This window comes from Nannobrachium achirus (genome assembly GCF_963921795.1).
Source record: "Nannobrachium achirus genome assembly, chromosome: 7".
Lineage (NCBI taxonomy): Eukaryota > Metazoa > Chordata > Actinopteri > Myctophiformes > Myctophidae > Nannobrachium > Nannobrachium achirus.
Genome location: NC_137816.1, coordinates 30410331 through 30482419, shown reverse-complemented (window position 1 = coordinate 30482419; position 72089 = coordinate 30410331). Strand labels below are relative to the sequence as shown.

The 72089-nt window shown below is 43.1% G+C and overlaps 2 protein-coding genes across 3 annotated transcripts; both read left to right on the top strand.

The window, feature by feature from the left end:
* The first annotated feature begins 14961 nt into the window (after positions 1-14961).
* myzap (myocardial zonula adherens protein) lies at positions 14962-41207 on the top strand. 2 transcript variants are annotated; one of them, XM_080729769.1, is made up of 14 exons: positions 14962-15085; positions 16803-16889; positions 25543-25635; positions 28024-28194; positions 29170-29262; positions 30869-30982; positions 31130-31282; positions 34040-34165; positions 34996-35124; positions 35914-36008; positions 37127-37232; positions 38065-38148; positions 38937-38998; positions 39671-41207. In XM_080729769.1, the coding sequence occupies exons 1-14, from the start codon at positions 15020-15022 to the stop codon at positions 40089-40091; spliced, it is 1800 nt and encodes a 599-aa protein (XP_080585895.1). In that variant the 5' UTR covers positions 14962-15019; the 3' UTR covers positions 40092-41207. The 2 variants fall into 2 exon arrangements, with proteins under 2 accessions (XP_080585895.1, XP_080585894.1); XM_080729768.1 differs by having other exon boundaries at positions 38892-38998.
* A 2512-nt stretch (positions 41208-43719) lies between these two features.
* On the top strand, positions 43720-48339 carry polr2m (RNA polymerase II subunit M). The gene is made up of 4 exons (XM_080729770.1): positions 43720-43982; positions 44761-45255; positions 45893-46136; positions 47936-48339. The coding sequence occupies exons 1-4, from the start codon at positions 43873-43875 to the stop codon at positions 48077-48079; spliced, it is 993 nt and encodes a 330-aa protein (XP_080585896.1). The 5' UTR covers positions 43720-43872; the 3' UTR covers positions 48080-48339.
* The last annotated feature ends 23750 nt before the right edge of the window (positions 48340-72089 follow it).

Genomic DNA, 72089 nt, shown 5'->3' with positions numbered 1-72089 from the left:
GAACAGCCCTTTACACAGCAAAACCCAGCTGTGATTGTAAAAACAGATGGGTACAGTGTGTCAGGATGTTGCTGTGCACTGTAGGAAGTAGTGTCCTCCCACTGAGGTCCCACGGTGTCAGCTTGAAGAGCCAGCATGCTCCATGGAAGAATACACAAACCTGCCTGATACATGCAGTCACTCCCTAAATATATGGCCGCTCCTACAACCTGTGGCCCGGGGCCCACTGGTGGTCCGCAAGAGTATTGCAAGTGTGTCCCTAAATGATTAGCACAACACTACTGATAATATATGATGATATAAGATTAATTTAAATATAAGGTAAGTTATATTTTTTAGTTAAAACAAAAGTATTTTGTTAAAAGTGTAAAGCACTATATTCTGATAGTAATCATTACAATAGAGTGTTTGTTCAGCAACCGGGGCCTTCCTGTCTCTCCAGCTCTTTAATAAAGTCAGAGTTCTCTATCCTGATTGGATAAAATTGGTATTCAGACCTGAAAATGCATTTTCTGTTTAACTCTTTCTGTGCGAAAACCGAATAATCTCGGTTCTTTTTTCCATTCCAATACTAATTTTTTAATCTATTTCGCTTACCCTGAGCTGCTAGTAGCGACGTGGGTGGTCCTGGCTCCTCCACCGCTTCCCAACGAGCCATTCTACTTGTCCCGATGATTTATTCCATTGAAAATGGTTTAGAAAAAAGTTTAGAGCCCCCCCAAAAAAACGCTGTTTCAGCAAGACATATTAAGGATTACAAGAACCGACATTATTCGGTTCCTTTAGTAAAATGAATTAAATAATCGGAGGCATCGGTCTAATTTAGCATCCTAGCACAAGGCCGCGATTCTGTGTTTACACGGCCCGTAATGGGAAGAAAAGGCCGCGCCACGCCGCCCACTCCAATAGAAAAACACATCTTTACAGCGGATCTTCTCCGGATTGTGTTCCGAGGCCAGCAGACAAGTTATTTTGGCGGCTGAATAACTTTAGATCGCTCTTCTAAAAAATGATATAGTCGATTGCTAACTGATAGCTAACTTCCTCCGGCTCGCTAGCATAGCACTCATTCGAGTGAAAAGCCAAGCCAGTTCAGGCTGGCGACCCGGATGTGATAGTGAATGCCTACGGGAGAATGGCTGGCACTCTAGCGGCACCTAGCGGCGCCCGGCAGCTATTGAGTTAATACAGAGCTGGGGATACATGGAGACTGCTGTTACTGAACAAACAATATAACAATGAGTAGAACATATTTCAGAATATAGAGCTATTTAATTAACACTTATTTTAACCAAAGAAAATCACTTGCTACCTTTTAATTTAGAAATTGTGATAATGATAAGTAGTAACTTAAGGTAAAGGCTCTGCTATAGTGATCCAAGCTGAAACACAATTGATTGAATGTAGTTGCTTGCAACGTAGGTTCAGGAGTGGAGACCCACCTCTGCTCATGCGTGATATTGAAACGTAACGGCATTGCCGCAAGTCCCGGAAAAGACGCGCTGTGATTGGCTGAACCGGACGTAGGGAGCGCTCGGTTGTAGTCACTTGGACCGCGCGAGGTGCACCAAACGTTGCGTTTATCGTGCGCTTGCCCAGGCCTTACGGCCTGGGCATAAATATAACGATTGCATTCACCACGGCTTCGTAACTCGCGCGGCGCTCCGCCGGCCGCGCGGCCCTGGCCCGCTCTTCGCGGCCACTCGCGCCTGCGGCGCTCGGGGGCGAAGAGCAGGACCAAGGTCCGCTGGCCTTCGCGCCGCTTGTAATGTCGTGGACAATAACTTAATGTCGTGGACAATGACTGTGACATCTAACCATAAAACGAGCGCTCCCTTCGGTAATGCCGTTACCTTTAGATATCACGCTCTGCTCATCCATGCCACTTCCCTGTCACAATCACCTCATCATATACACCTGCCTCACTATCTCCTGGCCAATCCAGTCACAATCACCACAGTATAAAAGCACCTGTGTTTGCCTCCCCTACCTGTTTGTATCTGCAAAAGTAGAAACCAAACTCTACATCGTCTGTTGCTCGTTTTCGTGTAAGTTCACTTGCTTACAAGCTAATCCCCTTTGTCTCAAGGTAAAGCCTTGTCCTCCAAGCGCGTTGTTTGTTCCAAGCGCGTTGTTTGTTTAATTTAGTTAATTGAATTTTTTGTTGTTTAAGTTTAGACGTTTTGTGCATATTTAAGCATAGTCTAGGCTCGGCCTCGAGGCCGTCCACATGGACGAGCTTTTTGTGAATGCGTCCGACGACGAACTGTTTTCGGACGCGTCGTTTTTTTTAAATCGCTGAAAGCAGCCGTTCGAGTGCAGCGGACTTCCAAAGTCCCTTTCCACCAGCACAGCCGGTCACAATCTCGCCTAGCCAGCCTTCCACCTCGCGCCGAGATGCACCTGTGACCGGCGGCCGTTCGCAGGGGCTCGATTTGCCTCTGCAAACTATTTCACACTGGACGGTCGCCGGTCTGCAGGATGTTCTATCAGCGGCCGGCATTCCTTTTTCGCGAACGGACCGCAAAGCTAATTTGTTTAAAGCGGTCATGGCCCATTACGGTGGCACTGACCACCGCCGCGCTGGCTCAGCTCCCACCACCGCTCGTCCAGCTCCGCCTCCCAGAGCCCTACGTTCCAGCTCTACAACTCGTCTATCCTCCTCCGCTCCGACTCCTGCAGCTCCACCAGCTCTTCGTCGACAGGTAAGTATGCATCCCCCCTCCCCCCCGCTAGGCCGGGACCTAGCCGCCCCCCTCCCCCCCGCTAGGCCGAGACCTAGTCCCCCTCCCCCCGCTAGGCCCAGACCTAGTCCCGCTAGGCCGAGACCTAGTCCCCCTCCCCCCGCTAGGCCGAGACCTAGTCCCGCTAGGCCGAGACCTAGTCCCCCTCCCCCTGCTAGGCCGAGACCTAGTCCCGCTAGGCCGAGACCTAGTCCCCCTCCCCCTGCTAGGCCGAGACCTAGTCCCCTTCCCCCCGCTAGGCCGGGTCCTAGTGGGCAGGCGTCCCAGCACACCTCCCCCCCCCGCAAACGTACTGCTAAAAAGCGTCACATTTTGCCTTCTCCCTCCTCCTCTTCCTCGCACTCCCAACGGCAGCCACACTCCCGCAGGCAGGCGCGTAATCGCTCCTCGCCTCTCTCTAATCACCCCCCTCCTCTCCCCACTAGGCCGAGACCTAGTCCACCTCCTCTCCCCGCTAGGCCGAGACCTAGTCCGCCTCCTCCCCCCGCTAGGCCGAGACCTAGTCCGCCTCCTCCCCCCGCTAGGCCGAGACCTAGTCCGCCTCCTCCCCCCGCTAGGCCGAGACCTAGTCCGCCTCCCCCCACTAGGCCGAGACCTAGCACCCCTCCCCCCACTAGGCCGAGACCTAGTCCCACTCCCCCCGCTAGGCCGAGACCTAGTCCCCCTCCCCCCGCTAGGCCGAGACCTAGCCACCCCCTCGCCAAGTCAATGCCTGCCAGACACGTGTCCCTGTACTCCCCGGCCACTCACTATCACTCTCCCCCTCCCTCCCCCGCCCGCCACGCTTTGCCATCTACACGCAGGCAGGTGCTGCTGAGCACCCCGTCTCGTCCCATTCCCTCCCCCTTACTCGCCAGTCCCCTCCCCCGCACGCCAGTCACAGCAGCGTGTCACTCCATCTCCCCACAGCAGTCCTCCGTCCTCTCCTCCTTCCTCTCCTCACACAGTTCCATCCCGTTCATCCAAGCGTTCCCGTCCCACCTCCCAGGCACGGCGCCACGCAGGCTCCCCGCCCTCTTCCCCCAATTCACGCCCCTACATTCCCGCCCTCATCCCCAACCTCCCAGCTCGCTCTCGGCGCTCGCGCTCAACGCGCCACCATGCGCTCCCCACATCCCCGCCTCCACGCCATGCCTCACGGCGTGTAGCGTCTCAACCTCCTCAGTCCCCCCCTCCTGCCAGACGCTCTAGACCAGCAGGTCACCATGGGCAGTCAAACACCATCCCGCCCCTTATGCAGTACCCAGCCACCGTAACGCACATGCAATCCAGCCAGCCCCACCCCAACCTCACGCCCTCCGCCCAGGGAGGGCCTTCAACCTCTGGGGTCCTCCCACCTCCCCAGCATCAGCCATTACTGCCACCCCAGTCTTCATCCCTCCCTGACCCAGCCCAGCTGTTCTCCCTGCTGTCCAACCTATATTCCCACAACACACACGCAGTCCCCTCCTCCGCTCCGCCAAACTCCACGCCCTTCAACTTCACCTCAGTTCCTCCACCGGCATCATCCTTCACCCTGGCTACAGCCACCCCAGCTACGGCACCAGCATCCGTCACGGCACGGCCCTCTCCAGTCCCCGGCTCCATCCGTCTACAAATACTCAACGGTATGTACATCGACCTCGCAGAGCTCATCCAACCCTCCATCACAGACCCCTTCCGCAATAGAGAAATTGTCACTCCCTATGGTTTTATGGCTCAACTCCGTCACCCCCTCCCCACAAGGTCTCGTGACCTAAACGCACCAGAGTTTGCTTATGCCTTTTCTCTATACAGAGACGTGATCTGCTCTGCATACCCCGGCCGCCGAGCCGAATTGGACCAGTACTTAACAGCTGTACTGGACCTGGCAATTCGGTTCGGCGGCACAGGGTTTTACAATTATCACATTTTGTTTGCCACACAAGCAGCAGCCAGGTTGCAACAGTACAACCAGGACACTTTCTGGGGGGCCCTGGACCAAGAACTCTATTGCAGGGTGTTCTCGGCCAGGGCCTCCCTGTCCTGCGACCTCTGTGGTGCTCCCTCCCATCCAGCTTCCATTTGCTCAACTGCAGTTCAGAAGCCCCGCCCCAAACCCCTGCCTGCCACCACCGTCAACATACCCCCCCCGTTACCCCGCACACGCTCCGCAGCCCCCCCACCTCCATTAGTGCCCAGGCCAGCACCCACTTCATCTGCCTCTCGCCCCTCCCCCCAGTCCAGTGCTACAGACAAGCAGGGGAGGCCCATCCTCGTTCAGGCTGGTAGAACAATCTGCAACAACTTCAACGACAGGGGCTGTTTCATGTCCAGCTGCCGCTATCTCATTCTGCGGAGGAGCGCATTCCCGGTCCACCTGCCCCCATAACCTGACGAGCGCATGACTAGGCCATTACCTCAGCACCCCCATCAATATCCCAGCCCTCGCCACTGCTCTCCGTTCCCACCCAGACCGGCCATTTGTCTCATTCCTAATCAACGGCTTCACTAATGGCTTCCACCCCGGTACAATAATCAACCTAGTCCTCCTCCTCCCCCCGCTAGGCCGAGACCTAGTCCTCCTCCTCCCCCCACTAGGCCGAGACCTAGCACCCCTCCCCCAACTAGGCCGAGACCTAGTCCTCCTCCTCCCCCCACTAGGCCGAGACCTAGTCCTCCTCCTCCCCCCACTAGGCCGAGACCTAGCACCCCTCCCCCAACTAGGCCGAGACCTAGTCCTCCCCCTCACTCGAATTCCTAGGCATCACCCTCGACACCGTAGCCTTCTAAGCTTCCCTTCCCCTAGAGAAGCTTAACCGCATCACCCTCCTATTGCACAATTACATTCTCACTCCCCACTGCACCAAGCGCCAGCTACTCGCACTACTCGGTCACCTCAATTTTGCCCTCCGCATTATTCCCCAAGGCCGTCCATTCATTTCCCACCTCCTCGCCACAGCCACATCCGTCCCCAACCTGCACGACCCTGTCCCTATCACCGACTCCTGCCGCACTGACCTCCGCCTCTGGTGTCACCTGCTCGAGCAATGGAACGGAATCACCCTATTCTACCAAACCATCATTTCCAACCCAGACGACATCCAATTGTACACAGACGCCGCCCCCTCCATCGGCTATGGTGGCTATTATCAGGGACGTTGGTTTTCCGCTCCATGGTCACCAGAGTTTCACGCCATCACCCCCCCATCCACTCATCCCATTGTCACAAGTGCACTTCTTTGGGGATCTGAGTGACAAAGGTGCATACTCATTCACTCCGACAACTAAGCCACCGTCGACATCATAAATAAAGGCCGTTCCAATGCCCCCAATATCATGCCATTCCTCCGCCGCCTAATTTGGACCTCCGTAACTCACCAATTCATTATCCGAGCCGCTCACGTCCCTGGTCATTCTAACCAAATTGCTGATGCTCTGTCCCGCCTTTCCCTCCAGAGGTTTCGGCAGTTGGCGCCCGACGCGGACCTCCATCCCACTCCCATACCTCCGTTTTCCACAACCACGTTCACCTGAACCCCCAGCTCCAACACCTCATCATCCAGGCCCGTCACCACATCATAAACGGCTTTTCCCCCAGGACACTCTCCAGCTACCTTACCGCGTGGAACTCCTACAAGAGGTTCCACACCACCACCGGCGTCCCGTTCCCGTCCTCCGACGTCTCCATCATCGCCGCCTACCTCTCCTACGCTCACTCACACCTCCATCTCCGTACCTCCACCCTGCACGTCTACCTCAGCGGCATCAACTTCTTCTTCCGCCTGATCGATGGACATCCAAGCCCGGCCATCTCTCACCCCCACATCACCATGCTGCTCCGTGGTCTCCAGCGCAGTGAAGTCCAGGTTCCCCCCAGTCGTCACCCACTCACCGCTGACCTACTGCTCCGCTGCCTTCTCACACTCCGAGCTGGATACCTCACACCCTATATCGCCTCAACCCTGGAGAGCATGTTCCTGCTGGCCTTCTTCGGCTTCCTGCGGTGCTCCGAACTGACGTCCTCCTCCTCCCGTTACGACCCTTCAATCCACCCGAGCCTGGCTGACATCATTTTCCACTCCTCCGAATCATTCACATTCAAACTCAAACACAGTAAAACTGACCAGCTGGGGCGCTCATCCACCATCCACCTATTCAGGTTAGACTCACCCCTCAGCCCTTATGAACCCATCCACCGCTACATCACCACGAGACGATCCATCAATGCCACTCCTCACGACCCCCTATTCATTACCGAGACCGGTTCCATCGCCACCCGATTCTGGTTCCACCATCACCTCCGCCAGATACTGTCCCTCACCGGCCTTCCTCCACAACTCTACTCCGGCCACTCTTTCCGAATCGGTGCCGCCTCCACCGCAGCCAGTCAAGGTCTGTCAGATCATCTGATCCGCATCCTCGGACGATGGTCTTCCCACGCCTACCACTCATATATCCGCACCAACATTCACGACATACGCAACACTCACTACCACCTAGGCCGTCCGTAGTACCCAGTCTTTTTGTCAGGTGAGCCAGGCGTCTTTTGGGGAGTAACGGAGCCGAGGCCTGAGATAGCTCCCGGGCTGAGCATCCTCGCCATCACTCCGGAGACGACCCCCACACTGCGTCTCACCATACCCTGGGCTCCTTCACCTTCGCACTACACTCACACACTCAACATTCACCTTCACTTCAATCAATAAACATGTTCAACTTGAGCAGAGGTGTGGTTTCTTACTAGTGAAATGTAGTTGCTTGCAACGTAGGTTCAGGAGTGGAGACCCACCTCTGCTCATCCATGCCACTTCCCTGTCACAATCACCTCATCATATACACCTGCCTCACTATCTCCTGGCCAATCCAGTCGCAATCACCACAGTATAAAAGCACCTGTGTTTGCCTCCCCTACCTGTTTGTATCTGCAAAAGTAGAAACCAAACGCCCTCCCTCCCTCCCCAAACACCTAATCATTTTACAGTCCTTGCTCTCCTAACGTAATTTTTTCTCTCCATCCTCCAGGAGCCCAAGGCATGGGAGTAACGGAGCCGAGGCCTGAGATAGCTCCCGGGCTGAGCATCCTCGCCATCACTCCGGAGACGACCCCCACACTGCGTCTCACCATACCCTGGGCTCCTTCACCTTCGCACTACACTCACACACTCAACATTCACCTTCACTTCAATCAATAAACATGTTCAACTTGAGCAGAGGTGTGGTTTCTTACTAGTGAATTGATCATTAAAATAAACATTTAAACAAGGCTGCATGCCGTGTGTCAGATGGGTGGGTCCTCTTTTCAAGATTTTCAAGTGGAAAAAAAAAACTTATTCCAGAAAGGGTTGGGAACGGCTGCCCTGCTCATCACATCACTATCACACTTAAAACTATTCATTTGATAGAGTATGCGTGTGACATCATCGTACCCAGAGGTTAAGTGGGAACGCCTACTGAGTGTCAGTAATAAAGAAATAAAAATAGCAAAGTATATCATATACATTAGTCATGGCACACCTTCCTTTATCGTGTTATTATCACTGTGTTTATTACTTTCAGTTCTGCAATTTTGCATGTATAAATGACTTCTGCTTCTTGCACATTTGACATTGCTGCTAATGAAACCGCACATGCCTTAAAGAGGTTTACATTACCTGCTGTTCTACTTGTACTCTAGCTCAGTACTCTACTAGTTTTTCCTACCAATGACCCTCAAATTAATGTGCTTGGCCACGGAAAAGGTTTTGTGCGAGATATCCCCAGCAGAGAACATTTGTGTTAATATTTTCAAATATTTTCAAAAACAGCAGATCGCAGAGTGGCACGAAATGACACGCTGTGAGCTTGTAGATCACATAAATAGATAAAGTGGTTAAAATGATTGTGATGCTACATTAACTAGATTAACTACTATTGCTGAGGGACCCCTGGAACGCCCCAAAGGACCCCTGTGGGTCCCCGGACCACACTTTGAGAACCACCGCTCTAGCTTTAGTTCTCTCTTTTTTTTGGAGCTGTGTGAAGCACAGGCTCCCTATACGTGGCCGTGTGGGTCTGTCTGTCTGTGTGTCTGTCTGTGTGTCTGTATGTAGCCTGAACTTCCTAAACTTCGGCACGCTACTAGTCCCACAGTTTTGCCACCACACACTCGCGCCATATGTCAAATCGACCGGCTTACTCGGGAATGGTGGGCTAGTAACTTGCTAAGAGAAAGGTTCAATAGTTTAATTGATATTAATTTATTAGTGAATTAATTTTTCCCATTGACTTATAATGGGAATCGCAAAAACTCACATTCAATTATTTGTCTCTCGCAAACCATAGGGGCTACAGTTTCAAGACTTGGAGAGGAGGTTCATAATGATTTCAAGGATTAAATAAAAAATAATTGTGTCATTTGGCCTCATGGTGGCGCTATAACAGCCCAGTTTACGTTTTGGCCTATAACTGTTGAACCGTAGGTCGGAAAATTAAAATTATTTTTACCCTGGATTCCCTGGGTCAAGACGCATCTCCCGATATAGGCCACGCCCATTTGCGCCAGGATAGATTTTCCGCCATTTTGAATTTTCTCCAAAACACACTTTTTGTTCCTTTTCCTACATATTTTCTTCAAATGTCTTAAAAACCGGTACACATGATCTATGAACCTATGCAATGAACATACTCAAGGGATATTGCGATAGTCCATTCCGTTCGTTCGTAACGGGCTTCCAAAGTTAGCGGGAGGGGCCCGTTTTGCAAACAATAGCCATAAATCACAAACAAAAGGTCCAGTCAACACTGAATTTCAACCACAAGGTCGGGGGTGGCATACTCAACGAATCCCCAAAAGCATTTCCACTCTGCCTCATGGTGGCGCTATAACGGCCTACTTGTCTCGTAACTCTTGAACCGTAGGTCGAAAAATTAAAATTATTTTTTCCCTGGATTCCTTGGGTCAAGACGCATCTCCCCATATAGGCCACGCCCATTTGCGTCAGGATAGATTTTCCGCCATCTTGAATTTTCTCCAAAACACACTTTTTGCTCCTTTTCCTACATATTTTCGTCAAATGTCACAAAAATCGGTACACATGATCCTGGGTGACCAGAGAGGTGCCGTTGAGTCTAGCCTGCCCTGAGCATCAACTGCAATACACACACACACACACACACACACACACACACACACACACACACACACACACATACACACACACACACACACAGCTCCACTTCACACGGGTGTGATTTTTTCATTACATCCAGTATTATTACTTATTTTGCTTCGTCATCTTGTCACAGAATATTGCATTGTTGTGTTAGCACTGCTGCGGTCTTGATCTTGATCCAATTCATTAATGAAACCAAATAAATCGTCTCTGTCGGGTGGAAACCTCATATGTCCAAAACCTTTTTAGGATTCAAATTAGCAGCATAAGTGTCAGATCTACCGCGTTTGAAGCTTTTCAATTACCTACGTTTGATGTTTTCATGTGACGCTGTAGTATGATCAAGTAGTAGGGAGTTACTTTACGAAAAAACACAAGATTTAGAATATGGAGATAGGCGTTTTCTTCCGGACAGCAACGATAAACACATGTAGGTTGGCATTATGTCAGCATGAAGGAATTAAGGTCATGGGTGAAGTAAGCGTTCAGTCGTGCTCCACATACAGTAAATCAGGCTCTTCTTGTAAAACCAGCCAGGTGGAAACACAACCGACACATCAAAACCTTCTCATCATAACCTACACAAAAAGATGATTAGGGTCACACCTGACATACAGTAAGCATGGGAGAGTGAAACACGATGGGATGCAGGAAGTTCACATGATCATGTGGGATGGGGCGGACAGGAAGCCCACATGACATTGAATTTTGGGCAGAGGCCCAACTGGGTGGCTGGCCGCTGGCTCTCTGATTGCGGGAGTAAATCCACATTTTTGTTTGATGTCTGGTTACTGATTAACTTCCTAGTATAGACGCCTCGTAATTCCTTTTTTCATGTTGTCCTGAGAAAGCCTTCATGTTCTCCCCTGTCCTAGAGCTACATTTACATTAGCATTGGTATTGGTATTGGTATTGGTATTGTATTAGTATTTGTCTTTGTTGGGAGACAATGCACTCCTTTCACATGCTGTTGCAGGTCCATTTCTCCTCTGGTTTCTGCTAAAAGTGTGCAGGCAAGTGGTATTTCAGGAATGTCACCCGAAATGTGAGGCTGGACAAAGGGAAGATAGCTAGTGTTCTGTCTGTCTATTTTCTTTTAACCACATGAACCCATGGTATTCTGGACACCAGAAAGTGAAACTGAAAATAGCCAGTAACAAATATTGTGTTGTCAGGCGGCAACTATCTTTCTAACACTATTGCACTAGAAGTGACCCTTTTGTGTTGCATTAGTGACATCATGACATTTGCGTGAAGTTTGTTTGTGGACGAGTTCCCATAACGTGCTGCTGGAACTGTTATATTTGTTTATGTATGTACAGTAGGCCTATGTGATGTTTTTCAGAGCTTAACCACATTAACCCTGCACGGTGTCCCTACTTTTGGCCAATTTTCTAAATTTCTAAAACATAAAAAAAAAAAAATAGTGAAAATAGCAGATCTACAAGCTTTCAACGTTGTTTTGCATTATAGGTTTAAGTGGTTAATAGGGAATGCCTGTAGGCTATAACTACTTAAATCCCATAATGGTTGATAATATGAGCACTTGAGCAGAGTCCCTCAGGTCTTTTCTGTTTTCTGTCATTGTGGGGAAAGCTTTCGCAGGAAATAGCAGATGGACAAATGCACAAGTTTTCCCCACAATACGGATGCTGGCATTTATAAGCGGTTAAAGCGGCCTGCTCACCAAACTGTGTTGTTCTTACAGTTTCTATGCAAGGCATAAGATTTGTTAAAGTTTGTTAAAGTTGGCAGACAATTTCAACCAAACTCATTAAATCTAACTAGGTATAATTGTGTATCGTAAGGTTTAAAACACCGTTGACAAATAACCCTATGCCTTTCATGATCTTCCACCATCGGTACAATAAATAATTCATCAGCTGTACCACAACAGCAGATGTTCATCCACAGTGTAACTGTGCTATTGAGTTGCTACCAGGTGGGTTTGATCAGGAACCCGAACTGGAGTCAAATTTAAACACGTGCCACCTGGACCAACATTTTAGTCGTGCTTTCGTTGCAGTTTTAAAGTTCATACCAAACCTGCACACTCAAAATGGTCGGCACAACTTCTGCTACGAGGGCAGAGTGCAACAGGTTAGACACGTATTGTAATCGCATGCAATTAGTTTACAGTTCAGCCTAACACCTGCAAAGGGATTATTTTACACGACTAATCTTTCCCATAACCATTTAAAACCCTATAATTTGTTGATTGGAACCCCCCAGGGCGCTATCAAGTAGTAGGGAGTTACTTTACGAAAAAACACAAGATTTAGAATATGGAGATAGGCGTTTTCTTCCGGACAGCAACGATAAACACATGTAGGTTGGCATTATGTCAGCATGAAGGAATTAAGGTCATGGGTGAAGTAAGCGTTCAGTCGTGCTCCACATACAGTAAATCAGGCTCTTCTTGTAAAACCAGCCAGGTGGAAACACAACCGACACATCAAAACCTTCTCATCATAACCTACACAAAAAGATGATTAGGGTCACACCTGACATACAGTAAGCATGGGAGAGTGAAACACGATGGGATGCAGGAAGTTCACATGATCATGTGGGATGGGGCGGACAGGAAGCCCACATGACATTGAATTTTGGGCAGAGGCCCAACTGGGTGGCTGGCCGCTGGCTCTCTGATTGCGGGAGTAAATCCACATTTTTGTTTGATGTCTGGTTACTGATTAACTTCCTAGTATAGACGCCTCGTAATTCCTTTTTTCATGTTGTCCTGAGAAAGCCTTCATGTTCTCCCCTGTCCTAGAGCTACATTTACATTAGCATTGGTATTGGTATTGGTATTGGTATTGTATTAGTATTTGTCTTTGTTGGGAGACAATGCACTCCTTTCACATGCTGTTGCAGGTCCATTTCTCCTCTGGTTTCTGCTAAAAGTGTGCAGGCAAGTGGTATTTCAGGAATGTCACCCGAAATGTGAGGCTGGACAAAGGGAAGATAGCTAGTGTTCTGTCTGTCTATTTTCTTTTAACCACATGAACCCATGGTATTCTGGACACCAGAAAGTGAAACTGAAAATAGCCAGTAACAAATATTGTGTTGTCAGGCGGCAACTATCTTTCTAACACTATTGCACTAGAAGTGACCCTTTTGTGTTGCATTAGTGACATCATGACATTTGCGTGAAGTTTGTTTGTGGACGAGTTCCCATAACGTGCTGCTGGAACTGTTATATTTGTTTATGTATGTACAGTAGGCCTATGTGATGTTTTTCAGAGCTTAACCACATTAACCCTGCACGGTGTCCCTACTTTTGGCCAATTTTCTAAATTTCTAAAACATAAAAAAAAAAAAATAGTGAAAATAGCAGATCTACAAGCTTTCAACGTTGTTTTGCATTATAGGTTTAAGTGGTTAATAGGGAATGCCTGTAGGCTATAACTACTTAAATCCCATAATGGTTGATAATATGAGCACTTGAGCAGAGTCCCTCAGGTCTTTTCTGTTTTCTGTCATTGTGGGGAAAGCTTTCGCAGGAAATAGCAGATGGACAAATGCACAAGTTTTCCCCACAATACGGATGCTGGCATTTATAAGCGGTTAAAGCGGCCTGCTCACCAAACTGTGTTGTTCTTACAGTTTCTATGCAAGGCATAAGATTTGTTAAAGTTTGTTAAAGTTGGCAGACAATTTCAACCAAACTCATTAAATCTAACTAGGTATAATTGTGTATCGTAAGGTTTAAAACACCGTTGACAAATAACCCTATGCCTTTCATGATCTTCCACCATCGGTACAATAAATAATTCATCAGCTGTACCACAACAGCAGATGTTCATCCACAGTGTAACTGTGCTATTGAGTTGCTACCAGGTGGGTTTGATCAGGAACCCGAACTGGAGTCAAATTTAAACACGTGCCACCTGGACCAACATTTTAGTCGTGCTTTCGTTGCAGTTTTAAAGTTCATACCAAACCTGCACACTCAAAATGGTCGGCACAACTTCTGCTACGAGGGCAGAGTGCAACAGGTTAGACACGTATTGTAATCGCATGCAATTAGTTTACAGTTCAGCCTAACACCTGCAAAGGGATTATTTTACACGACTAATCTTTCCCATAACCATTTAAAACCCTATAATTTGTTGATTGGAACCCCCCAGGGCGCTATTTAGGCTCCCTCCTGTTTTTTTTTTCTTCTTTTCTCTACACTACATCTTAGGCGAAAATAACCACCAAAAAAAACGAAAAAATGCTGATCAGCTATTTTCACCAAAATAATTAACAGGGTTCACTCCCACCCTTCACGTGGTTAAAAATTTGACCTAGAATGTGAACTAATAAGCATCCCCCCCCCAGTTACAAATCAGTTATTCTATAGGGGAGTGACACGGTCCAAATATGAAACTACAATAGGCTTTTTTATAAATAGTGTCCTCCATGTGAGAGTGACACCTCCTCTCATTATCTCCACCTGTCCCTGAGACTGTCACCCATAGGTTAGAGGAACCGCCCTAAGAAAGGTAACGCTCTGGGGGCAAGAATGGGAGGAGTAGTGGAGCCTGAGAGCAGGTGAAATGTGGCTTGACTGGTCCGGTGGGAATGCAAGCTGTGTGTGTGTGAGAGAGAGAGAGAGAGAGAGAGAGAGAGAGAGAGAGAGAGAGAGAGAGAGAGAGAGAGAGAGAGAGAGAGAGAGAGAGAGAGCAGAGAGGGGGCGGTTTCTGAGTGACTAGACTAGAGTGACAGGCCTGTCAGTCAGGTGGCACCTACCCAACCCGGGGCAGACAAACTGAGGCTGGACAGTGACAGTCGGAGTCGTGTTGTGTGTGTGTGTGTATGTGCTGCTGCTGGAGGGCTGTCTTCTCTGTGTGGAACTGGACACTGGACAGTGGACAGTAGCTTCACTTTCTTTTTACTGACAGAAAGAGGAATATCGGGGCCTTGCTGTGTAGGATTCCAACGCAGTGACAACACACAGGCATGTTGTGGAATTTCCCTCCTTGTCCCTGAACTCCGGCGGTGGGAAAGGGGAGGTGGTGGGGGGGGGGGGCAGGTGGTGGTCGTACTGGGAGCTGGAGCAGAACTCAGGAAGGAGAACTGAGTGAGAGGAAGGGGAGTGGGAGGGACGGGACGAGAGAGAGAGGGAGAGAGAGAGAGAGAGAGCAGAGGAACAGAGGAGTGGACAGAAGGGGAGACATGCGTCGCTACGGATCACCAGGACTGGTCAGCACCACCACTACTGAAGACAGTCCAGACAGCGAGGTAAGGAGAGAGAGAGAGTACAGTACATGAGACCAAGTAGGAACACATGCACTTATACACAGTATTATGCACACATGCACACTCACACACACACACACACACACACACACACACACACACACACACACACACACACACACACACACACGCGCGCATGCACGCACACACATGCGCACACGGACGCACACGCGCGCAGACACACACACACAAGCCTCTCCTTATTTCTCCACCCACACTCCACTTCACTTGTTGTTTACACGTCATAAGTTATGCTCTTTCAGCAATCATTCTCTGTCTGCATGTTTGCTTGAATGATCTATGATGACCTTTTCCTCTGGTTTTATCTTACTTTCAACACTATACGTGTGCCCTTGTGTGCTTTCTATTGTGCAAAAAGGCATGCTTTCCCCAGCGCAGTTTCATGTCAAAACAAAGCATTATCATTCCACCTAATCTGGCTGAGTTGCATGTTTTGCTGTGAGATCCAAAAGTGGAGATTCAAAGCCTTGTCTCACATACATACTCATACGTGTACATTATGGGCTGTGAGATACACTCATACGTGTACATTATGAGATGCATTCACTTGCAAGGAGCCTGTAATGAGAGCCAAGTTCAAGAGGCAGGGCTTTCATGGTTATTTGATCAGCTCTTTCTCTCTCTCGCTCTCTCTCTCTGACAAAACAGGCCTTACTCACTACCAAACTATCAGGAACAGCTCTTCTCTTAGCCTATTACTGACATTATAGCAGCTTAGCCCACATTAAAGAGTGATCAACTCAGTGTTGTTGGATCCATTCTATTATTTATTGACAACCATAATATCACATTAAGAGATGTAAGGTACTGTACGTCTACTACTCAATATCAAATATTGGGTTGTTTTTTTTTTTTTTTAAGAGAAAAAAGTAATTTTCCCATTTCTTTTTACATAATAGTGTTTGTATTTGTTGATGATGACATTTATTATTGTGTTAATTATGTATGCTATGCTTATGAAATGAGTATAGGACCACAATGGAAACAATTACGTCCCCAGGACTTTTTTTGTGATGTCCTTTCAGCTTTAATGTCTTACTGTACCATGTGCTGTTTACATTTCTGACTAAGAAAGTATTCAATCAATCATCAGGTGGAAACTAACGTTCTAGTACTATTGCACCAGTACTATGTCACTGATGCATCATAAATGCATCAGTGACATCATACTATTTGCATAGACCTTTTTTTGTGGTTGAGGTCCCGTAATGTTGCCTAGTGTTTATATTTGTATTTTCAGGCTATGTGACATTTTCCAGGACTTAACCTTACTAACACAGGCATCCCTATCTTGTGGGCAAATGTTCTAAATCTCTCTGATTCTTTATCAAAAGTTTATCGTCACTGTCGGGTGGAAACCTCATAAAGTCCAAGTTTGATACTTTTCAGGTTTCAAATCTTTTTTTTTATTTCTTTTTTTAACAGTAACAGATCTATAAGCTCAAAGTGTGTCATTTTGCACCGCATTTAGACTTTTTTCTACTTCTACGTGATGCTTTTGTGTGACGCCGTAGTATGATCAAGTAGGGGGTTCATTTACCACAAAAAGTTAGAATAGAAGATCTTTCTGCCCAACAGCAACGATATACAACACAATCTGCTGTGATGAAACATTGTTTTGGGGGAGAAATAAATCAAAAGTATTTTTTTTTTGTGTTTTTGTATTGTTTATCCTCAGAGGAGAATCAGACGTCTCAGACTCACCCTACACCCTGGAGTCCAGAATGGAACAAAGGAACCAAAGAATGCCAGATCAACAGACACGGTACGTTTCAAAGCCTTCCTTCTGGACATTCTACCGTAGGATTGGTATCAGCAGAGCATCCTGTGCATGGAGTCTGCACGCTGCAAACCGTTTCAAGCTGTGTGTCTCCTCTGATGTTTATAGTGGCACACCTTAAATCACCCTCACTAATATGTGGCAGGTGCACACAGACACACACACACACACACACACACACACACACACACACACACACACACACACACACACAATTGGTGGTTCTTCTTCGCCGGTTCTTTTGGGGTGGTTTAGGTTCTATATACTGTAGCAGTGGTTCTCAATCTTTTCAAATTCAAGGAGGACCCCCAGTTTGGTATGCATTAGGCCCTGGGATAAGGCCACATCCCCCCATAACTCGGAGGGGCCTTTTTCACCGGCAAAGAACCGGTTGGTTCCGAACCGTAAAAGTTGGTTCGCGGCGGGTTCACAAGAACGAACCAAGGTTCCAAGAATGTTGTCATCCCATAGGCGGTAGAAAGAACCCAAACCGGTTCTTCGCTGGTGGAAAAGGCCCCTGAAAGTGTGCATACGTACCTCTTGTTCCATTTGTACACTCTCAGAGTAACAGACCTGTAAGGGTCCATTTGGCTCCATTTGTACGCTCTCAGAGTAAGAGACCTGTAAGGGTCCATTTGGTTCCATTGGTACACTCTCCCAACACGCACACCCCACTTTGAGAGCCGCTGCTTTGAATAATTATTCCAGCCTTTGGAAATACTAGGCAGCCACCTCTAGATACCGAGCTCTATTAACGCGCTTCAAGACTTCAAGAGTTATTATAGTCAAAAACATGACTCACTCAACTATTAATCATTTAGCTGGGGACCCCTGGAATCCCCTCAAGGACCTCTGGGGGTCCGTGGACCCCACTATGAGAAAAAGTGCTACGAGTATCGCACCGCTGCCTTACAAAGAACCTGTTCAACCACTATATGGTTCTTGAGAGGTTCTCTACGCTTAGTTTAGAGTAGACCCCTCTCTAGGTCCTATATTTAGCACCATTTGACAAAGATGCTATATAGCTCTTTTAAGATACTGTAGGTGCTCTGTAGCACCAAAAGAGGTTTCCTGATGATTACGAGCCAAAGAACAACTTATAGTGCTGTTTAACACCATTACTGTCAAGTGTGCAGTGTGATATGGTACGCCGTCTTAATTTAACTCTTGCAAGTGTTCATTCTTAACATAGGTACACTCTCAGAGTTACAAGTGAAGATTACTGTGTACAATACGCTTTATATAACCAATAATACCACATTAAACATCATTGCAGACTGAACTAATATATACTCACTGTCACTGTCACTGAGATTCACTGCTGTGTTTTCATTTCTTATCTACTTTACTGTACGTCTAGTTATGCAATCACAACAATGAAGGGTGTGGGCACACACAGTTATACAGTAATAATGCATACTCAGCTGTTACTAATTTTCTTCGGCACAAGTCAGTCCCACTGCACCTCCACATGCTGGTGGAAATATCATTGTACCAGTGAGCTGCTGGATATGATGCCCTTTGTTCATTCACCAAGACAAAACATAGCTAGCTTGCTTCAATGTTCTTCTTATTGAGTTGACACAATGTCAAAATTCTACAAATTTATAGCTTGTTATGTGTACTCTGTATTCTCTCAAGTCAACAATTATGCAGCACGGTAAATCACCCCGGGTTGTTATTTCACATGCTGAGCATGTGATGTATGATTTTGAACACACGTACGCTGCTGCAGGGTATACATGTGTTGTTTGCTGTAGGTGGTTCAGTTTCTGGCTTTGTTTGTATATGGGGATTCGTGGCCTTAAGGGATGTAAGTGTTTGACAGTCTAGACTAGAGCATGAGAGATACTTGGTCTTCGGGTTAACTCCTCCAATGAGTGCAGGGGTTTTTAACAGAAACATGTAATGTTATAGTGTTACGTAACATGTCCTGCACTCCTCCTCAGACCAGGTCAGGAGTTGATGTATGTAACACGTACCTTGGCCTGGAGTGTGTACCGTTTGCACCTCATTGCTAACTGCACCTCAATAAGTAAAAGCTGCAGGATTTATGTCCTTCCTGGATTTCCAACCCAGGTCTCCCACGCGGGAGAAAATGTGTACCAGTGCAGCTGGAACATCACCAATTCCCGACACCAGTGTCAAAACATCTCAATGGAAGAGTAGGGAGTAGTCTCACTACTCCAACCACTGCAGATGTCATATTTTGCCATCTCCATATTCTTTTCATGCTTTTTCGTAAATGAACGCTCTACTTGATCATACTACAGCGTCACACAAAACTAAAAGCATCAAAAGTAGCAGATCTACAAGCTAACAGTTTTTGATATGTGGTTTACACCCGACACGGCCGACAGACACGATTTGTCCAAATAAAGTTTTAACCATTTCAAAGAAAATGACTCCAGATTGCAGTTTCAATGCAGTTGAACTGGCTCCACACTGGTGAATGTTGTAATAACAAACCGAACATGCTTCCGTTTGGGAGGGTGTGACCATGACTATTGTGAGTTGATAACATGACCGTCAGATCAAGGGTTAAACCACTTAAGCCCTGTGTGGTGACTTCAACGCATTAGTCACTGAGACAAATGGGTTGACATTAGTCAGGCGTGTCCAGAGCTCTTATATCTTTCTATTTGGAGATCCATTTATTTTTATAAACACCTTTCAGGTCGGTAGCAGCCAGGCACATGATTCATATAGATGTTTTCCCGATTCTAAATACACAGATAAAACAAACAGACACAACAGTATCACAGACACAGTCGAAAACTGTCTATCTACATACAGAGCGTACAGAGCGACACCACTTCACAAGAAGAAGAATTCTGGAGTAACAAAGGCACTTTTTTATAGAACATTAATCGCTACAGCTCATTAACTTCATATGCATCCTGATGGGTCATGAAGAAAAAGAAAACTGCTATGTAATGATAGAGGCTTTTAGAATATTAAAGATGGCTATGACAACCATAACATATACAGTATATACCACTTGAGATAAATGATCTTCCAATACTCGCTGTCACCAGTTTTTTTGTTTGTTTTTAATATGTTTTAGGGCTTTGATGCCTTTATCGATAGGACAGTAGACTGACAGGAAATGGGGAGAGAGATGGGGAGTGACACGCAGCAAAGGTAGTCGGGCTCGGGACTCGAACCAGCGACACGCTGTCAGGCTACACTGATCCTAAGTGGTATGCGCCTGGACCGGTAGGCCAGCGGGTGCCCCAATATAACCGACTTTTACACTTTTCTCCTCATTGGCCGCCCTTGGTAAAAGGCCAGCCAATGAGGGCTTGCCATCCTCTCAGAATATGGGATCTAAACAACTAAGCAATTGCCGCCGTAGCTGTCGTTGACACAGCGATGTGTGGAATACATCCGCAAAACACGGTCGATCGCCCGGGTCAAATCCGATGACTGCGGAACAGTCGACACCAGGTATTCGTAAATGTAACCTCAGAAAAGTTGGGGCCAGTGGACAGAAAAACTGGTAATTGTCACAGTTTTTGACACACCAATGTTTACCCAAAGCCAACATGGGTCTGTGTGTAGAATACGATGAGCAGAGTGTGCACACACAAGTCTAATCTACAAGCTCACACCGTGTCACGTTGCGATGCATTGTGTGCTTCTAGATGTGAGCTTCTAGATCGGCTACTTTCATCGAAGAGATTTGGTGTTGAGAGACAAAAGGCGCAGACCTAGTATAGAGCCCTGGGTCAACTACTGTAAGTATATACTGTTGGGTTGTTAAGAGCAGCACACATTGTGGGCCACCTGACCTCTATTATAGCTTAGGAAACAACATCACAATGCATACATACTCCTTACAGATGCACTATGGAACCTTCCTCTTCTACCCTGGATTTTAACCCGGTTTCAACTGCAAGTGCTGCCATGTTTACCATTGAGCTAATAGAGCCGGCCTACTTGCTCAGGGGATAAATTGAATCTTGACCATCAGGTCAAAATTCGGGTCAGATTAATTGTATAAGTTCAATACAGTATATTGTAGTAACATACTCTCTACCACACTGTTTGTGGGTCACAGACAAATTTTGATTTTCCTGCATTTAAAACATATATATATATTTCAAAATATATATATTTTTATATACAATTCTATACATTTGAAAACAAAAATTCGAAGAAATTCCATAAATAAATACAATATTATTAAGAAGTAGTGAAAATAGCCGACGCGTTGCTTCACGCCACTAGTTTGGGTCCCGGGCAAACATCCCCAACCTCTTTTAGGTTTCAACCTGAAAGATTTGGGAACCACTGCTCTATCATACATATTGGACAAACATTTTATTCATTTAAAAATATAATATAAATAAAGGTTGATTGAGGTGGCTATAACTGAATGGTTAGGGAGCCCGCCTGGGGAACCAGAGCCCCTGGTTGTTCCAGGTTTGATTCCAGGCCAGGCCAACAATGTCGTTGTGTCATAATGCCTCAGTCAAGTCTTGACCAACATTTTGAAAACAGTAGTTAATTTTCGCCGATGCACAAATCAGACCTTGTTGGCGGTTTCGGTTGGACAGAAACAAAAAACAAACTAAACAAGGGGGGACAACAGGAAAAGGAAGAACAAAATACTTAATGAAAGAGGAAGGAAATTACCACATCCTTGTATACCTTTCCAGATATTGGGTTTCAGTGGCGACTGTGGCAAAGTGTCTAACCACCATAAAATTAAAATTAAAAGGCGTGTCTGGTAACCTGACGCTATGTGAGAGAGACAATCCTATCAGTTACTATGGCCTGGATGAACGTAATGCTTCGCCAGCGTCACTGAGCCATATGAAACTATGGCACACAGAGCGTAGTTTACTTGAATGCAGCATTGAATTTCATCATCACAATGCATCCAGTCAAAAGGAGGGTCTCTTCAAAGTCTTTGTGGGTTCAGTCAAATGGGCTGCAAGAGAGAATCTACTACAGAATCTACTATGTCTCTCTCTCTCTCTGTGTGTGTGTGTGTGTGTGTGTGTGTGTGTGTGTGTGTGTGTGTGTGTGTGTGTGTGTGTGTGTGTGTGTGTGTGTGTGTGTGTGTGTGTGTGTGTGTGTGTGTGGAGAGAGGAGAGCAAATAAGCCCATGCCACGTGCACGTTAAGTCGAGACGGTGACTCTTGAATGGAATGATGGTTAAATATTTGACATAACTTTGATAGATTGCATCTTTTCATCTGATTCTGTGTGCTTATGTAACATGGACCAGGCAGTGTGGCCTCTGTGAGCAGGGTCCAGGTCCTTACACAACCAGATAAAAACAGTGTGCAGTAGAGTACACGTAACCCTGTTATCATCACCACATAGCTTTCCTTTCAGCTGTAGTACATCCAACACATTGAGCTCCCTATAAGCATTGGGCCTTTACAGCTGATTTATACTTAAAGTTGTCCGTTACGTCTCGCACCGAAAATAGACGATCTACTGTACAGGCTCTGCTATTTTTAAGCGAGCGACCAGCGTGCAACTAAGGCTACAGTATGTAGCATCACAAATCTGATTTAGATCAGATTGTTTTATAATCAAGTCTGGAAAGAAAAAAAGAAAAAAGACGGAAAAAAAGAAACATGGTAATGAATTTTAGCATAAAAATCGGACTCAAGTGCAAAGATTTGGGCTGCTAGATGTGTTAGCCACATGACCCCTTATCATCACCACATTATGTTAGTTTCACATTGCACATGCAAAAAGGACAGGAGGCTTGCTAATTATGTGCACAGAATATAAATTGCTATATTAAGCTTTGGGCCTGTAGAGCTGTTGTTAAGCATAGTGATGGCCATCCTTGCCACCATGTGTTGGAATTTATATCCGCCTACGATGACGAGCTGCGCCTGCTGTCTCGACAGCATATCGTCGTTGTCGGGTGTAAACCTCGTATCTCCAAGTTTCAAATTTGTATGTTCTTTCGCAAAGCAAAGCCCTGCTTCATCGTACAAGGCTGTTGCACAAAAATAGTGAAAACAGCAGATCTACAAGCACACAACGCCTCGCGGTGCGAGGCGTTGTGTGCTTGTAGATCGGCTGTTTTCACTAGTTTAAATCATTTTTAAAATGAAAAATGCAAAACGAACGGTTTTGGACATACAAGGTTTTCACCCGACAACGCGATAATATTATGTTCTCTTCTGTGCAGATTATGTGGTGTAGAAATGTTGAAGCAGTGTGTTCTGTGCTGTCCATGAACCAACACTGGCGTCATTGTTTTAGATTTTCCTTTACTCTCTTATCTGTGCTGGGTGTGGGAACGTGTCTCTCCCTCTGCTCTCTAGACTAGAGGTATTGGCTGGGGTACACAGACAGTATCAGTATGGTTGTCATATTGGACGAATGGACTCTTTTTAAAAGGCTTTATTCGCTTTGGTTTAATTGGTTAAAATATTTAATAATACTACTAATAATAAAACGTAATAAATAATTATTAATACAAATGTATTATCTTAATATTACAATGTGCAAACAGTACAAAAATGCTATTGTTATTTTGATTTTATTTTTGATTTTATTTACGTAGCACTCACTAGGTAAAGCTTTGTAAACTGTATTCTCCCATTTGTATTTTACACCATATGGTTCCATATTACATGTATGTGTGTGTGACATTGCAATTATATCCAATCCAAATCTCTGAACAAAATATTTTGGTTTTGCATTTTGGGAAAAATGCAAAGCAATTCATTCACGTACACAGCATATTGTCTGTCTATATCACTGTTTCCCAAACAGTTGGTCAGGAGTCAGGACCCATGTTTGGGTCGCGGACCAAATACTATGGGTCGCAAGTAAATATCCCCATTTCTGTCGTTACCTACACGCATTTCCATTCATCTGATCGACTTCACACTTGGCAGGTGCATTGCTGAGGACCCAAGGAGGAAGTGCAGTGTTTAGTGTGAAGTCGTTTGGCCACTATTAACAGTCATACGTTCCGTACGCTCCCTGAAGGAAGTAGTATAGTTACGGTAAATGTCACAAACAAGGTAAAAATGTAGTGACACAGAGACCTATAAATATCATATAAATGTAGTTTAGGCAGGAACATTCACGTCAAGAATATAACAATTAATAACATAATGAACAGATAGACTCGGCAAGATATTGGCAAGGATATTTAACCATTTATTGCATAAATGGAATACAGTTAAACTTGGCGTTTGAAGGGCTCCGCGATCGGAGATGCTCCCTGAAATTTGTGCAGGCATTTCTGAGCATGCTAAGCAAAATCAGGGAACGCAGCAATACCCCCCCATAGGGATAGAATAGCAAATAGCAATAACCATGACATGTAACATAGTCAAATCACAGTATTGAGCTTAACAACATTGACATGAACTTAGACAAAATCACAGTATAAGCTTAACAACATGACATGAACTTAGTCAAGATCACAGTACTTGCTTAACCACATTGACATGTAACTTAATCAGACAATCACAAGTATTTGAGCTTAGCCAGACTGATCATGCAAAGGTGGAGGCTGGGGTGGAGGAGGAAGCAAGCAGCAAATGATTCCGAAGCTCCGGAACCAAGCATTGGTAGAGAAAGCCAGCTCTATTTAAAGGAGCCTTCCCTACTGATTGAGAGCTCTGATTGGAGTATGGCAGTCATGTGACATAATGACCAGCAGATATGTTAATGAGGTATGAGAACAGAGCTGACTGACATCTGACTACAGCTGAGCAGCAACTTGACTCCCATGCCCTGCATAAACTTATGCTACGCTTTATTTTGCACTATATCGTCTCTGTCGGGTGGAAACCTCATATGTCCAAAACTATTTCTTTTCAGGATTCAAATTCAATAGTAGCAAAATGAGCAGATTCGAGCTTGTAGATCTGCTGATTTCGATGCTTTTATGTGATGCTGACTGGTAATTTTTAGATTAATTGCACGTCATACAAATTGGGGGTTTTGAAAATATTTGTTTATACTGTGTTTTAGTTTGGTCTTTTTATGTTTCTTAGATAGGCTTGATGTTTTATGTTGCACTGCAAGTGACTGAGGGAAAACAGCAATTCATTTTCTGTATGTATGTACTGTAAGTACATGGGGAAATTGATTCTGATGATCAAATAGGGCATTCATTTACAAAAAAAAAAAAAAAAACAGAAAAAGTTAAAATATGGAGAATATAAACAGATGTATTGTAAAGTATGCAGGTATTTGAAAATAGTGTTTTGTGGTAAAACAAAAGTGTAGCATCTTGCTCATACTGTAGTAGTGGTTAGGTGCAAGAGAAATACAAAGAAATAAATGTTTTTGTTACGTGGTGATCAAAGCAGGCATAATTATAATGATGTACAGGCAATACTGATGCCATTATCAGCTCATGCATATCTTTAGGACATAGTAAACACAGGCACATTTTGCCTGTTATAATTAAGGACAGTACAAAAACCAAGGTCAGTGCAAATAGATACAGTAGCTACTTTAATGATAACCTTCGGATGCTGTGGAATGTTTGAACAAAGGAATTGCGGGTATTATAAAATCTGCCCTTTCATTGCCCTCCTCCTGAATTCTGTAAAGGCCTGCACTGAAACCAAAAACAACATCCACAAAAGACATTCTTCAGTAGGCCTATAATATTGTCTCTTCTTCTGTACAGGAGGAGAAGGATAAGATTGTCAACGGGGCGTGGAAGAAGAAAAATGGGCTGATCCAGAGAGAGCGGCCGGCTGGCAGCGAGTCACCTGAGCAGGTAGACATCCTCATCATGACTGATAGCTGTGTCACATTCACATGCTTCTGAAGATGTTATATACGCTCACACTGGTTCTACATACTATACATGTGATGTGTACATGCTGTCACAGACATACCGCAATTTTCTGTCTGGGGCTAATCTCGCAAATCACTGGATCACTGGCGCCACTTTCTTTCATGCACGCTAGTATTATTATTTTATTTTATTTCTTTGTTTATGTAACTTTAGCTGCATAAATAGAAGTGTATGGCGGTCGGATCGGGGCTGAAACCATGCCCAAATAGTGTCATAAGACTTAACGTTATGATTGTGGAGCTACAGTATTCGCAGCAATGAGCACTCAAAACCTCTCTAGTTATTAATGTATTTCATACTTACGAATATAAGAAAAAAAGGTACTTGGCTCTGTGAAAGGTCTTGTGCCTCTAGGTTCCCTCCTGTGATTCAACAGTAACAAAGGACTCAGGAAGTTTCTTTTTTTTTCTCTCTCGTTGTTTGAAAATGTTGACGGATGAGAGGATGTGTAAGCTCCCCACAACCAATCCATTGTTTGTTCCTGCTACAGAGACTTAAGTATCCGCTTTTTGTGATAGTGGAAGATAGATATTGTTACTTTAAACGACAGTACTGCACGATAACATGTGCCCCTTCGTTTGATCGTATGACACATTCTTTGAACTGGCACGCAATACGTTGTCACTGTGAGTCATCCTCTTTCGGTGATACTAAAGGATGTAGATATTGTTACTGTAACCACATAAAGCTCCACGATGTAACTTGTGTAACTCTATATAACACATTCAATTCAATTCAATCTTTATTTCAGACCCAGGAAGATCCATATCAGTCACAATACAATAAAACAATACAAGAACATTATGTCCCATATCATTAAAAAGTTGCCTTTACAAGCAACAAATAGCATCCTTCCCCGACTCTGTACACGCAGGAGTTTAACTGCTAAAGGCTTACTATAGTATTTGTTTTTTTGATTGATTGATTGATTGATTGATTGATTGATTGATTGATTGATTGATTGAATAATGTATTAACAGTTTGCATAAAGTACAGAGGTACAGTTATGCAATAATGCTAAAAGGATAATACCATTATGGTCTTGTGTATTCAATTCATCAAGACATATAAAGACATACAATACTATACAAGAGATCATCAATACTAGGAGAAATAAAAGCATATATACAGAAAAACAATGGTTGGGGTGTGTACCTAGAAGACTTATCTAGGTCCAATTGCAAATTGCAGGCAGCTCTTTTATGGTGATATTGAAGGAGGTTAGGGAGTCACACTTTTTGATGGCTGATTGTAGGGCGTTCCACATTTTGATGGCATAATAGTAGAATGAATGAATGTGTGGAGATGGTTAGTGATCTCATGGTGATAGGGTTAGGGTATGACCAATGGTGGGCATCCATCCTCATGGCAGATCAGATCCAGGCGGTCACTTCTCTGTTCTCTCGTTGCTTTGTCTAATTCTTCTCAGACGTTTTGTTTCCTCATATAGCCACTACTTTTTTTTGTGCTATACAGTAGTTATTAAAAAGTCACACAGGGCTTTAAAGGAGTAGTTCACCCCCAAAATGACTTTTTTTCTATTGATTACTCATGCCATGGAGAGTAGAGTTCAATAATATTTTTTGGTTTTTGTCACCTTCCTAAGACGAAAATTTGATTCGAGTAAATTTACCCCCATTGATTCCGGATGGGGACCCGTTTCAAAACGGGTCCCCATCCGGAACGAATGGGGGTAAATTTATTGTTATCACATTTTTTTTGCTATTCGTCATCCTTTTTTTTTTTTTTACTTTAGCAAATAATGATAAGCCCAAAATAGGGATGCCAGGTAATAAGTGTCACATGTGCCCATTTGGTTTAATCATAACACATTCTTTGAGCTGCCTCTGTGTGTCTGTGCTGGTTGGTGGTGTGTGGAGGCCCTGGGTGGTTGACAGCAGGCACAATGGGGGCAGAAGACAGCAAGCAGCAGCAGCTCTTGTACAAGGTTGCAGAAACATGACACCCTTTACTGCACCCTGCACTTTTTTTTGTTGCTGGGTACCAACCTCCCAGAGTTTCAAGTGCTCAGCAGCATTGCTGGGAATATACCAAAAGCACATACAGTATACAACAAACAACGTGCACAAAACTGCACTCGCACACGCACTCGCTCACACACACACACACGCACACGCACAGTCGCACACACACGCATATAATATACTGTATGCTTCACACCTGCATGCACTTCTACACAAACACACAACCACACACACACACACAAACGGAAGGCAGCCCGAGGCAGAGTGTGTGTCTAGTGTCTACACAGAAACCTGACCCACGGTGATCCTTTCTCCCTAACAGCACCCAGGAGCCGTAACCAATGGGGAGCCGGCGGAGGGCTCGCCGCCGCAGCGCCACGGGCCCAAGGTGTACGGCGTAGTGCAGCGGACGGGCTCCGACAGGCAGCAGGAAGTGATGGCACGCGAGTGGTCGGTCAATCACCTGCATGACGAGATGAGGTACATCAGGGAGGTGAGTGGTGGAGCGTGACGACGGGAAGGACAGGAGTTAACGCCGCGAGGGCGAGAGCACGGTTTAACAGGACTGCAGACAAACAAAACAAGCAGGCTGGCCTCCAGGTCAGCAGCAGCACACCTGCCAGCTCTACTTTGTGTCTTCAACTCCAAAAAACAAGACTCATGTATTTGGATGTGTGCCTCGGAGAGGGTTTAAAGGGGGTGTAACTTGTAAGTGCTATTCTTTTGGTTCAAATAAGTGTTGTATTGCTCTCTTTTCTGAGTATTTTCTGTATCTGAGTAATCTTAAAGCTATACTATGTAAGTTGCTCAACTACTGGTCAGTAGCGGTATTGTTTTTTCGGCCGTTTTTCGCTCGGAGTCACCGCAGACCACCAGAACGGGGCCGCAAACCACTGCGACCGCCTCGCCGATACGAATCCGTAGAGCCGTCTCCCGTCATTTTTAGACCATAATTGGGGGAGTATCAGGCAAGATTCCTTCACCAACGTAAACACTGTTGCTGACGGAAGCTACTTCCTGAAGAGACGGCAAGACACGCTGTGATTGGCCGGTAGTGTATGATCCACGCTGTGATTGGCCAACGTATATACAACGTATATATGGATGATGCAGATGACGTAATTTTGCCGGGAAATACAGCCCCCATCACGGCCACACGGGCGCAGTAGAACACATATAAAGAAATGGCTTTTGGGGCTGAAATTAACAGAGTGGGTGTTCTAAAACTTTAGCGATTTAATAGTTTAATACATAGTATAGCTTTAATATAAAGCTATACGGGGAGTACCAGCTTACTTTTAATGTAAATCTGAGAAATGTTATAATGGAAGATATAATGGAAATGTGTTCTACTCTCAGAGTTACAAACCACAAACACACTGAGGATTTGTACTGTGTGGATTTGTGTGGATGTATTGATGGATAATGTTCATAATGCATGCATGCATCATCTCTCTGTGTTGCAAAGGTGAGAGACTCCCTGGAGAAGGTCAGAGAAAGAATGTATGGACAGTTTGGAGGGATGCAGCAGTCCATGCAGCAACTCTCACAAGAAATCAGGGTAAAACAACACGCACTGGGCCTTCCAGAACACAAACGCGCGCACGTGTGTGTACACACACACACACACACACCTCCGATTGTACTATCTTTGTGGGGACATGAGTGCCCCACCAAGTAGTAATTCCCTGTCCACACACACACACACACACACACACACACACACACACACACACACACACACACACACACACACACACACACACACACACACACACACACACCTGTGCATGTGGTGTAAATCGATACTTATTGTTGCTGTTGGACAGAAACCTCTTATCTCCATATCTTTTCCCGTAAATTAACACCCTACTTGATCATACTACACAGCGTCACACAAAAGTAGCAGATCTGCAATTTGCGTTTGGAGCTTGTAGATCTGCTACTTTTGCTATTTTAGAATTTGAATGTTGAAAAGTAACAATTTTGCACATAATGTGGTTTACACCCGAGTCCCGACAGAGACGATATGGATAGTGTTAAGAAGTATTAGCACATTCAAGGAATACCAGTAGAGTTGCTGGAATGAAGGTCGCCTGGAAATACCGGGTGCGTTCGGAAATGCAGTGCGCTGTGCACCGGGTGTGCTGAGTGCACGCACTGAACGACCCTACTCAGAAGATGGGGTTTGGAGGTGTGGTACGTCAGTGCGGTGTTATGATTGTTTGGTTTTCATGGTGGTGTCTCGAGCGCTTCTCAGCTGTGAACAATGGAGGAAATTAAGGGCAAAATGCACCATGCGGCTTGATAGGTCCTTTTGGGGTTTATTGTTACACACATCAACGTGTAAACTAACAGCAGGAAGGCCAATGTTATGAATTCAATTACCTTTCAATAGCAACATTACGTTAGCAACTGCTGCTTTTCAGAAAGTTTACCTTCAGAGTTCAGACTGAAAAAGCGCACCGCTGCACCTTAACTGGTCGTTCGGAAATAAGCCACACTGAGTGCACTCTACAACGTCACCGCCCACTGCACTCACTAAACTGAGCACACACCCGGTGCACATTTCCGAACGCACCCCCCGTTTCCCGGCGATCTTCATTCCGGCGACATTACCGGTTACCCATTCAAGCGCCAAGTTACTGTAGTTATGACTAATGTTGATACACATAGCTATTTTTCTATATTATCCTTATTTTTCCTCTATTATCCTGAATAATTTCTTGCTGCTTTTGCTGCCACAATGTTGAGGAACCAAAAACATAATAATTGTGTACAGCATATTGTCTCTGTCGGGTGGAAACCTCATGTCCAAAACTGTTACTTTTCTAGATTCAAATTCAAGTGACCCTGTTTGATCAAGTAGGATGATGATTTATGAAAGAAAACCCACAAAAAGTTTAAATACGGAGATGAGAGGTTTCTGCCCGACAGTGAAAATATAAGATGTAACAGTAAATAGATGGATGGATGGATGGATGGATGGATGGATGGATGGATGGATGGATGAATAAATAGACAGATAGACCTTATCGCTCCCACAAGGGGGGAAATCCAGTTCTTGAATCTCAAATCTTCCAGTTTTCTCAGAGCTTCATCCAGTGCAATGAATCATGAATGGTGAGCTGTGAATAAATACCATGTGCCCATGTGTTCCTGCATAGACTGCCAACTCACAGCGGCGGACTCTGGAGTCGGAGGTGAGGGTTCGAACAGCAGCCATGGACAGCTTTGATCAGATGAACAGCTCCCTCATATCTGCCAACCTCGGCCTGCAGGTACACAAATCAACCTCTCACAACTGGTTATAGGGGAGGCGTTCGCATCACGGCTGGGCTGCGGCAGCTGCATGCATGCCAGTGTTGGTTACTTTGCATGGGTCTGAGGAATTAAAGAAAAAAAAAAAAACCTGTTTCCTTTGCCAGAAATCGCTCCTGGAGAATTGTCAGACTCGAGTGGACACCAGGGACGAGGTGAAGAGGCTACGCAGCACCTGTGAGAAGACAGAGGAGAAGCTCAAGGAGAAGGAGAGAGAGCTGGCCGCCGCACAGGAGGAGAACCGAACTCTGAAACTACAGGTTGGTAGTTGCAAGCAAAAACACACATAACACATCACATAATCATTGCTGTCGGGTGGAAACATTGTATGTCCAATAAACCAGCTCCTTTTTTATTATATACTTTTTTATTATTACATTTTTATTCCACAATTCTGCAGATATGCATCACATAGAACACTGGTAGATTTACTGTACCAGCAATATCATATTGATCAGCCCGTCTAGCTACCTACAGTACCACCCATAAAAACAAAAGAACAAAAGAAAAAGATGAGAAAAAAGAGAGAAAAGTAGTGCAAACATTATTATGTGAAAATCGAAAATCGGTTTTGGCTACTTCTGTGCAGCACTCATGAACGATGAGGTATGGCATTCATTTACGACACAGGGCCAAGCTGCGATTCATTCGATAAAGAATTTATGAGCACAGTGTATTTGTATAATAAACACGGATTGAAAAGAAACCCGCACACTCTGCTCCAAATGAGTGAATTTTATTGACAACGTTTCGAGCACTAGCTCTTCATCTGGTCAAACTGTCAGTTTGATCAAAGCTATTTTCCACCTAGCACCTTATTTAAGAGATGTGCATATTTTTCTATTTTTTATAATAAACACGGATCCATTGCACACTGATTCTTATTCCACACAGTTCTGATAGATCCTATTTCTTTTCTCTCTCTTTTTTTAAGCTTTTTTCCCTTTTAATGCCAATGAATTCCTCCCCGCACACATTTCTGTGTTGTCACTGCTGTTGTATCCTACTTACTGACTAACCTGCCAGTGAACACTCGACAAAGCCAGGTGCACCATGGTTTATTAGATCCCACAACCTCCGTGGTGGTGGCACTGGGAAGCCACCCATTTCTCTTATCGCTAACCTGACCAGCTTCTCACTATGAGTGAGGGTTAGGGTCTCTTAATCCAGAGCGAAGCAAGGTAATACATCAATACAATAAGCAAGGATAAGCATAATAAGCATAATCAATACATCAACATTAATACAAAGGTAAATGCATAGAAGAGAAAAATAAGCACCTAATCAGTAAAAAAGCTTCATATGAACTAAAAAAGCTATTTAGCTTTCATCTATGGTCGTTGGGGGAGGTGAGTGCTACGGTGAGTGTTATGGGCTTATGTGGAGTCTGAAGAGGTGTGTCTTCAGGCCACGGCGGAAGCTAGAGAGTGAGTCTGTTGTTCTAAGTGCGACAGGGAGTTTATTATAATCGTCTCTGTCAGGTGGAAACCTCAGTCTAGTGAAAGTAGCAGATGCACAAGCTCAAAATGTATCGCTTCACGCTACGTTTCGAGCTTGTACATCTGCACCTTTTGATGCTTTTGTGTGACACTGTACTATGGTCAAGTACAGTAGGGCATTCATTTATGCAAAAACACAGTTAAAATATGGATATAAGAGGTTTCTGCCCGACAGCAACGATGTGGTGCCTGTGGTGAATTTAATTTACTACTAGTATAACAACTACCTGAAATAAATGCTTAAGTTATATATATATTCTTCACAACAAAAGTGTTTATTGATCAAGAATCAACAGAGAAAGTGCTAAATGTTCAGAAATAACCTAGGACTAAAATAGTAGCAATTACAGTACATAACTAATCTGATAGATTCGATATCTGTTACACGCATAGCATGGAAATAGATACTGTATACCACACAGTAGATATGGTGTCTACTCTAGGGGATTAATTCATTCATACAAACACAGACTGTAACTATAGTATATACTATTACATATTGTATACTATTACATTATGCATTATTCCATATCGTTGGGTTGAAACGTTGTAGCTTGTGATCGTTATGTTCACTGTTTTTATGTGACACCGTCATACAATTAAATATAATATAGGGTATTCATTTATGGGAGAAAGACAATCTTTAAAAAAAACTAGAAACATAAGTGTGGTTGCCGTGACGTGAGTCACACTTGCAAATGAATTCCGTCTTACAATTTTAATTTTCCCCATTCAAGTCAAAATGGGGAAAATTAATTCACTAATAAATTAATGGCCATATATGGAGATCTCTGTCAGTCCTTTTCCTTTTTATGCCCATATATGGAGATCCCTGATGTCATCAATATTAAGCCCATATCTTGGAATGCCCATATATGGACATACTGTGTCAGTCTCATGTGGTCTATGATGTCAGACATCTATGATGTCAGTCATCTCCATATTTGGGAAAAGTTAACTTTTTAATTAAAGTCAAAGGAGAAAATTAAAACGAATAAATAACGTATCTCTTAGCAAAATGCACCCCTGCGTGTCCCGATGAAGCTGGTTAATTTTAATGGCCCAAGCAAACAAAACTGTGGGAGGAGTAACGCGGCAAAATAAAGTTTATCCGGAAAGATGGAATCAAGTCGGACAAGTACTATATTGCAGGGCAACCACACTAATGAAATAAGGAGATACAAGGTTGTCTCCGTGACAATAATAATACATTAATACCCATACATTACATCTTCCATCAACTTTTTGCGTTTTCTTTTTCGTAAATTAACGCCCTACTTGATCATACTACATCTGGAAGCTACTACTGTACATCTGCAAGTTCGTTTTGAGCTTGTAGATCTGCTACTCTTGACATTTTAGAATTTGAATCCTGAAAAGAACAGTCATGGACTTACCGGTATAAGGTTTCCACCCGACAGAGACGGTATCTTTTCCTACCATGTCATATAATTCAGTGTAACTGAGTGTTGTGCTGTGTGCTGTGTGTGTGTGTGTGTGTGTGTGTGTGTGGTCCAGGTGGACTGCTCACAGGAGGCCAGAGGTCAGGTGGTTCAGGAAGTGACCATGAAGCTCCAGAGACAGCACGAAGAGAAGCTGTTGGAGGAACAGAAGAAACACCGAGCAGAGATTGAACACCTACAGGTCTGGATGATCTGCTATCTATACGTCTTTGTATAAATCTTATCTTCTTACAATGCGCTGGATCTCTGCCCATACGGTCGGATGTAATTGATACCTATTTCCTCCCGCGAGGGAAATGCAGTATTTTCAGCCCAACCCAGCTGATTTGCCGCCCACACGGAGCGCGTGAGCAATTAGGGGTTAAGAGTCTTGCTCAGGGACACACATTGACATTGCTACCCTGGCCTGGGATTAAACCTGGGACAATCAGGGGCTCTGGTTCCCCAGGCGGGCTCCCTAACCATTCAGCTATGCCGCCCCTAAAATTGTGGTCCTATATTTTCAATTCATCAACAAAGCATAATAAATGTACACAATAATAAAATTGTCATCAACAAATACAAACACTGTGTACAAAAAAGATGGTAAATTTACATTAGCCTCCCCGTTTGGTCTCTTGATAGATGTTTTTAGGCCAATTTTGAAAGAAACCAGTGTTACAGGGCATTCCACATTTAGGTAGCAGAGCAGTAGAATGAGAACTTTAACAAAGGTTTTAATTTGAAGGACTCCATATGGTTCCATTTGTATGCTCTCAGTGTTACTGACCTGTATGGGTCCATTTTGGAACTCCCTCAAGGAACCCAGAGTGTCCACTTTGAGCACCGCTGATATAACTAATTAATATGAACCGATAAAAGAATGACATCATCTCCCTCTAGTGCAAAAATGATGTAATTGACAGAAAGCCATCTGGGGTGCTGTGACTCAAAAATCTCACAGGATGTAATTTCTATCGAAGCGAATCCCATACTGTATCTCAACCCAAAATGTGTTTTCCTTCAACCCAGGCTCAAATCGATGAGTACATCAGGCGTCTGGAAGAAGCAGAGAGAAATATTAAGATAGCAGAGGCCAAGATCGCCGAGCGGGACCAGCGGATCAACGAGGTGGAGCGTCTTCTGGACTGTATGACACAGGTAAGACATATAAAGCAACTGATCCACGATGACTCCAGGGTGGTCTATTGGCTCATATGTCACCTTTAAGTCCTCCATAAAGAGTTGGCTCAGAAGCACTAGAAGTTTTCTAAATAGGAACGGAGTACGTAGGTAGTATGCATTGTGATTCCTGAGATGTTGTTTTAGTGGAGATATATTTATTTTTGAGCGGTGCTCATGGAAACATCTGGTGTTCTACGCCCTGGGTTACATGTTGTACACCCTGGGTCACATTGGCCAAGCTTCGCTGGATGCTTAATGAAATGAACTAAATAGCACCGCTCACTTCACATTAGGTGTGATTTCTTTAGGACTTTTTGTATTGATATTGTAAGTAATATACTGTAAATAAGTATTTGATGTATCCTATGTATACAGGAACACACATGCATCCACTCAGAGATTTCTTCATTTGTGCTCAGGGACACATGTAGTACATCAACAGCACAACACTACATGACATCATACACACCTCATTCTGTGGACCACAATGGAAACAAGCTGTAGGCTTTTCTGCGTTATCCTTTTGATTATGTGGGTCAGTCAGATTTATATTACGTGTGACGTATGTTTTTATTTCAGACTGTTTTTATGTGGCCAGTCTGTAATGTCAGTCATCTTTCAAATATGATGTATGACTCCAAATTTGGGCAACGTTTCCGCCCCGAATCAGAGCGGCGCCATATATGGCAACTGGTTAATACTGTACTATTGTTGTGCTTGTTGTGTTGTGTGTATAAAAGACATGCATGATTCTTTTCTTGGTAGGAAAAGAATCACTTTCAAAAGAAACTACAGGAGTGCGAGCAGCGTTTGAGATTGATGGAGCTCACTGATAGGACGGATCCAACTACAGCCACCAGGTAGGTACTGAACTGTTCACAATACCAGTAAGACTTCCTAATCGGGAGATAAGCGACCGTCAGGTCGCAGCGTGATTTTAGGGCAAAATGTGTAGGAGCAGTGTCCAAAAAATTAGTTTGAAAAAATATATGGGACAGATCCATGTTGATGACATGAGTGTAGACATACTGTGTACCGATTTGCGTAATTTTAGGGCAAAATCTGTAGGGGCAGTGTCCAAAAATGTGTTTGAAAAAGTCGGCCTGATGGTGGCGCTATATGGGACAGATCCATGTTGATGACATGAGTGTAGACATACTGTGTACCGATTTGCGTGATTTTAGGGCAAAATCTGTAGGAGCAGTGTCCAAAAATGTGTTTGAAAAAATGGGCCTGATGGTGGCGCTATATGGGACAGATTCATGTTGACGGCTCTCTTGGCGCCGTGCGTGGGTACCGGCCCCGGCTCTCCCGGTCGCTCCTAGCCCGAGTTACGGCATTTTATGTGCGCTGCAGTGGCGGGGGTCCTCCACTAGGGGTGCGCCCACTTTTGCATCCATTCTGGAGCACCAGGAGTCGGTGGTCCCTGGGAATTCCCCGTGAACAGCCCTGTCGAGGTTTTGGTCAGCACACCGACTTCAGTGCTACACACACTAGTATACGTTCATTAGTATACTTAATACTGTGCGGTATGCTGTGTACACTGTAGTGTAGAACAATGGTTCTCAGACTGGGGGTCCTAGATGATTAGCTTAATGTGCAACGTTGTTTTCTCACAGTAAACAAATCAACATACAGTATAAGTGTATACAGGGTATGTATCTGCACATTTCATTTCAGTTAGAATTGAATGTCTTTTAAAACCCTTTTAATACCAAATTGGCCAAATTGTCAAATATTAAATCCAACACAACACTACACAAGTCTGAAGCTATCTATGAAATGTATGAACAAGTTTAAACTGTAACACAAATGTATACAATATGCGTCGTGGGGGATCTCTGCATCATCTGCCTGACTGCCTCTCAGCTTGGCCTGAACATGTTTGAAGACCCCTGGTTTATGCAGTATGTAATTGAAGAGTACTGAGAAATACTAGGTTTGGAACTAATCACTCAGTTTTCGTTCTTTTTTTCAGGTCTAAACAACTGGAAGAGGAAGCGTCAGACCTGCGTCAGAGAATAAAGCACCTCAATGACATGGTGTTCTCCCAGCAGAGGAAGGTCCATGACATGATAGAGGAGGTCAGCATCACACATTCATCTGTCTTTGAGGACACAGTCAATATCCTGAGTGGTCATTTCACTCCATAGAGTGTATAAATGCAACCAAAAGTAACCTGTATCCATTTGGTGTGTGTATAAATGCAACCAAATGGATTTGGTTGCATTTTGGTACAGGGTCCAGAATCAGAATCTTTAATGTTACATTACAAGTAAGGTGGGTGAGGTTCTTAATTGTGCAGGGCAGGCTCATCGTTGCAGTTAAAAGATGGATAGAGAGTCAAATCATAATATAAGGAGGAGAGGGGGAGGCATAAAGTGCATAATATATGACTAATCTGCATAATAATAAATGAATGGCATGACTCCTATGTGACTAAAGTGCATAATACATAAGAGTCATGAATGTACGTATTATATAAAAGGGAGTCCCTTTAAAACACAGTTCAGTTCAGTCAGTGCTGTGGAACCGGGCGTAGCTCTTTTTCAGCAGCAGTCTAATTGTTGCTGTTATCTCCCCAGGTTGGCAGAGGGAGTGTAGCGCCCAGGATTACATTAGTCTAGATAATTGACACCGGGGGAAAAATCGGTTACACCCCGCCACTCCGACATGTCTCCTTTCCGACACTAACCCTATCTCTAACCCTAACCCTAAACTTAACCCCTATGGAAGTGTCGCCACTCCGACAATAAGAAGTCAATTTCTGAGTGGCGACATGTCGGAATGGAGAGCGACACCCGGAAAAATCGTGGGATAAAAAATAAAAAAAAAGAAGAAAGAAAGAAAAAGTGTACGAATGTGTGTCCATTTGCAACATGAATAACGTTGTGTTGTTTGTAATTCATAAAACAGGTTCAGTCTCTCCGAGGTCAAGTTGCACAGAAGGACATGTTCATCTCTGAGCTGCTGGACAGGATCGCTATAGTGGAGTGTGAGGTGAGATGATGGAGTGATCATCCTGGTGTTAGGGTGTTTTATGGTGCTGTGTGTGATTCTTCATAGATAAGATACTATTCTATTGTGGTGGTGCTTTGAGTGTCTCTTTTCACCTGCAGTGGTGGACATAGTATATATGCAAGGATATACATGGAAATTACGAAGTACATTTTCAGAAATTGTCAGAAATAAAATTGGATAAAATGGTGAAAATAGTAGATCTACAAGGTCACAACACATTGCGTTATTTTTTATAGGGCTCAAAGGCTCAAGTTTATAATATACTTTTGTAGGTTTCGGTGCCAAGAGTCCCTTCCTATAAATGTAGTGGACTCAAACGTAGGCTACAGCAGTGGTTCTAAGTACCCCCAGCGGTCCTTGAGGGGGTCCCCAGCTAAAATTTTAATACAGAATCACAATCACTTTATCCATATATCTATTACACATCTTCTGGGGATCTGCCGCCAAATATATATCAATTTGGGGGTCCTTGACTCAAAAGAAGGAGAACCACTGGGCTACAGTATTTGTATTTCAAATATAGCTGAGTGAAAGTCATCAGCTTGCAAAAAAAAAGAAAAAGAAAAAAGAAAGTAGTTATAAGTAAGTAGATGTACTTAGTTACTGTCCACCACTGTTTCACCTGCCAGTTCCTCTAGCAGCTGAATCGATGCACAGCCTCTCGTCTTGCATGTGTGTGACCTGCTGACGCACGTTCTTCCCTGTTTCTTCCTTTTTCCCAGAATAATGAGTTTGAAGACAAGCTCAAGTATTTTGTGTCTGTCCAGAATAATAGGCCACGGGATGTGCAAACCAGGGAGATCGGAGTGGGCTGTGATCTGCAACCCAGGTGAGGAGACGTTGCAAAGCCGCACCTTGTGCGCTTTTATCTCCGCCAGGCCGGCAAAGCAAAGGGGGGAGATAATGATTTCACCCATTTCAACCTGTGATCCAGGGCCTACTGGTGGGCTGCGAGGGTATTGCAAGTCGCCCCCCAAATAATTGGCAAACACTACGATTTTTATGATAGTATAGCTCAAATCTTGAAAGATATATAAAATGAATAGGGTAAAACAAATCTTGAAAAATATATTTTCATTGTGATACTGATAAATAGGAACTTAAAGTACACTAAGAGGCTGTGAACACTTTTTTTCAAGTGGGTACTGGATAGTGATGCAGAAAAAGTTGACAACCACTGATTTAGCACTATAGCACATGAACCTCTCTAGTGTTTTTCCAGGAAAGCATCTGTGTCAAAATCGTGAACATTTTTGCAAATCTTTGAATATCTATATTTTTTACTCAAATCTTTACTTCTGGGGGTCCCTAGCTGGAACATTATATTTTGACGTTCAAATGTATATACATTTGGGGGTCCTTGACATGATCTAGCAACATAGATCTTTTTTCAGAAAACTGTAGTATTTAGAAGACATTTGTAGAATGGGTCTCAGGTCTAAATGGGCTAACAGGCCTTTCTTATCATTGTGTTGCCTGATGGTGCGTCCCCATCCCTCAGACCTGAAGTACCAAGGCATGATGCTGAACCATCCTTCCAGTCAGAGCCGCCCTCTCAGCACCACCACCAGGCCCCACGGAGTCCAGCAGCCTACAGCATGTCCACCCCGCCCCAAGCTAAGACATTCAGGTCGGGTCCCCCGCCGCCGCCCCCTAGCAGACTGGAGTCCAGTCTACTGAGGTACACCCCGCTCCAGTACAGCCGCTACCTGCAGGCCAACCCATCCATATCACAGCAGTCGGAGTCCAGCAGCACAGATGCTTCTACAGACCCAGAGGGCTCTTCTACTCCGTCCTATACTCCGTCTATTTCTCCTCGATACAGATCGAGCCCGTCGCAGATATATACTCCGTTCATGAGACTAATGGAGGAAACGGCGAAGATCAACATCGATGATTCACTGAGAGATGACTCTCTTTAGTCTTAGTTTATTCATATTTTTTGGTGGAATTACCCTACATATTTTAGACACTTTTCTTTTTCTTTTTTTTTTTTACACAAATATGATACGTGTCTTTCACATACAGTAAATTCTCGATCTTCATTTAACTCAGAAGGTTGTACAAATGGAACCAAGTCCATTTGGTTCCATTTGCAATCCCTTCTGAAACACTAAGGATTTTTACTATGCACAGTGTGGTGAATGTGATTCACATAATATGTGAAGTACACAAATGTAATTTGTGAAGTTATCGGCAGGTTAAATTAATTTTTCGTACTGAAGGATGTAAATAGTCTATCGCTCTGTAAATCACATGTAAATAATATAATGTATTATTCATTCATCCTTCAATCCTTCAATATTATCTGTCAGTAATATTATTATTGAAGGATTGTATTTTTGTTTTGTTTACAATGAATGTATATAGCCTGCGTTTGTGGCTTTTTACTGTACACACTATCCTGTATGAAGGTTTATATGTGTGTGTTTGTGTGTATATTACCTGTTTATTTTAAATTTGCCCTGTATAAACGATAGAGATAAGAAGAAAGTATTATTTTGTTACTCGTCACAATATGTACAAAATATTTATTAATATGCTTTGTGCCTTTGTGAACAACCCTTTGTGTCGGTGATGGAAAACCATGGGAATCTGATATTCTCTGTAAATTGGCAACTGGGTCAACTCTGGGCAAATGTATATGTTAATATTAAATATGACTTTATAGCAGTGGTTCTCAGAGTGGGGTCCAGTGACCCTCAGGGTTCCTTGGGGGGGTTCCAAATGGACCCTTACGGGTCTGTAACTCTGACAGTGTACAATTGGAACCAAATGGATCGGTCCATTTGGTACCACTTGTACACTGTCACAATCACATGGTACCAAGAGAAATTAAAAGGTTTGAGAACTGCTGCTTTGTAAAAGTAACTGCCATTCCTGAGCCAGTGGCAAAACATTATCTGCACTGCCAGATCTATCTCTGAAAAAGAAATATCTTTATGATGTGCCTTTTCCATATTAATGATACATATCAACTTGCCACTGATGACACAAAAGTATATATATTTGAAAATATATTTGGAATAAAGACTATACATGCCTACTTGCTTTGATTATTTCATTATGAACCACGTACACATTAACCACTATGCTTTGGCTCACAACTTGTGATGCCTTGTGCAGCTTGTAGGGCTGTTATATATATATTTGTTTTTACAAACAATTGAAAAAAAAAATTAAAATGTAAGATGTAAATAATGGTTCACAGAAGCCTGAATACAATGTTGTAACTAAGTGTTTCTAACACTGGATGGCACCACCTGCAGGCTAAATCACTCACTGCAAGTGGCCTTGTTATATTTGAAGGCTTTGCACTTGCTGGACATAAACACATATTTGCCATGTTCAGTAAGTTTCCATTCAACATTGTCCACATTTGATCCATTTAATTGAACATATTAAAGAGAGAATACTAGGCTATTCAATTATCTTAAACAGAATAAGAGAACAACTTAAATACGATTTGTTTAAGAATATAGAAATCGTTTTTTTTATATTGTTATAATACGTGAATATCAGTAAAGATTAAATAACAATATTCTGTTTGAATCAAAAGTGATCTGAATGATTTATAGATTTTTAATTAATCATTGAACGGTATAAAATATTATGTAGGTAGGAAGGTGACATTAGATGCTTGATACAGTATGTATTGTAGAATTAGTCACATTAAATCGTACGATTTAAATGTCTATTAGCTGTTAGTTGGCTGCTGTCAGTCACAACAAAGGAGGAGCCCCTAGATGCAGACCTATGGGCGTACCTCACCTCGACAACAGGCAGGATGTGACGCACCTCAACGCTTGGCAGGATGTGACGTCACCTCCACAAGGCTCCATGGCTAGTCTCGCGTAGCCAGACAAGCATTTGACCAAATCGCGGAGGCAACAGTCTGGCCACGCGAGACTACTCCATGGCCGACTCTCCACACCCTCTAGCCCGACCTGGGACACCCTCCTCGGCCACTTTCCGCCCAGAGCCGGCCTCTATACCTCCGTGACGGAGGGTCCGCGGACCCCCAGAGCACCAGGGCCGACGTGCCGGACCCTCAGCCCGACTTGGGACACCCTCCTGAGGGGGGCGCCACCCAGCAGCGGCATCTATACCTCCGTGACGGAGGGTGTTCCCACTTTGTGCGGGAGAGTTTTTCAAAGGCAGGGAGGGACAGGGGAGATCAGCCCAGGGGCTCCTTGGAACGGACCTAGCTCGGGCTAGGAGCGACCGTTCGAGGCGGGACTGGTACCCACGCGTCCGGCTCGGGGCCCCGGAGCCAGCCGTGGTGGAGCGCCGCCTGGCGGACGCACCGCGGTACTGCAGGCGGCGGAAATAAGGCCACAGCTCGGCCCCAGAGCCACCTGCAGGGACGGGGCCGGCTCCCAGGGGGTCCCCGAGGGGTCCCCCACGCTCGGGGACCCCCGCGGACCACCTCGCAGCCCAAAAAAACCCGGCCGAAACGGCCAAACCCAGCCCGTCCACCGCATCTATAGCGGATACCCAAGCTCGTGGCCGTGGGGCTAACATATTGTATATTTACTGTATGTATACCATTGTGTTTCATGTGTATAAAACATATTGTGCATTCAATAATATGCTATTAAAATAATAGATGAATATGATCATGCTTTTATTTTAAACATGCATGTACCACTGCCATTTATAAACATAGTTTATTAACTGACAACCAATACTATCAATCTAGCACAAACAATCTGCCAATTACACAATAATCATGTAAACAAGCTATTCAAAAGAGGCAGATATTTTATATTTAAAGACAAAATATATTTTTTTCTTTCTTTTTAAAAATACAATACAGATATAGATTTTATATAATTATTATTATTATTGTTCAACAATTTCGGGGACCCCAGTATCCCCGCGGACCCCCTAGGAGTCACAGACCCCCTGTTGAAGAACCCTGGTGTAAAGCCTTTTATATCCATGTGTTACTTCGAAACATGAAGACGAACGGCGCTGCAGGGTTAGCACTATGGGTTAGCAGCTGGACTGGTCCAGGGTCTCCCTCATGCTCTGCAAGGAAGCAGCCTCTAACACAGGACCAAGAATTCCACTGCCCTACTAGTGCTACACTCTAGTCAAAATAAACTAAACTACTTCGCTATTCACAAAAACAAAGGTTATTTTGTGTTGTTGAAAGTGTATTCTCGAGAGTGGAAAACCTCTCAGCACCCCATCCACGCTGTAAAATACACTTTATGAGCAGAAAATAAAATAAAAAGTGCGCAAGTGACTTCTTGCCGCTTGTGGAGGTCACGTGATGTCTCTGCCTTGTGGAGGTGCCCTCTTGGCTGTCGTCTCTGCTCCTCTGCCTTGGAGGAATGAGGTCACTTCCTGCCTCCCATTGAGCTTCCTGTCTCCCATTGAGCTCCATGGGCTACAGGAGTCTGCGCTTGGGTGCTCTCGCAACAAAGTGCACTACACACACCGGTACTGTAGATGGCGGTAGAACTACATTTTAACACGACGGTTTCCGCAGGAGAAGAAGATAGTTTTTAGGTTTGAACTGCTTTAGCTTATGGTGTTTACATCGTGTTGTGTTGTTAAATAACGTCATACACGTCGATTAATCGTCAGAGGCGGTCATTTGATAACGGTTCGGTGTTCATTAACGTCCGTAGCGTCAGTAAATGGTCAGAGTGGGGGGACATTAGCTCGTGTTGTGGCGTTAATAATGTCATAATGTCGTCGTCGTGGACAGACCGACAGGGACATGTAGGAGACCTGCAGCGTCACAGTAAAGAGGAGCTGTGTGACATACTGCTGAGACAAGACAAGATACTCAACAACAAGTAAGTACTGTCAACCACCTGTGTGTACTGTATGTCCGTCCTTTTGGTTCCATCTGTACAGTAAACTAATATTTTAATAATCATTTTAATATTAGCTCTTTATGTGTGTCTGGTAATTTCTGTCCACTCATTTGTATGTCCATGGTAAAAATATATTTTTGACAACATTTTTGACCAAAAGCCAGTATGGCAATGAATGACCCTTGTTATGTCATGTACTCTAGTGTGCGATGTGTTTATCAATCGCAATCTCGTGTTGCGTGAACATATATTGCTATTTAAAACGATGTGTGTGCATGTGTTGCTTATTATTAGGTTATTAGGTGTTTACAGTATTGATGTTGTTTTTATTTCAAGGACCCTCTTTTCTATCTCAGGGACACTATAATCTACACACAAATCCTCACTTACTGTTGATGTAACTCCTAGAGTGTGTACACATCATGTATTTTGTTACAGGCCCATAAGGGTGCATTTTGACCCCCTGAGGACTAGTGGTTTTAGTTTTTGTCAGATATAGGAAGTTTAGGAACAACAGCATTATATTATTGAACAGTGAGTGAACACTGTTGCAATATTGCATCGTCTGTCATAATGACTTTGTGTGACTTTGTGATCCCAAAACTAAAACCTAATGACAGTGTCATTAGGTTTTAGTTTTGGGATCACAAAGCACCCTTGACACAATTTTTGTGAGCTTTCTATTATTCACGCAAAATAATCTTCCTACAATGATCAATATTGATATTTATATGACGATGATTGTGTTATTTTGCAGGGGGTTCATACAGAAGCTTCCGGACAAAGGGAAGAAGATCTCAGAGTTTGCAGCGCGAGTGCGTCTCGCCATCGCCCACCATGAAGAGAAAGAGAGAAAACAGGACATGTTGTGTTTTACAGAGTTTCAGTCCAAATACCAGCAGGCCTTCTCTCAGCAACGAGCCGTTGTCGGCAACCATAGCCCTGCCAGCTCCTCCCTCCACAACGGAGCAGGTGAGGAGAACACCATAGAGATGGCAGCGGCCGGTGGCTCTGTGAACTCTGACAGGACAGCAGAGAGTGAGCTCGCAGAGGCCTTGGAAAGGGTCAGCCTGTCTCACACCACCAGCAGCACTGATGCTGCTTCTGCTGCCGGAGAGCGCAAAGACGCCGGTACTGAAATGAACAATTACTTTCTTCAAAAACATCCACAAAAGAAGGCGCACTTCATGGATGTTCTGTCAAAAAGCGAGCACAATCCGAGCCCCGGGAGACAGAAGTTCAAACCTAACCAGTGAGTCATTTGACTGGATTCTTTTTTTACATTCGTATTAAAATAGTTATGAGTACTCACGGTCTTAAAAAAGTATTCATAATGTGTTTTTGAAATAAAGCATAAATTATGCTAGTAGGGCCAAATCAAAATGATACATTTTCTCTAGCTAAGAGGGGTTGGCATGGTTAGTACATAAACAGTCAATTCTTAACCACTTGTTTTCCTAGTGTCCATTTTCTGGGCATAGGCAATAGGCGAACGTTCAGTAAAAAATAGATCTACAAGCTAATAAATAATACATCACATTGCAATGTGTTGTCAGCTTGTAGATCGTCTATTTTTATCAGAGTTGTAAGAGATTTGACAAAGAAGGGTAGAAAGGGAGGAGACTGAGTATATACCAGACCCCGGGGGACCCATAAGTATAACTTATCTGTTTCAGGTGTAAATGTCCAAAACTGTTATTTTCAGGATTCAAATAATGAAATAGCAAAAGTAGCACATGATCTTTTTTGTGACGCTTTAGTATTTACAAAAAAAAAAAAAAATTAGAATACGGAGATAAGACGATATGGTTCAAGTGGTTAATAACAATGTAATTGATGTGGAAATGACCTCATCTCAGTTGAAACTTATCACTACATCTAATTTCCAGGTTGGGCCCCAGAAGTGGCAGCTGCTCTCCCTCGGGAGGGTCCTTGTCACCTGGCCGATCGTCACTCGGAGGAGGTCTGTCACCGTCACCGATCCTCTCAGCTGAAGCCCGGAAGGAACGAGACAGGAAGCACTTGGATGACATCACGGCGGCGAGGCTTCCTCTCCTCCACCATGACCCCGCACGGCTCCTGTCCCTGGAAGAGTCGGCCGACCTGCTCAGGGCGCAGACAAAGAGACAGCAGGTTTGTACAACGCATGGATTAAACTAAGTTCCTCAGTCACCACGACTGATTTCAGTCGCTTGGATTCTATAGAGGTCAGCATGTCTTTTATGGAAGCATGCCATGCACTGAAAACAGCAGATCTACAAGCCTGTTGCCTATTTTCGTTTATTAGTTATTTTAAGATTGAAGAGTATTTGAAGTAGTCAAACTGGCAAACTAGCAATGTTCATTCTTCCAGAAAGATCCTGATGATCTCAGATATTTCATATAAGAAGAGGTCAACCCTCTGGCATCTGGTGTCTTGTTTTAAAATACAAAATGACTATCCTTTTTTTGTCAGTGCAGGTACAGTATAACCTATTTTAGCATCCATCTGCAATTTCTTCCACTTGTTGGCTGTATGGCTACCAAAACATAATCATTGATTTGACATATATTATTGTACTAATTGTTTATTTCTGAAACACAGTGCTAGTGTGTGGGGGCTCCTTTCACGCCGTTTCACAAATCAGATTAGGACTTGGCCTAACAAATGTATTCAGTCGTGAGATTTTATTTTGCTTTAATCCATGATAACCAATTAAACCCTATATATGTCTTTGACCAGGATCCCCCAGGGGTCAATGCTTGGTCCCCCCTTTTTTCACCCTCTAAACCAAATCTATTTGCCCCGAAAAGAGCCGTTTTGTTTTTGCGACGCGCTTGTAGATCGGCTATTTTCGCCCCCTCCCAGAATAGGGATCGCGAGGGTTCATGTGGATATAACGTCCACATGAGAAAATCAATGGAGGCGCAGATGGTGGGAGTTAGATTGAATGGATTTCTCTACAAAAGAACACTATTGTACTGTATTGTTTTGTACGTTTCGTGAAGTTTTGTGGGAGCACAACTCTGCACAAAGTGCAAGAAAAAAACACTTGCACACAAAGTACAAAATCATTCATTTTTAACTGGTATACTAAAGCAATGATTTAAAATAATGGTGAACGAATTTGATTGTTACACATTTTTGGAAAAATAAATGCATTTTGTGATTATTTTAAGTACTTTATAATTAGTTCTTTATAGCGTGATTTAAATCCAACAATGGGATGTTAAACAAGCACGTAATTCATGATGAACTGTGACCAGAAGGTTTTAGACCGACCGTCCGTCCGACCGACTGATAGAAGGGCTCATTCTGACTTTGACACAACAACACCTGCATTATACCCATTCAGGCCGGGAACACATTTTGCTGTTTGGGAGGGGCTTACAGTACATGTACAGTATGTAGCAACATATTTGTTTTGTAGGCTCATTTCTGATTTAGCCCTATTCTATAGGTTAGGCCTAAATGGGTTAAGCTGTAGAATAACTAAAGGCAGTAACAAAAAAAACTATGCTACGTATACAGAACGGCACTATCGGACACAATGGAAAATTAGTAAATGACGAGAAAAAAACAATGAAATTGTTAATTGTATATTTTATTTATTTCATTCATTCAACCTAACGGGTCAAAGAAGCTAGTTTTTAGCGTCCAACTTCCAATAAAGCTGTCTATACCCTAAAAGCCAAAGGTAACCGTCTATAATTTAACCTTGATACTAGATATTATGTCTTCTCCACATTCCAAAGGTGCCAAAAAAAACCGCAAACACTACGTCCTTGTCCAAACACTTTATGGAGCTCACTGTATGGCTTATTAGCAATTCTAGTTTCGTTGATGCCTTTAAAGTGGCGTGACGGCGTTTAATAATACTCCGCTTCAGCCTCTAGTGTTTACAAACCTTTTCATGTCAGCTTTTTCCTCTGCTGTGTTGTGTTAATTTCAGGAATTGCAGGCCAAACAGGCAGCCCAGAAACTGTCTGAGGGGCTGAGGAGCACTATGGGGCGCTTCGACCCTGATGGTGGCCCCACGGCTGCCTACAGAGAGGTTCACGATGATGGAGCCCAGCTCTCCTCAGAGGAGGACTAATCCCTGAGGGCCCAGTACCGGGGGGTGCTGAGCATAACCTTTACGGCCCGGGACAACAGGCTGTGGGCCCATGCGATGGGAGCCTATGGAGTGAGGATTTTCACTCCCTAAGACACACATTCTTAAAGGGGGATATATGGCATGAGCCATGTGCATTGGGGGCATTCTAAAGCCGTTAGACGGTGTCCCAGACTCTCCCACTCGGTAGGTTGAATGGTGGGTGGTTAAACTTTCTTATTGAGATGTCATCCAGGCAGCGTTGCATTAACACCCTATATACTTTGTTGACTGGGGGTCCCCCTGGGGTCTATACTCGGGTCCCCTCCTTTCCCCCCCCCCCCCCCCCTCTCTACACTGTATATCTTCGCAGAAAATAACCGATGTACAAGCTCACGCAACGCTTCATCGTCATGACACGTTGTGAGCCTGTAATTCGGACATTTTTGCCCATTGTTTGCCCTATTTTCGTTGAATGTTTGCCCCGAATAAGGATGCTATAGGGCTCATGTTGTTAAGTTGTTGTCGTCTCCTACAGGAAGAGTTAAGTACCTTTTGCTTACGTTGTGTCCAAATTGTCCGCCGTACTCTGGGATGTATGTACTGTATGTATGTACGACCAGCTGTTCTTGCCTGTAATAAAGTACACAGACAAAATTCTAACCATAAATGGGGTGGAGAAGAAAATAACAGAACAAACACTTGTGTGTTTATCATCTTAAGTTTCATGATAAAATTGAGCAGCTATAAAGGCATTTGGGTTGCAGTATGCCTTGAAAATAGCATACTAAGCATGATAATTGTATGCACTACTGCACAATGCAGTATACGATATAAGTGTATTTATTTTAAAATATTGATGCGGTGTTCACATAGGCTACTGATCAGCAGGTAAACCTCCAACTTCAATGTTTTCACCTTGTGTAAAAAGTGGGTAAATATTATTTTTGTACAAGCTTCCATGAATGTAGTTACAAAAAGATAATCACAAGGAAAGGAAAAGGGCTTCACCTTTTTTATCTTTTTGTAATAAAACGTTACTAAATATCGTCTGTCGGGTAGAAATCTCCCAAACTGAATTTTCACTATTCAAATAAAAAGAATTGCAGATCTACAAGCTCAAAATGTGGCGCTTACGTTCTGCTACTTTTGATGCTTTTGTGTGACTCTGCATGATTAAGCAGGGCTTTAATTTACAAAAAGTTAAAAGATGGAGAAGAGGTTTCTTTCCGACAACGCCGATATACATAAGGTATGTACAATACAATAGTATCACAATACAGTAAGGCAGAGCACCTCGGCACTAAAGCAGACTATTTGTTACACAGCGAGGGACCGTTTGCAACCATTTCAGAACAGAGATGCTGCTGTCATGTGTGAACTAAATAAATTGATATTATTCCTGATATGTTGCCAGCCCTTTTCTGTATTACAGCTGTATTTATACAGCAGTCTTATTCAGATTGAAGATGTCACAAATGCCAGTCTCCAATTACATTTGGAGTAGAAGTGTATTTTATTTATTTATTATTATTAAAGTTAGTACTATAAAAGGATTAAAATCTTGATTATTTATTTGGTCTTATTTTCATCTGTGAGGGGTGGTCCAATACATAAACTTAACTGTCTGTCAGCTACTCAGCCTATTGGCAACTTTTCATACACTGTCCAACAAACAAAATAACTACGGTATGTATGAACATAACTTTGCCATAAAGGTTGCTTTTATTTTACTTCCTAAAAAGGAACTTTATAAACACAGATGAATATATTTCTATGATCATTTCAGAGGTGTTAGAAAACTGGAAATATCCCTTGTAAAAAAATGACAAACATATTTATAACGAACTGCTATTCCATATTAAGCATCAAGCAGACATCTTCCAAGAATGTTTTGTTACCCGTGCTGTGGTTAAGACCAGGGCAATAACTCGGCTGTCTCTAGAATCCTGTGTGATGTTATCAATGGGGAAATCTATGACAGACTTGATAAGATTAATAGAGGCAGCAGTGAAATATGGGAGCGTGATGGCTTGCTCCATCTGGATCCCATTTGGATGGTGTTATTATTGCTGGGAATGGCAGGAGATGGGATGGCATGAGGCGTATATGTGACATTGTAAACACCATTTCTCAAGTCTGCTAATGTACAGTAGATAAGAGATGCCGGGCTACATTAAAGGTGCTGTAAGTGATAGCTTTTTTTGGTTAAATAAGAAAATGTTTTAGCTTTAAAAGTGAAAGCTCTATATTCTGATAATAATTGCCAACTTCTTTCCAGCTCTTTAGTAAACAGGAAATACATTTTCAGTTTCGGGATACCAATTTGAGTCCTTTTGGATAAACATGGTACACCGACCTGAACATTTATTTTCAATTTACTAAAGAACTGGAGAGACTCCTGTTAATTTCCAAACACCATAGCAATGAATATAGTTATTTAACAGTTATTTGAAAAATAATAATCACAGAATCTTGGCTACTGTATCTTTGCCAAATGTTCTACAATTTCTGTTGAACGTTTGCCTATTTTCACCAGAATAGGGATGCTAGGGGGTTCTCTTTGTTTAGCCATCTTTCTTAAACGGCCCTTCGAATTGCTTCTATTCCAGTTTTCTCAGATACAACCTTTCTTCAGAGTGGCTCATGATTCAGGAATTTTAATGAGAATGTAAGGAAGTGATTGAATGAGGTTCACGTGGACCTGGGCCTCGGTTGGTAGATGCTCCTTGATAACCTTTGATAATTGCAACCACGGCATCGCTGGGAGATACTCAGCAGGGGAAAAAAAAAGAAAACACCATCTGGCTGCTGTGTGTTTAGACATTGAGGCTGATGAACTCCAGAAATGCCCTGCTTTGACTTCCAATAATAAATATATGAGCTCTGCTCTATAGAGAGGATCTTCCTTGTACTGGGAATAATTAGGGTCTACCTTCCTAACATAAATTCAAAGACTGTTACCAATTAAGGGGCACTTTTTTCCCCCTTTAGCTTTTACTCCATAGTATCTGACCCACACTATCTGTGGTTGATATGGCTGACGTAGAACCAAGCCATGCATTCTACGGCCACGGCCCTTTGTGTGTTGTTTGCCGGAGGAGGAGGTTGTTTATACTTGAACTTGGTGAATCCCACACCCCTCATCACTGATTAATAAGCTTCCTTGTGAAGCTTATAGTCTGCAAGCGATTTGCTCCAAACTCGAAAGTCCGAAATCACACGTCTCAGGGGAGAGGACATAATTTGGTCTTTGGGAGGAGAAAATGGTACACTGCTTTCAAAAAACGGCCTCTTCAAAGACAAGTCAACGCAGCCTTACATTAAATACATGATGTATAGACTGGCATTAAGCAACAATTTAGTCTCTCGGGCAGAATGGGCGCGTTATGTCTGCCAGGTTGCAGAGGCTGAGGTCATATTTTTTCCAGCCTCTCTCATCTGATGTTTTGGTCTTATTTTTTCAAGGCACACAAGGATATGAAATAATGCCGTACTCAGCAGCTTTCTGCAGATAAGGTTACAGTTTATCTCCTCTCGTCCCAATTAGAACCAGCTCTCTTCATACAAGGCCTGGAATTGAATTATGAGTTCCAGGTTTTTTTTCCCCTCCCTTTTTTTCCCTTCTTTTTTTGGGGGTCTGTATTTTGAAATGTGCCTGCCTTGTTGATAAATTGTACACATCAAATATTTTTTCATTTCACAAAGCAGAACCATCAACTGGGGCACTCGCCAGGGGGTTCTGTTTTTGTAACAAATCTCGAGGCGTGGATGATTTGGAATAGGTTTAACAAGAGTCACTGTGTACTGGCTGAGCTTTCATATGTTAATACATATCCTATATGTTCGAGCCATGGCGGGAGCGCCACATTTCTTAACTATTAAAATGATCTCAAGCATGACAGTTGAGGTTGCCTCTGTTTCATATGCAAATGCCATTATGTCTGAATGTGAAACTAACAGCTTGTGTGGCTGCTCTCTATAGGACGCTGCAGTTGACAACATGCAGAGGAAAGTTAAATGCTTATTTTTCATACATTTCTGACTGTGAGAAACTTGTGTGAGACTCTAAAAAGGTAACTTTAGCCCTGTTTATGTCATTGCCCATGCAGGAAGCAATGACGCGTATACAGCTGTCTACCATGTAGTGTGCAGTATGTAGGCCTACACACTGAATGCACATTGAGATTAGTGGTGGAAGAAGTACTCACATGTTGTGCTTATATGAAGTATAAAATACTCTAAATAAAAGTCCATGTTGGAAAATTAGCTTGAGTAAAAGTATAAGCTTGCATTGAAATATACTTAAATGTCTTAAAGTATATTTAAATGTCTGACTGTACCTTGTGCTGTTTACAATTCTGACTAGTAAAGTATTCACTCAATCAATCAATCACTCATGTGCTGAACGTAAAATGCAGAATGACCCATTTCAGAAGTTTCCAAATGTATATATTTTTTTCTTCTTTCTTTCAAGGACAATAGCAGATCTACAAGCTCAAAATGTGGTTTGCTGCCATTTGTGGATTTCTGCAAAAAAAGAAAAAAAACATGCCTATTGAAATGCATTGACAGTACATCATTTATTTATACTTATATATAAATGTTGGTCTACTGTATAAATGTAGAATACATTGTAAATGTCTTGTATTCAAACCCAGCTTGTATTTGGAATGTTCTGGGAGCTTTTCAAGAGTTAAATATGACATTAAATGTGTATCAATAATATCCTTGTGTATGTTTATAGGAAGCTTACGTGAGTTTGCCAGGTTGGATTACTTCCACGCCTGATGTCACTGCCTTGAATAGTATGGGAAATGTGGGGGCGGATTTAGCTGTTCAAGTCTGATTTCCAAAAAATGTATATTTATTGCTTACAGATTGAGAATTCCATGTTACGTATAACAAAGGCATTTTTTTTTTCACAGTTGAAAAAAAAATGTGTTGAAAAACCTACCACTGGTTCTCAACCTGTGGGTCGGGACCCAACATGGTTTTGGGTCCCCAGATGCAGTGAAATGACAATTTAACAAGCCTTCTAAAAGTATTTATATAAATATAAACATTTCATCTGATACTGTAGATGCGAGTTAGGGTTAGTTTGATTAAGTTCTTGTTGAATGCAGTAAGGTGAATCCAGGGTCATGTTAGAACCATCCTATTTGCTCAGCAGTGGGACTGAATGATTGGGAGGCCCCTGGGCAAAGGGCCAATGTTGAGGCCCCAATCTCTGGCACTCCACACCCACAATTAATACCCTGAAAGTTACCAAACAAAACAACAGGTTCCAACCTCTTAAAGCAGCATAAGCAGAATGAAAAGACTCGCCAAATGTCTTCAATGTCTCTTTTTTTCCCCCCTCCTGTTTATCAGTAACATATTTTCTAAACTAAAGTCAAATGGTGATCTGTGTGTGCACGAGTGTGCGTGCGTGGTGACTCGTGCGTGCATGCATCCAGTTACGCGTGCATTTATGAGTGTGTGCATGCGCACGTGCGTGAGTGTGTGCGTGTTGTTGTCTTTGAGTGTTTGACAGATTGCAAAGAACCTGAAGCTTCTCATCTTTGATTCTTGCCAGAGAGTCCTGGGAATTTGGACAGGATGAAAAGTATTTAATAGACAGGTAAAAAACAAACAATCAAAAAACAATTCCACATGATGGTTAAGATTATGGTAAAATGACTGGAATGTGATAATATATAGATGAGGCGGTTTTACGGCAGTGCCAGTGATTTGTTTGTCTGACAGCATAGCATGGCATTGTTTTCTAGCCTATAACATAGCATGTTTTTTTGTTTAATATATGTATGTTGGGTGTGCTTATAGCATGGCATTTTCTGTTCTCTGGATAATATTGTATGCCATACTGTATGTTTAATGCTGTAGTGTGGTATTATGCTTTTTGGACAACATTTCTTTGTTATGATGACATTGTAAGCTAATAGTAATTTGACAATGTGCTGCAATTGTATTTTTTAGGTTAAGTTATGTATGACATTTATGGCATTGTTTTTTGTATATTATGGCATCTTGTTTTTATGACAGTAGTATGAATTTAACTTCATTGGTTTTTAGGTCAGTATATATTTTTTAAATGATGACAAGTGGGTATTAAATGGCTTTTCATAATTCTGATATCATAATTACCTTTTGAATTGTTACTAGGGACTGCTTGGGTATATTTCCTGTCAGCTATTGATATTACTGCCAAATAACTATTCCCAATTAGACACCAGAAGAAGAAATAAACTTATTTAGAATTATTTAGAAACAAATTGTTTATCTTGTCAAGTGTGAAAGGGTCTATAGATTCGTTTTTTGTGTAACTTTGTGTAACAAAAGGCACATTTAAATTGGGTGAGCTCCCCTTATTAAAAGAGCATTTTAATAAGGATAGATAGCCTACCACTTAGGTATTTTCTGTCACTACATTTGTTCATATCATTGTACAAAAAAGGTCTCCATATTTTAACTCCGTGTTTTTATTTATTTATTATTTTACAGCGTCACACAAAAGCATAAAAAGTAGCAGATCTACAAGCTGTTTTATAATTTGAATCCTGAAGACTGTGAAGAGTAACAGTTTTGGACATCAAGGTTTAACTTAAGAACCGTAACTGTGTATATTTCTTTAGCATGTATTTTCTTTGGCATATGGTATCTGTGTCATATTTTCAATTATACTGGCAGGATTCAAATTCAAAAACAGCAAAAGTAGCAAATCGACAAGGTCAAAATGTGGCACTTGTGGATCTGCTACTTTTGATGCTTTTTCATGACACTGTAGTATTATCAAGACGTTGATCAACACACAAAGTTAAAACATGGAGATAACAGGTTTCTGTCCTGACAGAAACGATGCTCTGAGAATGCTGGAACGCACCCGGAGTGCTCTAGACTCTAGGCCTAGGGTAAGGGTTGATATGAAAATCAGAATGCTGTGCTGTTGGAACACTTCAGAGCACACACTTTTTTGTGTGTGTGAAAAGCCCTGAGTGTCTGACCATCATGATGACAACACTGTCAGAGGAAGTCACTTTTTGGTTGCTTTCAGGTATGCGTATATTGCCTACAATGTTTCGCAAACTGGAACCCTAGGGGGGTGACGGGGGTCCCAAAATGATTTCACAATGTAAGGACATTTAAGACCTTTTCAATACCTCTAAAATGAAAAGAATTAACTAATAATAAGACCATTATAGTCAAAAGTAACCAACATTTTTGAAAAATGTTGAATAATTGTAGTTATTTATTTATTGTACATAGGCCTACATCTTTTCTTCTGGGGATCCTTGGCACAACAAAAATATTTTCAGATGGGGGTCCGTGGCCAAATACATATCAATTTGGGGGTCCTTGAAATGAAATAGAACCACTGGCCAACACCAGAAACCTACAGACACCTGTTTGCCAAGTCTTTAGGAAGTATGGCCTATTAATATCACCACAAAGAAGTAATAGCCAGAAAGTTATGAGGCTCTTGAGTGAAAGAGTGTGTGTGTGTGTGTGTGTGTGTGTGTGTGTGTGTGTGTGTGTGTGTGTGTGTGTGTGTGTGTGTGTGTGTGTGTGTGTGTGTGCAGTCTGTGCACTTGCCCTTCCTCATTTATCCTGTGCATATCAATTAGTTTGAATCCTTATAAGTCACATCTGCGTAGGTGTGGTCACACCCAGCTAAGAGTGTAATTAGTTTAACTCAGGCCAGGTGTGAATGCTTAACCACATGAACCCTAGTCCCTGTTCTGGGCGTGACATAATAGGCATGCATTGACAAACTTTGGCGAAAATAAACTAGCAGTAGCATTTGGTGAAAATAAGTGAACATTAAGCTAAAATAGCAGATATACAAGCTCAAAAATCGTGGCTACAGCCAGGCCATGTGTGATCTGCTTAAGGATAAGGTAGGCTATATATTATTTCGTTAATACAAAATGTTTCTTTTTAATAGTTAGCGCTATGTAACTATGTTGCCTAATCTATTGCTATATAGAGTGTTTGTTCAGAGTCTCCCTGTCTCTCCAGTTCTTTAATAAACAGAAAATTAATTTGCAGGTGGCGGGTTGCCAATTTCAGCCAATCAGACAGGAGAGCCCGTACCCATTCTTTTCTTTGCGTCACTTCTAGTCTCGCGTGGCCAGACGGTTGCCTCCGCGATTTGGTCAAATGCTCCCAGCATACATAGAGATTGTGGCATAGTTGTCTGGCTACGCGAGACTACATCACTTCCAAATTTAACTTCTGTATCCGGTGTGAGTGCTCTCTCCTCATTGGATAAAATGGTAACCTGACCTGAAACTGCATTCTCGGTTTAACAAACGACTTGGAGAGATATGGAGACTTCTGTTACTGAACAAACACTCTAGTATAACAATGAATAGGCCTATCAGAATATAGAGCTATAACTTACTGTATTTTAACAGGAAAATAAATACATAAAATCACTTACCATATGAACCCTACTAGCATCGCAGTGGGCGTGGTTTACTGGTCCCACTAGAAAATATTTATAACAATTACAGTATGTTAAGCCTAGAACCAAGCCGTCCAGGATGGCAGTGAATCATGAACATGAAACCTTTGTTTCTGAAAAGAACATTTTGAAGAGTACAGCAACTTGCAATGGGCCTGGTGTACAAGATACTACACCACTATGATACCCAAGTAGTCTACCTGTCAAAATACTTTATAAACGTTAAGGATGTCCATAATTACAACACCAGAGGCAGTGCCACAGATCACGTTCAACCCAGAGTCAACTCAAAGAAAGGGTCAAACTCGTTCTTCTGCTATACCACAAAAATGTGGAATGCCTTACTGAAGGCCATAAAGGAATGTGGATCACTAGCATCCTTTAAAATTGCCCTGAAAAACCACTTACAGGCAGCAGCCGTTCGCAACTGGTAAAAACCTAGCCCAACCCTACCCTCCCCTGCCCCTTCCTTACTGTTTGTTTAGACTTACTGTTTTATTTTTTTTCCCCCCTTTTCTTTACATATCTACTGCATAGTACTGTGTTCTATTTGTCTGTCATTCAATGTTATATGAGATACTTTAATGGTTTCCTGTTGAAATAAGCTTAGTCTTTTCATGGATCTCCTTTTAGTAGACCTTGTACCAGTGAACTGTACCGTCATGAAACTGTACATTTTCCTATGCAAACTTCTAATAAAGCCTTCAATCAATCAATCAAAAATCGCTAAACAAAGGGTATTTATTAAATGTATTATATCAAATAATTAAATATATTAAACATGTTTTCACATAGGATCAAAGGTATGGTCATGATTCACTGCCATCCTGGATGGCTTGGTTCTAGGCACAACATAATTGTTATAAATATTTTGTAAAAGTCTATGGGGAAATTGAATGGGAGATTCTACTGCAACTCTAGATTTTATTATGTAGCAACCTCAGCCATTGACAGCCACAGACCTTATTCACACCGCGGCCATCTTGGATCACATGACTTCCTGGGATAGCACGGATAGCAGCCTGCATTACAAACCATTGTGAACAATGGAGCGATGGTCCCAAAATATGAGTTCTATTCAACCATTTTTCTTTTGACCAAATCGACAAATGGGCAGATAACATCAACATCTCCAAAAGGATTAAATAGAAGGGTACATCCACAATATTCATGGCAGTTAGGTTACACTGTTACTCTGTACACAGACTTACAGTACCTGTGCAGACTAGTGCTTGCTCGCTCTGCCATCATTATAGTTAATATTACTGTTTTGATTTTTGCATATTAATCAGGAACAATCTAACAACAAATAGTATGATGGTGGACTGGAACCATGCAGCACTGCACAGATAGCAAGTCTTTGTACACAGTAAGGTTGCAACCTAACTTACCTTGAATATCGTTACCATGGATGTAATCAATCTACTGTAGCCCTTCTATTTAATCATTTGGGGATGTTGATGTTGTGATCTGCCCATTTGTCAATTTGGTAAAAAAAAAAAACATCACCCCATTGTTCACAATGGTTTGTAATGCAGGCTGCTATCCCAGGAAGTCATGTGATCCTGCAGGAAATCTCTTGACAGAAAGTAGGTATCCCTAGCTAGCTCATGGTCATAACATGTACGAGGATAAGATAGCACTATTCTGTTTGTATGCATGGGCTGTCAATGGTTGGTGTTGAAACTCTAGGTTCAGCATATTCAAAAAGAATCTTAGTATAATCTGGGAATGTCAATAGATGGAAATAGACAAACATTTGGCAAAGAAATAGCAGATAAACACATCACAAGCCACAAGGTGAGCTTGTAGATGAGCCATTTTCACTAATAGTGACCGAAACCGCCCTTTTCGGTCAAAAGGTCCGGTTCGACTACAATTTTTTTTCCGCTTTAGGGCGAGGTCGCACCATGTCTCTTGATGTATTTTGGACCAGTTACCCATATATGGAGACCCCTGGTACCCATATATGGAGATCCATGTACTGTATATGAAGATATGCTGTGAGACCCCAAACATGCTTACTCAGTTATTCATTATGTGAAAGTCCTATGATGTCTATGACATCTGACATGATACATACAATCCCATATGCCCGTATATGGAGATCCCTGTCTGTAGAACCAGCCACACAGATATGGGCTGTCTTGGCCATCTTGCATAATATGGATTCTGTTAGTGTGGTATATGACGGACAGAGACAAGATGTGCCGTTTCTCATACTAAACTGCGACCTTTGTCGCAATTACCTTTTTTTCACTGACGAAAACGAAATAATCAAGCTATGATGATCTACAAACTCACAACAGATCACAGACGCGTTGTGAGCTTGTAGATCAGCTATTTTCATTAGCCAATCTACAAATCAGACATTACAACTCCATCGGTCGCCAAAATGAACTTCAGTTGACTTAAATCAACTACAGATTTAGTCAACCAAAATTGAATGCTATTTAGCCAACTAAAACTAGACTCAGAGTAAAACATTTCAAATGTTACTAAAACTAAACTGAATTTTATTCAAAAGACTATGACTGATTAACTAAATCAAAATTTGATGTCAAAGTTAACACTGATTGGGACACCCCAGAGTGGCGGCAAAACACCATTCACAGCGGCAACACCATTCACAGCGTTCACTTTTTTCTTTTTTCTTTTCTACAGTAATGGTGGATTATGGAATCTCCCAATAGTTCCCAGAAGTGAGCACTGAGCAGAAGCAGTGCTGGCCTGGAGTGATGAAGCTGAACGGGCCGTTTGTGGTGCAAGGTAAGGTTTTAAATTAAGGAATCAGTTATAGTATAAGGTATATTGTCATCACTGATACTGATTCGGATTCCCCCATAACTTACCCATAATTGCATATTGGTCGATACCGTGTACCTAGACGATACCAGTGTATAATAATAATAAAAAACAATCTAGGACAGTGGGTTCCTATGGGTTCCTGATAAGCCAAACGCCGATAAGGCAAACGCTGATAAGCCAAACTCCTTTTTTCTTTTTTTTAAAACTTCCTTTTGTTATGGTGAAATGTGAGCTCACCTGCATCGCGTTTCATTCCATTCATGCGTTTATCAGCGTACGATAAACGCATGAAAAATATAACGATTGCATTCACCACGGCTACGTAACTCGCGCGGCGCTCCGCCGGCCCGCTCTTCGCGGGCACTCGCGCCTGCGGCGCTCGGGCGCGAAGAGCAGGACCAAGGTCCGCTGGCCTTCGCGCCGCTTGCAATGTCGTGGACAATAACTGTGACATATAACCATTGTATTGCTAAAAATAAGGAGGCTACTCTGTTTCCTTAACGAGACGGCAGAAGATCACTACGGTAGGAGACCCGGGCAGTACATTTGCGTTTGCCTTATCAGCGTTTGCCTTATCGGCGTTTGACTTAGAGGGATTTCCCCTTCCTGGGCGGGGTTACAAATGCACCCTTACAGGTCTGTAACTCGGAGAGTGTTCAACGGAACAATTTTTACACTCTCAGAGTTAAGGTTGTCCTTGAAATCAAAACATTTGAGAACCACTGACCTAGGAATAAATTCAAGTTCCATCAACACGTTTAAGTACAGCCACAAGTTTTGAAGCATTCAAAATATTACTATTAGTAAATGAAATATCATGTGATAGATTGTGTGGTATCGGATTGGCATAGACTGGCATACTCACCAGTACCAGCATTTTGGGCAGTATCGGCAGCTTTTCAGATAATGGTATGGGTATTGGAACAACTGGTAATACAGTATACATACATAGATCCATATGATATGGGTAATGGACTCCCGCTTGGGAGTCCCAAGATCACAGGTTCGATCCCTGGCTCCCCCAGCGTTAGCATTGAAGTAGTCTCTCGATTTTCTAACACTTAATGGCCTTCAGAGATTGTGTGGAACCTACAGAGAGGTATTGGCAAGAACCTCACAAATACGATATGTATCCCGATACTTGGGTCACGATACAATTGTATCACGATATATTGCAATATGATACATATTGCGCTATTTTGTGCTATATATTGCGATATTGAGATTAAACACTGGAAGGCGAACTAGCTATAGTACAGCGACACCTAGAGAAGTGGAGTGTCAGCACCGGACTTCTACCATTGGTTTCTAATCTATGCATGGGAACAGAGTTTTTTTTTTCTTTTCTTTTTTTTTAATCATTGCGATACTACAGCCGGGAGTATCGATACAGTATTGGGAAATAAGATATTGTGATATATTGCAATATCGATTATATTGCCAACATAGTGGAACCGTTGTCTGGCTACATAGGCCTACACAAGACTAGTCTTTATTTTTTTTGTTATCTTGGACCATACATACAAATAGACCAACCCCTGATTGCTGGCCACGTCGGAGCCATGCTGTAAAAATGAAAGAACATCATTTAGAAATCTTGATGTCCGTGTTGAGTCTGGTCCTGAAAAGCAGTTTTGTGCCATTTATATAAACATACAGTAGCTTGCACTGAATGCTTAGTGATCTCTTCAACTCGTAGTCCTCCCTATCAGTGTGAAACAGCAGGAATTGGGATTCTTCCGGGCCTGCTGATATTTTTCCAATCCTCCATTGCTTACCGTGTAGTTCCCACCACTACCACTTTTCTTGTTTATTGTTGAAAGAAGCTGAACTTTGTCAGGCCCACTGGTTGCCATATCCCTTACGGGCAAAGGTGTGTGAGTCTGATGTGTATTCTTCCATGGGTCTTCCCACCACCAGTGTTGTACTGGGCTGTAAACTAACTTTAACCTCAACTATTATAGCGCTACACAATTCCTTTCAGCCTCCTTTTTGTGCTTCTTCATCAATGAACTGTTTTTGACCACATCCTCGCTGTTGGCTGAACGGACTTTGGGTGATGGACCATTCTTTATCCGCATGGGAAACTGGTATTGTAGGTCTTGACACATTCAAAACTGCGTGCCTGGCACCTACTGCCAAACCCCATTGAAAGTCACTTGAATCTTTTGTGATTCACAGTTCACTCAATTGTCTTGAAGCAATCCTTTATTAACCCCCCCCCCCCCCTTCAATTAAACCGAATGAGAGGATTCAATTAAACCAAATGAGAGGATTTAGAAGGTGAAGTCGATAAAACTTCATAATATGATGACAGCCAATAAAGTAGAAAGGTTTGGGCCCCACACACACACACACACACACACACACACACACACACACACACACACACACACACACACACACACACACACACACACACACACACACACACACACACACAGTTGGGATGCAAAAATATATTTATATTTATATTGAAAAAGGTGACAGTGTGCAAAGGTGTGAGAAGGAGGGGACACTTCCACTATCAGCACTAATGATGCTGATGATTGATCTCCTTTGATCAATGTCTATTTCACTCTGTAAATAAAAATACAATATTTTTGCATCCCAAGAGCCTCAATCTTTTTATGTCAGTTCGCAAGCTTTTTTTTTCTTCTTTTTTTCGTATTATTATTTTTGTGTGTAATTTGATAAAAGGCCAAGTCATTTCACATCTTGTACTTTAGGTAATTTATGATTATCTATGAAAACCCCAATGTTTAAATAACACTGTCTTCTCTACATGAGTGGCCTGTGTTGTTTGTTTCCCTTGGAAAAAGTGTTTACATTTCAGTAGCAGTAATGCTGGCCACAAATGGAGAATGCATGGTATACTGTAGCTGTGACTAATTATCCTTATTTACTCAAATTGCCTGCAGCAAATGAACAACCTACTGTACAGTACTTTGTATTCTGTTATTGAATGGCACTACTTCTAGCTAGACACTAGATGGCAGTATTGTATCTTTGTTTGTACTGTATCAAGGTGGTACCCTATAATGAAAGTCCCACATAGGCCTAATAGTCTCTCCCAGACAGTTAAGTACCACCATCAAAATTACACAGCTGGCTTTAAATCTATATGTGCACATATAATCAATAGCAAGGAGAACCCCCATATCCAAACCTGAAGTGTATAGGCTTCATGTCACTATTTCTGAAAGAGTGCAACAGCTGTTGGTGGTTATTTGCGGCGTAGATCCTGAAATGATTTGGTAAATCTCTTGCCAGATAAGAAATGCACCAATGCTTTCCCAAGGTGTAGGTAGACGTTCCCTAATGTGAGCCATATAGAGTAAAGCGCCTGGCCGGGTGCTCGCCGGCTGCAGATAACAAGAACACCCGGTACCAGAAATCTTAAAGATCTTCAGATTACACCAGGACAAACATGGTTCTGGATACATCTGTGCGCCTAGCGAGAAACTCCCACAAAACTTTGCCTCTTGGAAAGCTTTTTGCATAACAATCCCGAAGGCTGCAGAATTCAAGGGAGGAGAGATGGTGCGCGCAAAGAGAGCGAGAGAGAATGAGAGATGCTTGATTTATAGCTACTTCGTCGTACGACGGTGTCACGCATCGAAAATAGCAGATCCACAAACTTGCATGCGTTGCGTTGCATCCGCACCGTGTTTTGAGCTATTCGACGCGTGACAACTGCCATAATGTCAAAGTATAAATCAGCCCTAGGAAAGGATCAGGGGTGGTAAAATGTTTCTTTTTTTTTTCTTTTCTTCTTCTTTTTTGAGGAGGCCTCACGATGCGTCGTTTCCTATAAGGTGCCAAGAAGCTGCCAAGCATCCCCCAGCCGCCCCATGTCTGTGGGGCTGGCACAGCATTAAGGGTGGGCTGTTTTGGGGCCTGTCAAAATCTCATCACGGCGAGGAAGCCGTCTCCGTGGGGATGCTGAGGGGTTGCCAGGGCACGGCGGGGGAGAGAATCAGAGAAACCAGAGACTGCTTTTTTTTTTTTTTTTTTTTGTGCCCGGCAGCTCGGTTCATAATAATGAGGAGGAAAATTCCCATTCTTGTTATCCAGATTAATGTTACAACAACAATGCACTTTTGTCCAACTCCCCCACCACCCCCACCCCCCTTTTTTCATGTATTTATTTTATTCATTTGGATTTTGCTTTTATAAACCCTATGCTGCTGCTCATGTGGGTTTGGCGCAATGTCTGTGTGCTCTCACCCGTTTTTTATAGGAGAAATTATGTCAGAGGCTTCCTCCATGCTGTTTTAGCCTGCTTTATACAAGAAGCACCTTTACCTGTGCCTCCCACGATTGTATATCGTTGTTGTCGGGCAGAAAACTCCATCTCCATATTCTAACAATTTGTGTTTTTTCATAAATTAGCGCCCTAATTGCTCACACCACAGCTTCACACAAAAGCATCAAAAGTAGCAGATCTACGAAACCTGAAAGCCTGAAACGCAGTGTGAAGCGATGCGTTTTGAGCTTGTAGATCTGCTACTTTTTAATCCTGAAATTAACAGTTTCCACCCGACAGAAATAAATATCTTGATTGACTGACTAAATGAATTTGAATGACATTTGAATGAATTAATTTATTAGACGATTTGATATAAAATAAAATAAAACACAGCTCTGCTCTGAAAGGCAAAACAGCACCATACATTAAAAAACTACACAAAAAAGTCAGGAAAAAGTAATCCCTAAAGCCTTATTTATTACCATCTTTGGTCCCATAGGGGAAGGGGAATTTCTAAATAATATCTTGTGCAATATCTTCACATTTGTGATCATTTAAAATCTTGATAAACAAAATGACACCAATATAATCTTTATTATCTTGCTATATTTATTGCTTGTTATAGTCTGAGCCTAGTATTATCACAGATTTGACGACCGTGACTGCTGTCAATTACGGCAATCAAGATGGTCGAAACGCCAGCGGCTGCGTTACTTAAGAGGCATGATCTGTTGGCTGGTGTCTCTGTGACGTCAATCTTGTGCTGTCAGGGAACGAACCTGTGTGTGTGTGTGTGTGTGTGTGTGTGTGTGTGTGTGTGTGTGTGTGTGTGTGTGTGTGTGTGTGTGTGTGTGTGTGTGTGTGTGTGTGTGTGTGTGTGTGTGTGTGTGTGTGTGTGTGTGTGTGTGTGTGTGTGTGTGTGTGTGTGTGTGTGTGTGTGTGTGTGTGTGTGTGTGTGTGTGTGTGTGTGTGTGGTGTAATGCTGTTTTTCATTAATGTGCAGGGGCGTCACAAGGGGCGGAAAAGTGGGACTGAGTTACTAGGGCCCAAGATGGAGGGGCCTTAATTATTTCATACTTTAGCTATTGAAAAATAGCAGATATACTGTACAAGCTCACAGCTGCGAGCTTGTAGATCTGCTATTTTTGGAAAGTAGTGAAAATGTGTGCAAATCTTTGAATGTGTGTATTCTTTTAGCTTCTGGGGGGTCCCTGGAACTAAATATTTTGAAATGGGGGTCCGTGGCCAAATACATATCGTTTTGGGGGTCCTTCACATGAAAAAGTGTGAGCACCACTGACATAGAAACATAGGTTTTTCAAAAAAGATTTGAAATATTCAAAGACGCTGTGAGCTTGTATATCTGCTATTTTTCAATAGTTAAAGCACAAAATGATGCCTAATAATGCGTTCCCAGTCTAAATGGGTTAAACCCCCTCCCCCTATGAAGAACATTCAGTGAATCCTTGTACCCAGGGCCCAGAATTTGGTGCAACACCCCTGCTCATGTGATTAGTGAGCATGCCAACTGACAAGCATGAGAAGTGTAAATGAGTGGCTATAGCCTACTATAGGGAGTTGTGTCATACCTACCTTAAAGTTTTAGAGCTATAAGTTCATTTGAAATATTGTTTTATAGTGTGGTTGTGCGTTTATGTGTGTGCATACATGCCCTGCATGTATGTGCTATAGGTCATTGTTGGTTCACAAAGTGGGGACCCCCAGGGGGCCTTAGGGGGATTCTAGGAGCACCGCAGCAAAACATAGCATCGTAATAATTTTAACCACCTTATACATGTATATCGTCGTTGTCCGATGAAAACCTTGTATGTCCAAAACCGTTCGTTTTGCATTTATCATTTTAAAAATTATTTAAACCACTGAAAACAGCCGATTGTGTGCTTGTAGATCTGCTGTTTTCACTACCTTTGTGTGTCGGCCTTGTATGATGAAGCATGGCTTTACTTTGCAAAAGAACGTACACATTTGAAACTTGGGAGATACGAGGTTTCCACCCGACAACGACAATATGTTGGCTATTGAAAAATAGCAGATCTAATACATCTGCTATTTTTGAAAGTAGCCTATTTGAAATATATCGAAGAGGTTCGGGAAAGATTTTATAATTTTTCTCTTCTGGGATCCCTGGCACAAAATCCTTCCAGATGGGGGTCCGCAGTCAAATGAATATCAATTTGGTGGTCCTTGACATGAAAAAGGTTTGAGAAACACCGCTGGTAGCCTGCTCCGGGTGCTCGTGTTATAGGTAGGGGTAAGCACTAAGCAGTATTGTAGGCACAATAAGATGATTCTTTTCATCATATTGTGACATTTTACAGTCTGTAAAATACGTTTATGAAAACAATTCTTTTTCTTTTGTGTGTGTGGGGGGGGGGGCCACTGTGTTTATAACGACAGCATAATAACATTTCTGTCCAGGACTTTGTATATTACAACAGTAGTTAAAATGCACGGTACCACAAAAAAAAAAGAAAAAGAAGGAAAGAAAAAAAGTGCCAATCCTCCTCAGCCCAACAATTATGGGGCCTCTATATGGAGTTGCTGGCTTGTTTATATGCTGTAATGTTGTGTCCATGCCAAGCTCACTCCAAGCCCTGGGGCCAGGTGTTTTTGATTGTACTATAAGTGTGTTGGAGCACAGAGTCAGCAGCACGATTCTGGCTCCGTGGGACCGCTGCTGGAAAGCACACATGATGTGTACCAGAAGAGACTGGGTGGGAGTTGGACGCTTTGTTTGTTTATCTGTGTGTGTGTGGTTGTTATCTGTTTGTTTATTTGTTTGTTGGTTTTCTCTGACAGAATGTGTCAGAAACACCAGGGAGCTTCCCTATTTTGATCACTTAGTACAGTGGTTCTTCTCACACCCTGGTAATTTCCAGGACCTCAATAACTCTTAAGGGTGTACACACATGTAACCACATGGAGCCTTGCGGGTCCATTTGGTTACAATTGTACAGTTGCAGACCCTGTAAGGGTCCATTTCAAGGAACTCTCAGGGTCCCTGGCAGGGGTGTCACAAGGGGGGGAAAAGTGGGACTGAGTTATTTGGGGCCCAAGGGGTGGAGCGTCCTTAATTATTTTATACTTTAGCTGTTGAAAAATAGCAGATATACAAGCTCGCAGTGCGGCACTGAGTGGTGTGCTGCGAGCTTGTAGATCTGCTATTTTTTAAAAGTCGTGAAAATGTGTGCAAATCTTTGAATATATGTATTTTTTAAGCAAACATTTGTAACCCAAATTTTGCTTCTGGGGGGTCCCTGGAACGAAATATTTTGAGATGGGGGTCCGTGGCCAAATACATATCATTTTGGGGGTCCTTCACATGAAAAGGTTTGAGCACCACTGACATAGAAACATAGGTTTTTCAAAAAACCTTAATTAGGATTCGAAATATTCAATATTTTCACGATCTTTCAAAAATAGCAGATCTACAAGCTGGCAGCGTGGCACTCGGGGTGTGAGCTTTTATATCTGCTATTTTTCAATAGTTAAAGCAAAATAATGCATATTAATGCTTTCCCAGTCTAAATGGGTTAAATCCCCTCCCGCTATGAAGAACATTCATGGGAGGCCCATTGAAAACCACTGACTTAGCAGAATCAATAGTATTGTAAAGAAAGCGCTTGTAATAATACAACTAAAGCTTAAACCTTTTGGAATACCTGCATGAATAACTGTCTTTAAATAGAATACGAGGTCGGTTGTGGATATTCAAGTCCCCTCATTATCAGTGAGGCCGCCCTCGAGTAATTTTGTTATTTGAGGCTGTAGATAAAAATACCCTCAAATTAAACATGACATTAACGTAACCACACCTCACATCCAGTCTAATAAGCACATCATAGTGTGTCCTCATCATCCACATTGTAGCTCGCTGTCAACGTTCTGGTTACCTCATTGCATCTCTCTCTCTCTCTCTCTCTCTCTCTCAGACAGGGACATTTTATTACAGGTTTTGGTCTATATACGTAAAGAGATTGGTTGAGAAAATTCAGATGCCTGTAACATATTTATGTAATAATATGGATGACTAAAGGAGTCCTTTGGGAGAGTATTACTTGCAAATTTCCACCCCTAAACATGTGGTTAAAATTCTGAATAGCTATGGGGGGTGGGTTTAGGCTGGGGTGCAGCCCATGTATCAGTGACATTGCGGCTTTGAATCTGACTCGGTCACATGTCATTAGTCTATCTACAGTAATTGAGGCGATATGCCTAAAAGATAGCGTAGTGTCCCAGGTTGCACATTGTTGTGCAAGAGAGGGACTTCCTTGAATGCCTTGTGTATTGTTTTATTGTGGTGTTATTCTCTGGTTTGCTATGGGGACGTGTTTGGGAAATGTGATATTATTTATGTTTATTGTCCTTAGGTTATGTTCAGTTGACATTTATTTTATGTGTTGTCTTTTTGAGGTCACCATCATTGTGAGGGGTGATTGCAGGTAGCCCCCCCCCCCCCCCCCCCCCCCTCCTTTCCTTTTGTTTTTGGAGTGAGATGGTTTGAGTATTCTAGTTTCGCACAATAAAGTGTATTTCTATAAAGTCATTGTTGGACTACTCCTTTGGATCAGAAACCCACTGGTCATTACTTTGGAGTCAGAAGTGGGATGACCAAGCTGGATGTGATTGGTGAAATCACTGCTTCCCTCTATAGCGTCTTATTCCGCTTCTCAGGAAGAGGCTGAGAGGGCGAGTTGGACACCGGCAAACACTCATGGCACCAGATTGTTCTGCCGCAATTGCCAGCCTCTCATATTGTCCAGAAGGCCCCATTGCAGAACAAGATTGCCAGCAAAGAGCCTACAGGCAGCAATGACTCACACTGCAGATTCCTGCGTTCCGTGGCTGTCAATGTCCAAGCCTTGCCACTGGGGAAATATTAAATAATAATTAATAATAAATAATAATATTAATCCACCAGGCACCAATAGGTGTCATTTCCGCTTCCGGCAATCAGCAGCGTTTTTTCGGAGCCGCTGTGTTGTCTACCTCGACGTCCTCCTTTATCCACGCGCAGATTTTGATGGAGCCTGGCCGTCCTATACGAGAGGCTGTTCATCAGGCAGGCCTCAACCTCCACCTGGGCTGCTTTAATTAGCCCAGCTGCGGGAGAAACTGCGAGAGACAAAATCAACTGACCCGGGACGCACAGTTTGCCGAGGCCAGGGCTCGCCAGAAACGGTCCTGTGTTATCTGATGTGTGCGAGAAGACCGGGGGACCGGGTGTGGCTATTGGACGCCTTCCAGAAAAAAGGGGTGTCACCAAAAGCTTTGCAGCAAATAGACTGGGCCAGTGCTGTTGTGGAGAAGCTGTCTGACGTGCTATATCTTCGACAGGCTAGCACCTTACTGGTATCTCGTCAGCATGGAGGAGAACATGGTAGAGGAGGAGGGGACTGCCTCATTATTTGGTGTGTCACCCAGGTGGTGCCTAAACCAGGGGTCTTCAACAGGGGGTCCAGGACCCCTAGGCGTTCCTCAGAGTTACTACAGGGGGTCCTTTGTGTCTTTGGTCTTTGTGTGATAGAAACTTTTGTTCTCCCTTTTTTATATGAACTACTTGAACCCTACCGTCTATATTCTGAGAGTGAGTTTATATTTACTCTGCAAACATTTCTCTATCCACCCCAAACGCCCAGTGGAGTTAAAACGGCTTCATTTTTCGTTTCTGTAGTGACTGTAGTGATAAACCTCTCTACTATGCCTAAACCTAACCTCAAAACCACGTCCACCTGGGTGAAACACCGGGAAAAGAGCGAGTCAGAGAGGAAGAGAGACCCTCTACATTGGAAGTTTCTCCCCCTAGGACATCAGGGGGCCCCTAAGCTGGGGTAGGAGAACTTTGTGTTGGGTGCATGGGTGCAAGTGGAGGCTGTGTACTGTCCCAGGGTGTTGGACACGGGAGGCACTTCCCAGCATGCCTTGGGGGGCACACTCACTTTTTTTTATTGTTTTATTGTTGTGTTATTTAGTAATTGTTTTGCTATGAGAATGCATTGGGTGGGAAATTTACCTTTTTATTGTCCTTGGGTTATGTTCAGTTGCCGTTTATTTTATGAGTTGTGTTTTTGAGGTCACCATGAACGAGAGGTTCACCGCCAGCCCTCCCCCTCGCTTCTGTGCTTGGTGAGTTGAATGAGTTGGTTTGGGGCGTTATGTGAGCTGTTTGCTACAATAAAAAGTATTCCTATAAAAACGTCATTGTCATGACTTTGGATCTAGAAACCCACCGGTCATTACAATGGGTCAAGTGCTTCTCAAAGTAGGTTCCAAGGACCCTCAGGGTTCCTTGAGGGGGTCCCTTACAGGTCCATTTGGTTCCATTTGCACGCCCTCAGAGTTATGGGGAAGTCCTTGAAATGTAAAAGTCTGACGCTCCACTGCAATAGGGTTGGATATTTCTTTGAGAATAACTAGACCACTATGTGGAAATGACCTCTTTGACATAATGACAATAACAAAAATGGACGTGAAGGGGGCAGAAAATGATTCATTTGAGTGGAGAGGGTAAGAGTGTCATCCACACCAGTCACTTAACTAAATTCATAAAGACTGTTTGTCTTCCTGTTCGTCTTTCTTCTCCGCCAGCATAAAACAAAACAACATTAGAAAAGAGGGCCATGACCAATGGAGAATGTATCACACTCTGGCAAACATTTACGGGCCGCAGATGGTCCTGGTTGAACTTATGTATACATCCCTGTCTCAGCCTCTACAGGTGCCGCGGCACTGGCTAATAAAAAGCAGAGTGTGGAGGACGTGTGTGTGTGTGTGTGTGTGTGTGTGTGTGTGTGTGTGTGTGTGTGTGTGTGTGTGTGTGTGTGTGTGTGTGTGTGTGTGTGTGTGTGTGTGTGTGTGTGTGTGTGTGTGTGTGTGTGTGTGTGTGTGTGTGTGTGTGTGTGTGTGTGTGTGTGTGTGTGTGTGTGTGTGTGTGTGTGTGTGTGTGTGTGTGTGTGTGTGTGTGTGTGTATTTAAGGAATATTATGCCTTCTTTAAAGAATCAAGAAGACCTTTGCGTAGAACCCATAGACAGTCCTACAGTATCATAGGGAATGGGCAATGGGCATCCCCCTTAGCTAGGTAGACATCCCCACTTCCGCCTTTTCTTCATAAAACACACAAGCAGTTCTATGTCTTTCTTGTTTTCTATAAATGTTCATAAACTTTGTTCCCCTCATAGCCAGTGTGGAACGATAGTCCCCTGATAACCGTGTGTGTGTGTGTGTGTGTGTGTGTGTGTGTGTGTGTGTGTGTGTGTGTGTGTGTGTGTGTGTGTGTGTGTGTGTGTGTGTGTGTGTGTGTGTGTGTGTGTGTGTGTGTGTGTGTGTGTGTGTGTGTGTGTGTGTGTGTGTGTGTGTGTGTGTGTGTGTGTGTGTGTGTGTGTCACAAAGAATACAATACTGTAGATTGGCATATCACCTACGTATTACCTCCTAGACCTAGAGTATAGGATATTACAAAAGGATAAGGTACAGTACAATATTAAAGGTTAGGCTAAACGGAATAGAGAAGAAGTAACACATTAAAATGAATTACAGTTACTAGTTACTGTACTATTAAGCAATTTGTAAAAGTAATGAGTTGTATTACTTACTCATGAAGTAATATTATAAATAGTCTCTGTCAAGGGGAAACCTCATGTGTCCAAAAACCAAAACGGGTTACTTTTCAGGATTTAAATTCAAAAACAGCATCAAGCTCAAGCTGTGATATGATCAAGTATGGTGTTACAAACAAATTAGGAGATAAGAGGTTTATGCCCGACAGCATTGAAATGTGTTATGCCTAATTTATGTATTGCCATACGACGGTGTTGCTTGCTGAACATAGCAGAACTACAAGCACGCAACAGCGCCATATGCGTCACAAGGGGGGAAAGTGGGACTGAGTTACTAGGGCCCAAGGTGGAGGGGCCTTAATTATTTTATACTTTAGCTATTGAAAAATAGCAGATATACAATCTCACAGCGCGGCACCGAGTGCCGCGCTGCGAGCTTGTAGATCTGCTATTTTAGAAAAGTCGTGAAAATATTTAGTCCCTGGAACTAAATATTTTGAGATGGGCCACTGACAAAGAAACAGGTTTTTCAAAAACGCAGTGGTCGTTGTGGTCTGTAACACCAAGCGTGTACCAATTGGAACCAATTGGACCATTACGTGTCCATTTGGTTCCATTTGTAAACTCTCTGAGTTTAATAAGCACATTTTACATTGTAGATTGTGGTTCCAGTATTATTTTCAGGGACCCCCATGCTTTAGGCCACAGACCCCCATTTAATGCAATTTGTAATGTCTGGGACCCCTGTAAAATCATTCTCACGCACGCACGCACGCACGCACGCGCGACACACACACACGGACACACACATTTTAGTGCTTGTTATATAGATACAAAAACCACTGTACAAAATACAAAAGAATTCCCCTCCTGACCTTTGCAACGTACATCTCCTGCAACACATTAA

Excerpts from the sequence above, each read along its gene's own strand:
- myzap (XM_080729768.1), top strand. The coding sequence starts at position 15,020 with ATGCGTCGCTACGGATCACCAGGACTGGTCAGCACCACCACTACTGAA. Across the intron at positions 28,195-29,169 it reads AGATGAGGTACATCAGGGAG|GTGAGAGACTCCCTGGAGAA; the intron begins GTGAGTGGTGGA and ends TGTGTTGCAAAG. Across the intron at positions 38,999-39,670 it reads GGCTGTGATCTGCAACCCAG|ACCTGAAGTACCAAGGCATG; the intron begins GTGAGGAGACGT and ends CCCATCCCTCAG.
- polr2m (XM_080729770.1), top strand. The coding sequence starts at position 43,873 with ATGTCGTCGTCGTGGACAGACCGACAGGGACATGTAGGAGACCTGCAG. Across the intron at positions 45,256-45,892 it reads CAGAAGTTCAAACCTAACCA|GTTGGGCCCCAGAAGTGGCA; the intron begins GTGAGTCATTTG and ends TCTAATTTCCAG. Across the intron at positions 46,137-47,935 it reads CGCAGACAAAGAGACAGCAG|GAATTGCAGGCCAAACAGGC; the intron begins GTTTGTACAACG and ends TGTTAATTTCAG.